Source organism: Castanea sativa, chromosome 10, assembly GCF_040712315.1.
Source record: "Castanea sativa cultivar Marrone di Chiusa Pesio chromosome 10, ASM4071231v1".
NCBI lineage: Eukaryota > Viridiplantae > Streptophyta > Magnoliopsida > Fagales > Fagaceae > Castanea > Castanea sativa.
Genome location: NC_134022.1, coordinates 6,893,659 through 6,965,747, shown reverse-complemented (window position 1 = coordinate 6,965,747; position 72,089 = coordinate 6,893,659). Strand labels below are relative to the sequence as shown.

The 72,089-nt window shown below is 33.8% G+C and overlaps 4 protein-coding genes and 4 non-coding genes across 10 annotated transcripts; 2 read left to right on the top strand and 6 right to left on the bottom strand.

Moving 5' to 3' along the window:
- The first annotated feature begins 8,083 nt into the window (after positions 1-8,083).
- On the top strand, positions 8,084-16,461 carry LOC142613601 (type I inositol polyphosphate 5-phosphatase 2). Of its 3 annotated transcripts, XM_075786018.1 has the most exons (11): positions 8,084-8,834; positions 8,948-9,053; positions 9,136-9,228; positions 9,745-9,832; positions 9,919-10,023; positions 11,293-12,121; positions 12,627-12,811; positions 13,045-13,153; positions 13,260-13,408; positions 14,857-15,071; positions 15,991-16,461. In XM_075786018.1, the coding sequence occupies exons 1-10, from the start codon at positions 8,805-8,807 to the stop codon at positions 15,056-15,058; spliced, it is 1,896 nt and encodes a 631-aa protein (XP_075642133.1). In that variant the 5' UTR covers positions 8,084-8,804; the 3' UTR covers positions 15,059-15,071; positions 15,991-16,461. The 3 variants fall into 3 exon arrangements, with proteins under 3 accessions (XP_075642133.1, XP_075642134.1, XP_075642135.1); XM_075786019.1 differs by lacking the exons at positions 8,084-8,834; positions 8,948-9,053; positions 9,136-9,228 and adding an exon at positions 9,608-9,646; XM_075786020.1 differs by lacking the exons at positions 8,084-8,834; positions 8,948-9,053; positions 9,136-9,228 and having other exon boundaries at positions 9,745-9,827.
- Positions 16,462-21,479: 5,018 nt separating this feature from the next.
- LOC142613910 (peroxidase 20) lies at positions 21,480-26,676 on the top strand. The gene is made up of 4 exons (XM_075786428.1): positions 21,480-21,777; positions 23,163-23,354; positions 25,149-25,314; positions 25,998-26,676. Exons 1-4 carry the CDS (start codon positions 21,562-21,564, stop codon positions 26,417-26,419), a joined length of 996 nt encoding a protein of 331 aa, XP_075642543.1. The 5' UTR covers positions 21,480-21,561; the 3' UTR covers positions 26,420-26,676.
- A 4,463-nt stretch (positions 26,677-31,139) lies between these two features.
- On the bottom strand, positions 31,140-31,232 carry LOC142614338 (small nucleolar RNA Z101). Its single transcript, XR_012840415.1, has one exon. It is a non-coding gene; the product is annotated as a small nucleolar RNA Z101 (small nucleolar RNA).
- A 782-nt stretch (positions 31,233-32,014) lies between these two features.
- Positions 32,015-32,113, bottom strand: LOC142614339 (small nucleolar RNA Z101). Its single transcript, XR_012840416.1, has one exon. It is a non-coding gene; the product is annotated as a small nucleolar RNA Z101 (small nucleolar RNA).
- Positions 32,114-32,208: 95 nt separating this feature from the next.
- LOC142614347 (small nucleolar RNA snoR14) lies at positions 32,209-32,294 on the bottom strand. Its single transcript, XR_012840422.1, has one exon. It is a non-coding gene; the product is annotated as a small nucleolar RNA snoR14 (small nucleolar RNA).
- A 64-nt stretch (positions 32,295-32,358) lies between these two features.
- On the bottom strand, positions 32,359-32,452 carry LOC142614345 (small nucleolar RNA U61). The gene has a single exon (XR_012840420.1). It is a non-coding gene; the product is annotated as a small nucleolar RNA U61 (small nucleolar RNA).
- Positions 32,453-37,054: 4,602 nt separating this feature from the next.
- LOC142613581 (ribose-phosphate pyrophosphokinase 1) lies at positions 37,055-42,652 on the bottom strand. The gene is made up of 8 exons (XM_075785980.1): positions 42,342-42,652; positions 41,707-41,880; positions 40,005-40,253; positions 39,391-39,534; positions 39,143-39,310; positions 38,909-38,978; positions 38,153-38,234; positions 37,055-37,454 (listed from the first exon to the last, which is right to left on the bottom strand). Exons 1-8 carry the CDS (start codon positions 42,498-42,500, stop codon positions 37,274-37,276), a joined length of 1,227 nt encoding a protein of 408 aa, XP_075642095.1. The 5' UTR covers positions 42,501-42,652; the 3' UTR covers positions 37,055-37,273.
- A 5,440-nt stretch (positions 42,653-48,092) lies between these two features.
- Positions 48,093-57,178, bottom strand: LOC142611651 (tobamovirus multiplication protein 2B). Its single transcript, XM_075783745.1, has 6 exons — positions 57,000-57,178; positions 56,122-56,280; positions 49,719-49,784; positions 49,544-49,608; positions 48,709-48,799; positions 48,093-48,418 (listed from the first exon to the last, which is right to left on the bottom strand). The coding sequence occupies exons 2-6, from the start codon at positions 56,251-56,253 to the stop codon at positions 48,383-48,385; spliced, it is 390 nt and encodes a 129-aa protein (XP_075639860.1). The 5' UTR covers positions 56,254-56,280; positions 57,000-57,178; the 3' UTR covers positions 48,093-48,382.
- Between the last annotated feature and the right edge of the window lie 14,911 nt (positions 57,179-72,089).

The following is a 72,089-nucleotide window of genomic DNA, read 5'->3' as shown; positions in this document are numbered from 1 at the left end:
CTATCATAATTTTTGTTTTTATATAGATTATCAACGTTTGAGTTTGAATTTAAGTTGAACTTATTAAAGAGATATAGTTTTATTCATTGCTAAGTTTTGATTAAAAAAGTAATTTTATTTAAAAAAAATGATAATTATGAGTTTGAGTTTAAGTTGGATTTATTAAAGAGATAGAGTTTCACTTCTGGTTAAATTTGAACTAAAAATAATAATTTTATTTAAATATTGTGCTGACGTGAAAAATTGTGAGAGCTTCAGAGGCTTTGGTTATATATATATATATATATATATATATATATATATATATATATATATATATATATATATATATATATATATAATATTTATTTATTTATCAAAAAAAATTATTTTTTGAGTGAAAAGAGTTTTTAATTTATTAAAAAATTGTGCTGATTAAATTTTTTTTTTAAATTGTGTTGACGTGAAAAATTGTGAGAGTTTCAAAGGTTTCGGTTATATATATATATATATATATATATATATATATATATATATATATATATATATATATATATATATATTTATCAAAAAAATTATTTTTTGAGTGAAAAGAGTTTTTAATTTTAATTTTTAAATTTATTAAAAAATTGTGTTGATTAAATTTATTAAAAAATTGTGCTGATATGAAAAATTATGAGAGCTTCAGAGGCTTCAGCTTTATAATAATAATAATAATAATAATATTCTTCTATCTACAAGGTTAATTACTTACATTTTAGTTAAGATTTTGCAAATTATTAGTAACTTTTTCATTTTTTTGCTAGGCAGTTGCTTGCCATCTTCCCTTCCCGGTTCCTAATCCTAAATGTGTATCTCCTATTCTTCAATATCTACCGCAACATTACAAACCCTAGGCACATATACAGAAAGAGAGAGAGGGGGTGAAGCAATCTTTTTGGAGGTTTTCTTTTGGGGGCTGTTTGTGTGAGAATAGGATGCATGAAAAAAGTGGGTAAGGCGATTTGAAGAAACAATCTGAAGAGGAATTAAGGAAGAATCAAACTGAATACATTTTAGGTTCAATTCGAAAACTAACAAGAGAATGCTACGATTTTGTTGGGCATGTTTTATGTGGGAGTTAAAGAGATGTTTTTTTCCGATTTATCTTCCAATTTTGTTTCTACTTAGACGTAAGGTGTGGGGGTATTTTTGAATCACCGAAATGTTCATTCCAAATTAAGAAAGTCTCTTAAATAGTAGTATATATGATGATAATAATAATAATAATAATAATAATAATAATAATAATAATAATAATAATAATAATTCGGTAATACTGTTCTTCTATCTACATTAACTAAAAAATACATCAAATACTGTTCTATATAATTAGTTGATCCCAAATTTATTAGTAATTAGCAAAAATCTTAGCTAATATGTTTTTTTTTTTTTGTTGAGAATCAGCTAAAATGTTATTAACCTTGTATTGCATTGGATCATTACGCTAATTAAGTTGACATGCCTTTAACCCTTATCATAATTAAGGAAAACAATAGTTATATCTATGTTATATCTAAAAGGATTGGTCATAATTGGAACTTCTCTTATATAATTCATAACTATCTATATAGGATATATGAATCAGCACACATTCTCATAATAGCTTTACATATTTAAATCCAATCAACTCATATCTCCATGTTCTATTCAGTAGAAAAAACAATAATAATAAAATAGAAATAATCTTTCGGAGAGGTGGCTTAAGTGGTTGATAGCTCCGCACATATTTTAGAACCTAATTAAGATTACATTTGCTTATAACTTATTCTTATTCATGTTTTTTTAGTGACGGTTTCTTTTTTTAGTAAGTCTTTAGAATATCTTACTATACTCTCCTAATTCAAGGGCTAGGTTTTTTGAGTTTTTTTTTTTTTTTAATTTTTTTTAGGAAACAGTAATACTTATTAGAACACATGAACACGAAGTAGTATATAGAGTTTTTTAAACATGCTTATGATATATTACATAATCAGAGTACCACTACAAAAATGTCTAACCTGAGGTTATAAGGCCTGAAAAAAATTAAGAAAGGTTCCTTGAGTTTAACCAACACATTGGCATGAATACGTTATTCTTTTCCATCCCTCTTTAATATGCTATTCTTTTACTGACATTCTTTGATATTCATTATTAATGCATCAATCACCATTCATGACCTGTATTCCAAATGCCTACATGAATCTTATTCTTCTTGGTCTAACTTCTTCACTAGCACCCGTCCATCAAAATGCGGGAACTATTACCCATTTTTCACTACATCTGAGAATGCCCTAGTTAACCTTTGCCCACTTTTCACTGTGTTGGAGGCTTGATGCAGTATGTCGCTAGTTGGAGACTCCCTAACGAGTATTTGTAGTGGATCTATTTATAATAGACCGACTAAATTTTATTCTAGTTGTACAGTTGTTATAGTGTTCATAGAAATATTAACTTTCAATCAAATTGGAACATTATTTGCTGTAAAAAAATTTATTACTGTGAATTATACTTTAAAACTTAATTAACAAACATATATATATATATATATATATATATATTTAATGAAAATGTTATGTCCATAATATTTTCATAACAAGTCTCAAGTGTCAAGTTGTTATTTGTTTTTACTGATGGACAATATATATAGAGTGATTCAAGTAGTTAAATTAAAAACCTGTAATAATCTTCTACTATGAATTTGTTATATAACACAAATAGAAAAATACTTTGTCCACAACAGTTTCATATATGAAACTGTTGTGGACAAAGTATATGAAACTGTTGTGGACAAAGTATTTTTCTATTTTAACACATTTTCACAACAAATCTCTATTAAATTAAAAACCTGTAATAACTTATCACTTAGAATTTATTGTGAAAATGTTGCGGACGTAGCATTTTTCTATTTTAAGTTTTTATAAACGATAAGCAATAACATTTTTGAAAAATACGCGTATATAAGTTTATTACTTTATTATGTGATATAGTATGCATATTTCACTTTGCATAATGTATATAAAATACAAAAATATGATTGTGTGATGCCTAGCTGAAAACATTTTCTCATGACTCATGGCCACGAGGGTTACTTTTAATCAAGAATTTAAGATAGACGGACTTGACAACGGAAAGAGTTTATGTGCTTTTGAGCTTTAGAAAGAAGGTGCTTTAACTTAAATGTCATTTCAAGGTCATCTTCCTTTATGAATTTTTCTCTTTGGGTTCCTTCAACTTTTTGTTAGTGGCCTGTCATATATTAGCTATTATCAGTTGAGTGGAGGGGCCAAACCTTTCTAAGTTGATTCTATAAATAAATAAATAATAAAATCTAAGTTATAGAGTATTCGAAATGTTTGCAATTTTTTAAAATTTTTATTTTCTTATTTTTTAATGATGAGCAACCTTTTCAAGGTAGGGTCATTTTGTGTAACCACCCTTGTCATGTAAACCCCAAATGCACAATCTTGTTGACAAGAACTGTATATCGATTAATCTCAGAACTTGAACTAGAGTCCTCATGGGGTTCCCAAGAGGCCAACCAATTGTCTTTGCAAAATTGAGTTTACTCAAGGGATGTTTGGTTTGTTTTTTTTATCATAATGTGACCTTAATATGATGCATATTGAGAATCTTTCTGCAATATTCTTAGCACTGGGGACCAAATTTACTTGCTTTGATGGCACATTAGTGCTTCCATTTTCTTGCTCCTTGTCTTTGGGCATTACAGGATACATGGCTTAAATTGTTAAATGCTGCTAGTAATACATAAAACTGTGGAATGCATTTGCTAATCAAACAAATTAAAGAAAATATATTGAAATTTGAACAATAAAATAGCAAAAATAAAAAGAAAACTATTATTTTAAGTTGCATGTCTTGTAAGGTCGAGCTTTTATAATAATAAAAAAAACACTATAAATTATTAAATTAAATAATGAAAATAATTTTAATTTTTTTTATAACTTTTTGCAAATGATTTCAATTGGAGTAGTAATTTAAAAATTTTGAAAAATTTTGGTAATAGTTTGATACCACCAATGCTTTTAATCCTTATCATCATAGTCGCCACCACTACCCAACCCACATAACACCATCACCATCACCATCACCACACCATAGCTTGCCTCCACCACTGTTACTATTACAACCATGACCTCCATTGTCGCTAATACCACTACCACCACCTCTACAACCACTATGACTACATGAAATACTAATAAACACCAACTTCATGTTCACAAGTTTAATGACTCAAGTAAGTGTTAGTCACATGTGTGTTATATCCAAAAATAATTAGTCAAGTTTCGTTGAGATCCCTCCACAAATGCACAAATATACACACACACACACACACACAAAACTTAGATACAATACATTAAATACTATTACTTAGTGTGGGGATAAAAGGCCCAAGGTGCATTTTTGGGCCATGGGCTTTATTTGAGGATGTTTACCTGTCTGAGGATGGATTGATAGTGATAAAGATGTCAAATCTAGAGATCCACGAGCAAATTGTGGCAAAAGAAGCTAAGAGAAGTAATCTGAGGAGGGGTATCTCATCGGCTAAGTGAAGTAAGGATCAGATGGTGCATCATGTTGTCCAGAATGATCTTCTAGGAGGACCTGTGGATGAGGATATGCTTCATGGGGGCAAGGAGAGCAGGAACAATTGGGAAATATCTAAAAACAAAGAAGCTGCTACTACCACATTGAATGCTTTGTACCTAAGTCTCTGGCCGCATTAATGAGGAAGTGATATCTGAACAGTGATTTTCAGCCTTACAGCTATTATCTAAAGACTTTTGAAAGGTGCGGATGTGACAAGTATCAACATTAGCAGATTAGACCTACACGTGTAGAGCAAGAAGGAAGATATATGAGCGGAAAGAAGGTCCTGGAGAGAGGGGGATCGAAAAGAAGGAAGAGAAAACATTGTAGACTGAATATCTGTAATTAATCTTTAAGAAATAAGAAATATAAGAATCTACTCCTTGGCTTGAGTCCGAGGACAGCTTTCATCATACAAACTAATCTATCCTTATCATTTTGTAATTTTGGGTCATTGTTGTTGTCATAGAAGCTCATTAGAAACACGATTTCTAATCCACTCTCTACAATTTATTGTGTTGGGCTCTTTGGACTGAAACCCTTCCTCTTGTTGGGCTTAGGTATAAATTGCGACCTTACACTTAAGTTCTCTTTTTTTTATTTTTACTATTACTTAGGTCCTCCCTCTTCAATTTTTCCATCTATCTAGTTTATTGACTTACACAAACGATGTCAATATACTTTTTCTTTATGCTTTTTTTTTCTTAATCTTTTATTCCCCTGTCCTGTGAGAGAATAGAAAACCCTATGGCATCAGCATCAAATTAAAATCTCTCTTGCTTCTCACCCTTAATCTAAACCAATTGAAGCCAACAAAGGGTAAGAAGGGCAAATGGGTGAAAGATAAGAAGAAGGTAAGGGATGAGAAGGATAAGATGAAAAGGAAGAAGTGGGAGTTGTTATTTGGGAAAGATGGAGAAGAATTTAGATTATATGTAGAAGATTAAAGAGATTTTGCAGATCAATATATGAGTCGGGTTTAGAGTTACACCTGGTGTAATTCTAAACATTTTAACAACATATAATAACTTTTTATTGAATTAATATTTCATAAATCTCATTGTTGGATTACATACTCTCTATGTTATTCACACGCATACAAAGTTTTGTGGCTATTGGATGCAATTTACTATTTGATCTAGAAACTCACCTTTTATGCACAATTTTAAATACAAAAAAATTGAAATTTAAACACTTAATCGATGACATAGTTATTGATTTTAGATTATCTTGAAATTTTGAAAATATGTATAGTATAAGAAGAAAATTTAATCCAACGGTGGATTTGTTAAAATTCATATACAATAAAAAAAAATATTGAATAGTGTAACAATGCTTAGAGTTGTACTAATCGTAACTTGAACTCGCACTAAGAGTAACTTGAACCCACACAAGGGCATTAGTTTAAGAAATATTTTTTGAAACTTTTTATAAGGAAAAAGACAGCTTTTTTTTTTTTTTTTAATTTTCATAAAAGTGGTACAAACTTTTTTAAAATTGTCTATTAACAAATGTCGTAAGAACAATCATGGCAGACCCTTTTTTTTTTCAAGGAAAGTTATGAGTACAAAATTTTTCACTTTTTTGCTGTTGATTGATTGGATAGTTGAGTTACAAAATCATACTACTTTTTTAACGCACCAATCACAAGATTCATAATAGGCTATTTCAGTAATTATTAAAAAAAAAAAAAAAAACTAGTTTTGAGGAAAATCTACAAAACCAATAAAAAACTGACATATTTCACATCTCAAAATTCTATCATATCCTATTTTACCATCTCAAAAAGCTACTTTATCAATTATATTATACTATTTTACAATGCTCTCAACATCCCAATTTTTATTTTACAATATAACATATTAAAATAATATTTCTACACAAAAAAATATATATATCCCAAAACCCAAATAAAAAACAAAAACCCAAAATCCAAGAACTTGGTGTGAGAGAGAAATTGATAAAGTAAGTGAATAAAATATTAGTTTTTTTTTTTTTAAGAATTGAGCTACAGTGCAATTCTACTTCTATGCAAACTTGGTGTAGAATTGTACTGTAGCACTATTACAAATTTTTTTTATAATAATTGGTTTTTACATGTCCGAATGTGTGGGAGATTTTGGATTTTTATGCTAAATTTTTCCTATATATGGCATATGCCATTTTCAATATGGATGTTCTAAGAGGCTAAGAACAAAAACACAATCAATCCGACCCCAATAATTTGTCATCATTTCCAATGTTCAATGGCTTGACAAGTCCACAATTGAGAGTTGAGACATCATAATCAACCTCTCCACACACCAACAGAACAAACTGGACCCTTTGATATTTCCACAGTCCTAAATGCTACAATTCGGTCCCGCAATTTGTACAGCTGCCGTACACACCCTCAAACTTCAATATTTATATACAGTAATGTTATGGACACAATTTTTTTTTTCTCTAACAAATTTCACAATTATACAGAAATCGTTGAGTGGTAAAGAAAAAGTAATAAAGTCATATATATTAGTTGTATCTACCGCTCATAGTCAACAATTTTAGCAATTACGAAATTTGTTACAAAAAAGGTTGCATCTGAACATTAATAATATGAATATAAATGAAATCGTATTTTCAAAACACTGTATCACACTTATAATTAAAATTATATCTTCAAAACACAATTTTAGCTGGACAGCAGTATATAATATAATATCGTATAATTTCCCCGACATAAACAATCGTACCCTCCTTCCTTACTCTTCTTGGCTTTCCATTTGGTTATTATTCTAATTGCATGGCTGTTATCAAAAGTCCTTAACGTTGTTGCTGGTCGTATTTATTGTTTCCTTGGGGCGGTTTGTGTTTGCTATTTTATATCGGTTTTGCTTTGCCAGCCAAAAACGCGGATAGGATTTTATAACAGTGGAAAACAGACTCATAGTTGATCACATTCACATATAGTGCGGACTGGGTCCTCCAATGTGGTCACGTGTATTTTTATTTTTCAATATTTCATGTAATGGCCCATTTTTGTACAATTTAGTCTATAATATTACTTTGTTACAATTATAATATATTATACAGTTAGATAGTGGTCAAAAAAAAAAAAAACAAAAAAGATAATGGTCAATATTTTTTTAACAAATAAAGGTCTACCGACCTACCAATTAGTCTACAGCTGTGAGTGGTTTAGCTTAATTATTATTTTTTTAAATTAATTTTTTTAGTTACCCATTTGACTTGGATTCTATTTTTTAGTGTCAACCCCCTTTGTTTTGTTTTGTTTAATTAATTAATTTTATGTTGCAGGAAATTTAGTAGTGGTGGGTCAATGCAAATCTTGGCTGTGACTCTGAATGACTGATATGAATGGTTTGTTATCATGTTTCATATAATTGGTGTGTTTATTATTAGGACGTTTGTCTATAGTTGCTAGTGTGAAATCACTGTTTGTGATTGGCAGATACATTGTGGCTTTGGTTTCTGAATTGAATATGAGTGTGTGTGTGTGGTGAGATTAGCTTACTGTTGTTGTATCATTGTGATTTGCAGATTAAGGTGTGCGGATGAGTCAGCAATTTGCATTGTTGTGAGCACACAGTTGGATTTTTTTAATGCACGTGTAGTTAGCTTTTGGGTTCATTAAATTGTTGGCAATTTATTGAATATATGATTTCTTCTTAATGGGGTTTCTTTGATTATATTATACTTTTCTCTCTTCTGTCAATGGCTTATTTTTCCTACCACCTTGCTGAAAGAAATAGCTGTAGCATCCACGGATTTTTGGGATTACACATTGGTTGTCATGAAAATGACAGTTTAGCTTTTATTGAACTTTTTGGTCTGTTATTGAATTTTCAACTATATCTTTCTTATTATGTTATTGGAAAATTGTAACGTAAGCAAGGACCATTGAGTATTATTTTTTTGCAAGTTGAGGTTGAAGATGTCTGTTAGATATGTCCACATTTTTTCTGTCCTTTCTATTTGGTCCTCGCATGAGTGTTCATTTTATTTGGCATCAAATAAGCCTACCCATGGACTTTCTCGTATAGTGATGTCTAGAAAAATTCTTAGTTGTTTATTTATATGCTAGAACAGTGACAATTGCATGCTTGTGCTTGTTTCAAGGTTCAGGAACCTGTGGCTTTGAAGTCTAGTACATAAGTGTTTCTGGCTTTTAGTGTAAAGTTTTTGATCTTGAGAGAATGAGAACCAGGCGAGGGAAGCATTCTGAGGTATGTTTTGAAGTCATCAAGGACTTCTTTTACCAGTTGTTGTGTATTAAGATTATATATAAATAAAGATATGATTCTTGATGATTTATTTGGCCAATTACATTTGATTGCAGGCCTTTTGGCCTTCCCTTGTGATGAAGAAATGGTTAAATATAAAGCCTAAGGTGTATGATTTTAGCGAAGATGAGGTTGACACCGAAACTGAGAGTGAAGATGATGGTATGGTTTTAGCATGTTTACCATTACAAGTTATTTGTTTTGCCTTTTCTGCTTGATTATGGTTTCTGCAACTTTTTTCCAGCTTGCTCTCTTAAAGATGCAAACATGCAAGTGGATGAGGAGCATGCCCATAGGACACACAGAAACCAATCCATTTTCTCCTGTCAAACTTCAGGCAATCCTTTGCTTTCTGTTTAATTGATTGGTCCTATTAGGATGAAACTGCTTTCTCAATATCTATTCATGTTTAATTAAAAGTATGCATATTTTCTGTCATCTTTACTATTACTGGAATGTTTTACCATTTGCCGGTGCTTATTTTTCCTAAGAACATCTGTGGTTAAGGCGTTAAGCTCATCTGTGTGATCTTCCTTGTTTTGTTTCTATATAGTTTTGCTATTATTTCTTTGTTCAACATTTCTAATTTTTTATTCTTAGCTGAAGGGCCGAAGGCTACCATGGTCAGAATTTTTATTACTTTTTTATGTGACCTTGGATTTGAAGCATGGTATGGATCATGGAAATTATGTTAGCATTTTTCTTTAGCTCCATCTTAGTCCTTCAAATCTGAATGGAGCCAAAGAAACCTTTAGGTCAATTAGCTTAATAATTTGTGAAATAGTTTCCTGATATTTTAATGATTTTGTCATCTGATAACTATCATCTTTGGTTTTGATTTCCATTCATGCAGATACACCTTCCAAGGGGTATCAGTTAAGACACAGGAGAGGAAAATCAGAAACTCTGCGTGCGCAGTACATAAATACAAAGGATGTGAGGTTTGACGGTGACCTGCCTATGCTATCTATAGGTATTACTATTTTGTATCTCACTGGATTCTTATAATGACATTTATTTACTGTAGGGTGACAATTGGTACTTGGAATGTTGCTGGAAGACTTCCATGTGAAGATCTTGAGATTGATGACTGGCTTTGTACAGAAGAGCCAGCAGATATTTACATTCTTGGGTGAGTACTTCCTCATCCCTGTGACTGGTGCTTCATTAGATGGCGGTCAATTTGTGTCTTGTGTAAACTACAGTTTTTGACTAAGATACAATTGATTGTCAAAGCTAATAGTGCCCATCAATGTTTTTGAACACTTTATAGTCAAAAAATATATATTATATTAAAAACCATCTCACTAATAAGTTCAGGTAGAATATGTTGAAAATAGTAGAATGCTGACCTTAAAAAGTGACAAACTTTGTAGTCAGATGCTGGGATGTCCAATGAAAATTGAATGAATCAGTAGTATATTGCACAGAACTGGATATTTCTTTCTTCTTTTGATAAAATTTATTGAGCTTTATTCTTTTTCTTATGTGAATAGGGTGATCTCTTCATTGGGTTTTGTTTGACTTCATAATTATTTGTACACACTACTAGCTTGTATTCAAGTTCCTAAGTTTTGTGGTCTAATTGAAGGCTTCATTTTAGATTTAACAAGAATTTGTATCTATCCAGCCATGCAGAAGATGATTCTGTGAATATTTTACCGTGGGACATCCATGTCTACACTGCATAATTATCTGTTTATATGTTCTAGTCTAGAGATATTTTGGAGGGCTATTGGTTGAATAAGTTTGTACTGCATAGCCAATATGGTAGATTTCCTTGCCTGACATTTGTTCTTGGCAAAGGTTCTGCTACCAACTGGATTTTGGCAATTGACTCATTACTGTTCACCTTGGGTCCGAGAGCTTTTTTTTTTTTTTTTGAGGGGTCTGAGAGCATGTTGATTCTTAATGTATTACACTTAAAAAGCAAACCTAAATTCATATGCATACACATTAAAATCAAATAATATACATCCATCTACACTACTATGCACCCCCCTGATCATTCCTCCAACATTCAGACCCAGAATGCTTCAAGTTCATTGAACTGGAATAAATTCTGCTCATATTTCAGTTGCTGCAGATTTCTTAAGTACTCTGGAAACAAACATATATCTAATATTTTTCCACATTTTAAGAAGGAACATGTTGAATGGTCATATGTTCTTGTTTGTTTAAGCCGCAATGTTTCTCCCTTTACATATATAATCTTTTATATCTAAATCTAAAACTAAAAGTGCATGCGGCTGTCCTTCATGATTTTGGGACTGTTGACATTGCGTGTTAAAGTGTTCTCTCTCTTCTATACAATGGTCATTTATTAGCTAAAACTTTTGGCAGCTGAGAAGGTTCAATAGTCTATCAACTGATTTTAATATAATCTATTTGCTTTTTCCAGTTTCCAAGAGGTAGTCCCTTTGAATGCCGGGAATGTACTGGGGGCAGAGGATAGTAGCCCCATACCAAAATGGGAGGCGATTATACGAAAAACCCTCAACAAATCTTTGGAACCTGAAAGCAAACACAAATGCTATAGTGCCCCACCCTCCCCAGTGATGAGGACTTCTTCTGTTGCTGATGTACTTGCAGCTGAGGTTGATCCATTAGAGATGATGAGCGATGAATACGTCATGACAACAAATAATTATGACATGGAACAGGAGGCATTGGATAAAGTAATTGGTTTTGGAATGAATTTACCATTGAAGAGAATATATGGTATTGATTGCAATAATGAATTAGACTGGCCTGAACGTTCATTAGATGCAACCCCTCAAGTGATCTCCTCCAATTCAAAATTGCGTAGAGTATTCAGCAGTTCCGGAAGAATTGGATTTAACTTGACAGATAATTCTCTACCAGCAAGTCCTAAAAGTTTTTCATTAGAATGTAGTAGATTGAAACGTTCGCACCATAGCTCAGGTAACTTAGGCTTGATGTGGATGGAGCAGCAAGAGAAGCCTGAAGTTCTTGATTCTCTATCTGATGTATCTGGAACTTTTTCTGATGAGGAAGATGATGAATTTCTTGAACTTCCACAGGCTCAGCAAACTAATGAAGTTACCAAAAACTGTTTGAAGTCACGTCATAGGTATGTGAGGATTGTCAGCAAGCAGATGGTAGGGATATACGTATCAGTTTGGGTGCGTAAGAGCTTCAGAAGACATATCAACAATTTGAAAGTTTCTCCTGTTGGAGTTGGTCTAATGGGCTACATGGGAAATAAGGTAGTGCCTTTAATTCCATTATAGAAATGCAACAACCTTCATAGCATACGTGTTCCCCTTCCTCACATGCACACACACTAAAAAGAATGGTGGTGGGGGTAAAATCTCTTTCCTGGATGCAACCTGGTGAAATTTGAAAACTACATTGATAATGGCTGAGACTAAAATAGAACCTTCATAATTCGTCTCTTAACCTCTACAATTACTTGTTATTACATTATTGCTACAGTCTGGAGAGAATTACATCACACTGCATCATGCTATGAAGTGTTTCTGCTTCCATGCCACTAAATAGTAAGTAATATTTGGTTAGTTCACTTGAATTTTTTTACTTCTACGACAAGAAAACAGTGCCCTCCATATTATGATGCATTGCAATGTGATTGGTGGCAGGCTGGAGATTGCATCAATTGTAGAGGGGAGATGACATTTCACTATATGTGTATGATGATTACTTGTTTCGATTTGACTGGATGTCTTAACCAACTTGTGGTTTCTGATGTAGGGATCGGTTTCTGTTAGCATGTCATTGTTTCAATCCCGGATGTGCTTTGTTTGTTCTCATCTGACCTCTGGCCAGAAGGATGGGGCTGAACAGAGGCGTAATTCTGATGTTAATGAGATTATACGGCGGACCCATTTCTCATCTATCTTTGATACAGATCAACCACAAACAATTCCTTCTCATGAGTAAGCATTATTTTCGCATTTGAAATTCCATTTATGTAGCACAAAATCTTCATGTGAGCTTTATTTTTTAAGGAAACTTGTTGCAGCATGGAATTTCGATTTGGTCATAGGTCTATGTTTAGACTGGTTCAGATACTGTTGTCTATTCAATAGTTGGTCAAAATATGTTGTTATTTAATCTCTAACATTTTTACCTGGAATGTAAATTTATGATTGGATCCCTTTGTAAGCAGTCAGATATTTTGGTTTGGGGATTTGAATTATCGTATCAATATGTTGGATGAGGAAGTGAGGAAACTTGTTGCTTTAAGAAGATGGGCTGAACTTCTCAACAACGATCAGGTGAGACTTGTAATGCTTTAAGTTTGCATTATTGGAAATTTGATGGATGGAAATAAATTGGCATTGATGGAAATTTGATGTTCAATGATATCCTTTTATGTGGCAGCTAAGCAAGGAACTCCATAGTGGGCATGTATTTGATGGATGGAAAGAGGGGAAGATAGAGTTTCCACCCACTTACAAGTATGAAATCAACTCTGATAGATATGTTGGTGAAAACCCTAAAGAAGGGGAGAAGAAGAGGTCTCCAGCTTGGTAAGCACTACTTTCTTGGGACTATCAAGATTGTGAACCTGGTGTTGAGGAACAATAAAATACATAGAAAACACAGTGTTTCGATATGCATCTTCCCTCTCACATGAGGGTGGACCTCACACTTGTGGAGTTCACCCTCATGTGAGAGGAAGGATGCATGCACCAAAAACATCATATACCACCTTGAAGAGGGATTGATGGGAAAAACTCAAAAATTATGGCACGCATTATGCTTTTATAAGAAGTTAGTTGAGCTTTTTGTTAAATTATCGATTCTCTTAAAAGCTTAAGCTATTAAGAAATGATGAATTTAATCACTTAACCATAATTCTAACACTTTGCATGATTTTTTATTGGGAAAATTATGTTGCACACATGTGCATTTACACACTCTATCCCTCGCAAAAAAAAAAGTCATTTTTTTTTTTCTAGTTTGATTGTTTTGGGCAGTGTGTAAATGCACACAATGTATGCAACAAACAGTTTCCATGGTATCATTCAGGGATGTATACAAGACTGGTTTGATTCTTTTCAAACCAGACTTACATCACGGTTTGGATAGTAGCCAAACTGGAACCAATCCAAATGTGATCATTTTGGATCGATTTAGATTGTCAGTTTAGACTAGTACTACCAGGTCAATTTGGGCCTTTTTTCTTTGATGATAATTTGAATAACTCTGCAAAACAATTATTTGAATCATTCCAATAATTCATCTAACCATTTAAGATTCTATTGTAAAAATAATTTGTTCTTGCTGCACATATCGACCAAATCTGAAGGCCCATACTAGATGAAAAAGTATGGTTAAATTTTTAACTAAGATGGATCTTTGCTAGCAATGCCCATCCCCCCATTGCATTGTATACATATTTTATTAAGAAATAAATAATATAATATAGGTTCTAATAAAAAATCAGTATATATTCTCAAAAAATAAAAAAAATAAAAAATCAGTATTGAACTATACAATATATATATATATATATATATATATATATATATATATATATATATTTTTTTTTTTTTTTCTGGTAACATAATTGTTGTATTTGTTTGGGTTCGCTTGTTTGTCAAAACTTTTGAACCTGATACCAAACCTTTCTAGTTGGTTTTTCTAGTTTTGAAACCATTGTAGCCCATTAGACTGGAAAAAGTAGTCCAAACACATTGGTATGGGGCAGGTTGGTAGACTTAGCAGTTTTTCTCTGGACATCCTGAGCGCCATTGCTTTGATACTCAACAAATGGACTCAAAACTTGAGTGGGGTGCATCGGATTACCTATATTTTTCAGATCAAGTGATAGAGCTTGATCCCTTAGAACTCAAGACTGTATGAGTCAACTTGAGTATGTTCGATGAAATATTGATCAAGTATTGACACACTGTAGCTTTCTTTAGACAAATGCTCAGAAATTTAGCTAACTGAGCAGTTGATATTTATGCAGGTGTGATCGTATACTTCGGTTTGGAAAAGGCATAAAACAAGTTTCCTACAAGCGGGCAGATATAAGGCTCTCAGATCATCGACCAGTTAGTTCAAATTTCTTGGTTGAAGTTGAAGTCTTAGACCATCGGAAACTGAAAAGGGCTCTCCATGTCAACAGTGCGGCTGTACATCCTGAAATTTTCCTTAATGAAGAGAATTAGAATCTTAGCAGAGGTAATTGTCCCAATTCATTGTTGAAAATTATGAAAAGATGAAAGACAAGTTTTAACAAATGCTTATAACCAGTATCATAAAAGTCTCAAATAATCTTTCACAATGTGCTGTGTTCTAAGGTATTAAAGTGACAAGGAGGAAATCAATAAGAAGTGCCCGTAAATGTTACATAGATTAAACTTGACATTAACTGAGTCCACTTAAGAGATCTTTTCACGAAAATAGTTTGTTTGAACGGCCATACATATCTTGAGTAAAATCTTTTGCATCATTTTCCATATATGCGAAACTCAGCAAAATAATATCATAGGCCATCAAAGTTGAGATTGTTAGTAGATCTATAAGACTACTCCAGATTGATGTAAAGTTAAACTAAATACATAGCACAATAGCTCTAAATTTTCAAGATTATCTGATATATTGTCCATAAGTTAGGTCAATTTTGTTTCTGGAAATTTATTTTTAATTTCTTCAAATATGCCCGAGTAATCACATCATCTTTCTGAAAAAGAGCAGTATATGTATTAGATTCTTACCAATGCTGATTCTGAAGGATAGTTCAAACTCTGAATACATTGTTCAATCCAATTGCACATGTCAGTATTCCTTGATGTGTTGCAGACCATGATGATTGATAACGTTAGATGTTATGTTCTATACCAAATAGTATGCAGCCCACTTTTTCTTGTTCAACCTTTTCAGTCATTTACTTAAACCTGGTCAGATAATCAGACAACCATCTTAGAGTGAATCTTTCGTGTTTTGGAAATTTATGCCCCATTGGAGTGATTCTTTGCAAGAGGCACCTGAAAAGTATCTTAAAGATGACTAGATGAAGTTGCTTACTTATCTATGCTTTGAAGAATATAACGAGATTGATGTTTCATGCATATACTAACATAATTAAACTCTCAAACAGGGTTGCAAATCATTGTGGCAAGTTGCAAGGTGGTATCTTGTCTGATTATTGGATTTCAAGATGCCATCAACCAACATCATCAATGCCTGACTATAGCTTACAAGAAGTGATGGTCACAGTCAAGTATTTCAGCTGGGATCACAAGTCTGATTTAGGTCATTCAAGCTAATAAGTTAAGAGGAATAAGATATGAATGTATATAGCAAAAGCCAACCTATTTCCTTCTATTTCTAGAGGACCTCCAAACATTTGTGTTATCGGTGGATTTACCAGTTTTGTGGTGTTGCGGGTCTGTATAGTTCTTTTTTCAAATTTTGTGATGGGTTTGTGGAGCTACTATAAATGTTATTTGATAGTCCACTAACACTTGGAGTAATACATGTAATTTTTCCTCTATCTTGGTTTCCCTTTTTTTTTTTTGGGTGGGGGGAATGAAAAGGTTTACATTTAAGATATACTAGCCGGTAACTTGAGTTAGTTGCTTTTTTATCAATTTCCTTTTATTTGCAAGAGTTTGTGTTTTTTTTTTTTTAAGTAATTAAAAGCCTAGTTGATTCCAATGATAAAGTGTGCAATATGTTTTTGTTGAACTGTAATTTTAATGTTCTTTTAGCAGTTTAAATTACACAGAAAAAAAAAAAAAAAATATATATATATATATATATATATATATATATATATATTGTTTTGTTTATGAATGAGATGAATACTATTACCCAAAGAGAGATAGAACAATGAGCACAGACTATAGTGACAAGCAGACAAATGCTGCAGAACCCAAAACTGCAGTTCCATAGATTGCCACTCAAAATCCCCTGCAACTGCAATTAAAACACAGAAGAGAAGCACCTTAAATCTAAAAGCACAACAATGCCAATCCCAGAAAATAAGCAAACTAGAGATCTTACAGTAAATTCCCCTAATGGAGAGTACATATCTAAACTCAACATAGAGGACATCAATTTCCTGTGGCTGTCATAGCAGCTTCAATGCAGCAGTAAAACCTCTTGTGCTCTCACCTCAAGCTGAATCCTTATCCTCCCTTACACAAGCATATAAAGTCTCCTCCCTTTTGCATCTGATAATTTCCTTCCACTTTTCTAACTTCCCTTTTCAACTACACTTCTAGTTTCTCACCTCCCAAATTCGCTTCAGGTAGCTTTGAGAATTGCAACATGAGAGGGCGAGATATTTAGCATCCCTCAATAAAGGAGTTTCATAATGGAGGCTCAACTTCATATATACTACCTCTTAAATTAAGAGATTCATAGTGAAGTCGCAACTTACTTTAATTTGAAATAGAAAAAACTAAAAAAAACCTCGAGATTTTATTAAATTATATAATGGTATATCAATTCCAAAATAAATGTTACAAGGGCTTAGTCATATGTTACTGAGGGAAATGAAAATTAAGTGGATCAGATACTCTAGCCTACATCCCCAAATCTAAAATTTGGAGGCTAAGCTACAAGGTGGGAAAGTATTTCATGCCCTCCTTGCCTAGTCTAAGAATGTTTACCGAGAGTTTGAATGGCAAATACCTGGGCCAATACAAACAAGCCTCGAGGGCTTCTTCATTTCCAACAAAGCTTTGAAAATCCAAACTCAAAGTTCTAAGAAAAAAAGCCCACAATACTCTGGATCTACTTCATGACTCCATGTATCCAGGGCCCACCTTCAAGGCCCAGTATTGCACCCAATGAGGCCCATCAGCAAATCAGGATATGCCACACATAGCCCACAATGAGACTCACAATGGTCAGATTATTAACCGAAATGGACAGTGGGGATAATATGAAAATGGAATCAAATCTGAAGAGGCAAAATGAAAATTTGAAAAAATAAAATGCCAAAATGAAAAAAACCGTAAACTTTAATGGCCAAAATTTTACTTTAGTCTTTTTTTATATTATTATAATGATTTGTATTTTTTAAACAAAAAATTCATGGTTTTTTATAATCAAAATGTAATATTTTTTGGACGAGGATGAGGATGATTCCAATCGGAATGTAATCTTCCAAATTATCAATTTAATTATTTATTTAAAAAATCAGATAATCAATTCTGATGTTTAGAAGTTTCGCAATTATCTTTAGGTTCTTCCAATGCACGATGATTATTTCAATAGAATCATTGAGAATCAAAATTTTAATTGTCTCATATTCTTTAAGAGAGTGTGTTTGTGAGCAGTATAACTTATCACACTATCTTTTCAAAGTTATCATGATTTTTGAGTGAAGTTTGTGGTATGTTTTTGTATTAAAATCACATCTTCTTTCCCATATGTGTATGTGTGCATTTGTTTCTATATATATATATATATATATATATATATATATATATATATATATATATATATTTAAAAAGGTAATTATCCCACGTTGTTTAAGGGAGAGTTGTGTGTAGTATAATTTGTCTCACTTTCCCTTAAAAGTTACTTGAGTGTAGTCACTCCACCCTCCCTTAAATATTACTATAGCTTTTGAGTAAAGTTTGTGGAGTGTCTTTGTGTTTGAACATTATCTCCTCTCCCTTAAGTGTTTGTCTTTCAGATTTTTATTTCATGCATTCATGCTCAATTAAAATCATTTTCAACTGTATCAACAAAAAAAAAAATCATTTTCAACAAATGAAGATTATTCGTTTCTATGAATTGATCAAAAACTAAAATTTTCATTTTGAAAATCTCATTTTTACCATTGAATCCATTATGACCCATTAGGAAATAAAATTTTACCCCTGAATGTGTAAAATTCCTCAATCCATATCTTTGAACCAAAACTTTTGGGCTAATCCTACAAATCTCTCCGGCCCATATCTTCCTTGCATAGTTGGATTTATTTTGACCTCATCTTGACCCAAGCCTAAAATTGAAAATGAACTACTAAGAGTCTATTTGATATTCGCTGATTTTGTTAAATTTAAATTTTTTTTGTTAAAAATATTGAAGATAAAAGTAAAAGTTAGTTGAAGAAATAGTACAGTGAGACCCATAAATAGTACCACAAAGTGCAGTGGGACCCATAAATAGTAGCAAAAATAAACTGAATAGTAAAATAAGTTGGTTTTTTAAGCTAAAACCAAACCCACACTTAGGGCCTGTTTGGGATCCATTTATTTTGCTGAAATTAAAAACTTTTTTGCTGAAAGTATTATAGATAAAAGTAAATATTAATTGAAATAATACAGTGGAACCTATGAATAGTATAAAAAAGTGCAGTGGGGCATATAAATAGTAGTAAAAATAAGCTGAATAACAAAATAAGTTGGCAAAAATAATCTTGCCAAACAAACACTTATTTTTGCCAACTTATTTTACTATTCAGCTTATTTTTGCTACTATTCATGGAACTCACTGTACTTTTTGATACTATTCATAAGTTCTACTGTACTATTTCAGCTAACTTTTATCTTTATCTATAGTACTTTCAGCAAAAAAAATTTAGTTTCAACAAAATAAGCGGATCTCAAACAAAACGTAAAACTATTACAAATTTTACTAGCAAAAAAACATACAAACTAATGTGACAAGAATACAATTAATGCTTAAGGGCAAAAATCATACAAACTAATGTGGTAAGAATATGATTATCGCCCAAGGGCAAAAATATTTTGTTAAGTGAGAGGCCTTGACCACCCCCAAATTGTTTTAAAAAATGTCTAAAGCAGGTAAATTTGAAGACCTAAGTCATTTTCATAAGAATTGGTCCCCACGAAAAAACAATCGCCCCGAACGCGCCCCCCACCCCACCCAACCCAACCCAAACTATTCTTATTTGTCCATGAAGTGTCCCTTTCAAACTTATTTTTCACAGTTTAATAGTTTCACTCATTCACTAGCTATTAGTTTTTTTGTCTTTATCATTCAAACTCCCCACCACACGTCAAACCATTAGGTTATGCTTACATGCTCCGAGAGCAATCATATAAGGGGTGGGCAAAATTATGTTGTTAAGTGAGAGGCCTTGACCACCCCCAAATTGTTTAAAAAATGTCTAAAGCAAGTAAATTTGAAGACCTAAGTCATTTTTGTAAGAATTGGCCCCACAAAAAATAATTGCCCCCAAATGCGACCCCCAACCCCCCAACTGTTCTTAGCTGTACATGTAGTGTTCTTACATGCTTTGAGAGCAATCATATGAGGGGTGGGCAAAATTATGTTGTTAAGTGAGAGGCCTTGACCACCCCCAAATTGTTTAAAAATTGTCTAAAGTAGGTAAATTTGAAGACCTAAGTCATTTTTGTAAGAATTGGCCCCCACAAAACATAATCGCCTCCGAATGCGCCCCCCAACCCCCCCAACTATTCTTAGCTGTCCATGTAGTGTCCCTTTCAAACTTATTTTTCACAATTTAATAGTTTCACTCATTCACTAGCTATTAGTTTTTTTGTCTTCATCATTCAAACTCCCCACCACACGTCAAACCATTAGGCAATTCTTACATGCTTTGGGAGCAATGCTCCCTCCTCTCACATGAGGGGTGGGCCTCATGGTGGGACCCACGGGTGGAGCTCACCCTTCATGTAAGAGGAGGGAGTATTTTATTTACTCCATGGTTTATGATTTTATTTTCCTTTAATTTATTAAACCAATTGGTAGGCTTTGTTCAAAATTTCATTTTGACTTCTATTCTACCTCAACAAGCAGGTGTGAAAGTCATCTTAGCTTTTTATATATAATTTCATATTGGCTTATAATGATTTAGTTATATTTAATTTCTATTAATATTATGTCTTCACGTAGATGTAGTCAAGTGTAATTTAGTTTGTTAATAAGTTCAAGCTCAACTTGTGTTCAAATAAAATTAAATGAATAATGCATAACTTGTAATACTTAGAGCACTTGTAGCAATGGAGCTAAATAGTTATATAGCTATTTTAGCTCCACCAAAACACCAAAAAGAAGCATGCAGCAGTGAAGCTAAATCTATATTTTTTTAGTTCATTGCTACAGTGCACATCTATAGATAGATGTGCACTGTTCATGAGAGCTAAAAAAAATTAATTTTTTATTTTGTGTTCACATTACTTTTTTATTGTGGTGTTTATATTGTAGTGAGATGTATTATTTTATTGTGGTAGATATATTATTTTATTGTAATGTTTATATTATTTTATTGTGTTGAAAGCTAAAATAGATCCACTGCTGCAACATGTGTGTAGGTAAAATAGATAAAGTAACTTTTGGTGGAGCTAAATTGCTAAACTCCACTGCTGTGGATGCTCTTAGATCGGCTCGTGTTCCAGAGTAAACTATAGTGCTGAACCACTAAAGGAACAATTTTTGAAATAAGCATTAAAGGGAGAATTAGGTTGAGTTGGTTGCATCAAACTTTGACAAAAGAGTAAAAGGAATTTTTCAACGCAAACAAGTTGGTAAGAAAACATAAAAAGATTAATCATTGCTCACATACACCTGAAAGGTAGAACATCGTTGTTAGACCTCCGGCAAGTACATATATAGAGATGTGACTGCATCATTCCTCTCATGTTCCTAAGCATCTCATTCAACCTTACAAGGCAATATACTCTTGCATGCAACACTTAATTTGTCACTTTCATTTTCTGCGATGGACCTCATGAGACTATTCATGGTTGCCCTTATTTTGGTTTTGTGTGGCACTGAAACCTTGAGTGGTGATGGGACACTTGTTCTTGACTACTACAAAGAAACGTGCCCATCGTTGGAAGAGATAGTGAGACTCAATGTCGAGATTGCTGTGGTTAAAGAACCTCGAATGGCTGCCTCGCTGCTTCGCTTACATTTCCATGATTGTTTTGTCTTGGTTAGGCCTCTCTCTCTCTCTCTCTCTCTCTCTCTCTCTCTCTTTGTTTCCTTGAATCACAATTACAACATACGCTACAATTGTTTTACCATAGAGAATCCAAATAGCTGACAAGCTCCACCATCATTGTGAGCCAAATATTCAAAACTTTCAAGACCCTGTTGCCTCTCACTGAGATCAAAAACCATGCCTGCAAAACAAGAAGCGTGTGAGAAGTAGGGAACAGTTATACCAAATAAATCGAGAGATCCAAACCGAGAAGAGAGTCAGAGAGGTGTCGGGTGATGATGATGGCGATGCTTGATCGCAATCTTGTCATAACCCCATTAAAATCCTTAAGACCTCATAGCTCTTCCTTACCATCAATCCACCATCTTGTCATGTCAACAATTTTCGTCAGTTAGGTTACAATAAGGATGACAATGGAACATGTTTCAAAAGAGTAACGACTAAAATGATACAGAATATTTTATAAAGACCAAAATAAAATCATCATTATAAATTGAATACCAAAGGCATATTTAAACTTATATTTATTTATTAATTTTAAGGGAAGAGAAACCATACACCATAGATATTGAAACGGTTTTTAAATTATTGCTACAATTTTTATTTAACAAATAGTTTATAGCCAAACCATAAGTCTAATGAACGGTAAGATAAATTTTACAATTTCTTCAATTGATACATCATAAAAGTGATGTGCAGGGTGATTTATATAAAAGTAATGTATATTACTTTTATATGTATCACCGTGCACATCACTTTTATGATTATTTTGTGTACTCTATAATTTATGGACAAAGTTTCATTATAAACTTAGTTAATAAGAAAATGACGTGTTTTTGTCATTAACCCACACTTCAATAATTGTATACAACATTTTAAGTGAATTATGTAGATTGTACATGATTGAAACATTTGTTATCTTTCTATTGTGAGATATATTATTAGCCAAATCTATTTTACTTGGGAGTTGGTATATGATATCTCCTGCCCCCTTTCGCTTTTACCTGAGGTACTTGAACAGTTGAACTGCCAAATATACGTGAAAGACCTTTGAATAGAACTAGACGATCCAGTCATATTCATCATTAATTGGATTTATTCCATTGGGCTTTCACTTTTCATTCCCATGACCTATATTTATATTCAAATGTTGATCTTACTTTGATGCAACTCTAGGTAAACCTAACCCCACCAATTATCTTTTTATATATATTGAATGGTGAAATCTTTTTCTTTCTTGTCCTCAAAAAGTGGAAGAATTTTCATACCAAAAAGGTGATGCACATATATCATGTAGTATAGTGTTCCACTACTCATCTCTATGATTTTTTTTAATTCTTTTTTTTTTTTTTTTTTTTTTTTTTGGGTTTTACTAGGGGTGTGATGCTTCAGTTCTATTGGACAATAATGGGGACATAATCAGTGAAAAGCAAGCTGTGCCTAACCTAAACTCGCTTCGTGGATTCGAGGTTATTGATAAGATAAAGTATAATTTGGAAGAGGCTTGCCCTTATACAGTTTCTTGCGCTGATATTATAGCCATTGCTGCACGTGATGCTGTAGTATCGGTACGTCTTACTTTTTCTCCTAAGTTTCGATTTTGTATAAGGTAGACTAGATTCACTAGAAGATGATAAGCATGAGAAGGGGAAATTTATTTAGTTATATAATCTTTTTAACTAATCATGTAATTTATTTAAATAATATATGAAAATAATCTAATAAATTGCCATGTGGTGGATTAGAGGAAATTCCTAAAAAAGAAGAAGTTATTTTTACACAAGTCAGAAAGCTTGATGGGAATCAATTCTCATTTAGAAAGGTATCTTCCGAAATGGTATATGATATGGCTCCTACATAGTACATACTACAAAAGTTGATAATGTGTGTCCGAGTTCAATCAATGATTAAGATGGCTGATGCTCATCCTTCAATAAATGATGCAACTGCAAACTTTAATAAACTGGATTTTCTTGATAATTGTTACAGGTAAATGAATGGCTTAACAAAATTTCTATTTGGTTTTGTTTTTTCTACATCCACTATTTCACATCTCTTTTTTCAAGTACACATTTATATGTTAAAATATAGATGTAGGGATGATAGACCCACTAGTATATATTAGGTCGGGGCCCAATCCAAGGACGCCTAGTTGTCCAAGGACGAGTAAACATTGTTATGGAAGTCGGCATCGATGAATAAAGAGAAGGGATCTAGTTATGATGATTTGAGAAGGGGGTTCGAGGAGGGATGCTTTCTCGGTTGAGCAAAACAGAGGTCAGAAAGTACTGTCTGCCATCTAGAAGCAACATTCCAGGAGATTCTATTGATAAGGATATATCGTGAGAGCACAGGACAAAGGAAAGATATGAAATATCTAAGCAAAAGTTGCTACTACCGCATTGAATGCTCTATAGTTAACTCTGTGACCGTATTAATGAGGAAGTGATATATGAACAGTAGTTTTTAGCCTTACAGCTACTCCCAAAGACTTCAAGAATGTGCTGATGGGACAAGGTTCAACACCAGCAATCTGATTTACACGTGGAGGGTAGAGATAAAAGATAGAAGATAGTATAAAATAGAAAGAAGATCCTGAGGGAAGGAGATCGGAGAATGAAGAGAAAAACACTGTAGAATCAAGAACAATATTTGTAATCGGTCTCAAAAGAAATAGATACAAGAATCAACCTCCTCAGATTGTGTCCGATGACGATTTTCCTTAGATAAAATCAGTTCATTTTTATTCTATTGTCATCTTTACCCATTATGATTGTTGTCTAAACTCATTAGAGTTTAGTTTTCTAATCCAGTCTCTACAAATTCATCGTATTGGGCTCTTTGAGCCTACTTCCTTTCTTCCTATGGGCTTAGGTGCCAAATTGCGTACTTACAATAGACATTATCAAATCAAATTTATAGATACATTTGCAAAGTGAATGTAGATTGCGTATAAAAGAATATTTACTTTTTAGCCACTTTTATTTTGGTGGTAGAGGAACACACTGGTAGGAAAACTTTTTTTTTTTTTTGGCTCCATTATCTTTTTTATTGCATTTTCATGTATCAGACTCCATTACATTCATCATATACAAGAATGTCCCTTAATTAGCTAATCTGAATTCTTGTTCTTTTATGCTTGAGCGTTTCGAATATATACAAGAGGAATTCTACTTGATTTTAGATTCCTTGAGAAGGCCTAGAATTTGATGGAGGAGGTCAATTTGGAATTTTCTCCAAGGATATAGCCAACACAGCTTCAATTCCAATTTTGCTTCTTCATGTTACTGTCACATATATGTTTCTTACAATTACAAATATTTTTTCTAACTGTAACAAGTTTAATTTGCTTATCTAACTAGAGAGGTGGGCCAGGATGGGATGTATTGCTAGGCAGGAGAGATTCACTGAAAGCAAGCTTCAGTGGCGCCAACCAGTTCATCCCTGCTCCAAATTCCTCTCTAGAGACTCTTATTTCCAGTTTTAAAGAACATGGCCTTGACGTGGGGGACTTGGTTGCTCTATCAGGTAATTTATTCGACCATCCACTTTCATAATGAAGAACAAATTGTGTGGGCAAATCAAGAGACAATGAAAGTTTTACAATCAGCTAGAAATCACATTTTTCTTTCGATGGAAAGTTAAGGATTTGGAGCCATATCAGTTGGTATGATGCTCATATAAAAATTAAATAAATAAAATTATAAGCCTAGCAATAATTGTTGATATGATTTATTGTGCTTTATAGATAATAAAAGTAATATCAGTAATAAAGCCAAATAAAATGATGTTCTAATCATAACAAATCATATCAACCATTGTGAAAAATATTGTAACCCTAGTATTACCAAATATATATATATATATATATATATATATTGGAAGAAGGCAGCTTTCACCAAATCTTTTATGTCATGTTACTTTCTTGGGAATCAAGCAAATCTTTCTCAAGTTTATAAATTACATTCCATTTATGTGAAACGATATATATATATATATATATATATATATATATATATATATATATATATATATATATATATATATATATATATATATATATATATATTGGAAGAGGGCAGCTTTCACCAAATCTTTTATGTCATGTTACTTTCTTGGGAATCAAGCAAATCTTTCTCAAGTTTATAAATTACATTCCATTTGTGTGAAAAGACTGTAACACCTTGCAATCTACAAGGGCATTTCAACAGGTAGCCATACGGTGGGAAAGGCAAGGTGTGTAAGCTTCAGGCAAAGGGTGTATGATATTAGTGCCGAAGAACACTATGATCCTTACAAGAGATATACAACCTTTCGAAGAATCCTACGGTCCATTTGCCCCAAATCAGGAAGGGACAATGAGCTTGCACCACTTGATTTTACAACCCCAGCTAGATTTGATAACCACTACTACATTAACCTCCTCCAAGGAAATGGTTTGTTGGGTTCCGATAATGTGTTGGTCACTGAAGATCATGAGGCGTTGATAAGAGAGCAGGTGTGGACTTATGCCGCTAATCAAGAGCTTTTCTTTGAGGCATTTGCGATTTCTATGGTCAAGATGGGGAACATCAACGTACTCACTGGAAATGAAGGAGAAATTAGGAGGAAGTGTAGGTTTGTCAACTCCTAGCCGATGGATATGAGCTTCTTAATACTTTTTACTATATAGATCTAACTTTTTGTGCTAAAAATGCAATCGGAATACATAGTTAACCTGTAATATATATGCGAAAGAAACTTTATTATCGCATCGATTATTTTTTATATATGATTATTAAAACTAGGCTCTAATATGTTTTAACCTAAGAAGCATAGATGTTTCTAAATCTTTGACGTATCCATGTCAGAAACATTACGACACTACTACATGTGTGTCCTTAGTGTGTTCAGAAGACAAATTTTTATTTTATTTTCAAAATAAATCCTTTGATTTTAGGTATGTATGCCTCTAAATATTTTAATAATTTTTATTTACTTTGAAAACATAAAATTAAAATAAATAGTGAATACCTAAAGAAATCTAATTTTTATGGGCCAGATTTCTTGGCACTTGAATTACATTATTACATTTTTAACACGGGCAACAAGCAATAACTCATTTTTAGAGGAGTTGGTAACCTTGCTGAAAATTTAGTGGAGACACAAATGCATGACACATCCATTAGTTACTACAAACATCTTACAAGCTTGCAACCCTTCATTCAGCAAAAAAATAAAAGCTTGCAACCCTTCCAAATAAGGAGTACTCCATATGAATCTTCAACGCTAAGAGCATCAGCATCAAAAGAGCTAAATTCCAAATTTTAGCATAAAAATCCATTTAGGCACAAATGCTCCCTCCATTGAATGTTGTAAAAAGTAAGGATTGAAAGAAAAAAAAAATATATATATATATATATATATATATATATACACACAATTGAGCTACAGTGCGGTTCTAAATGTAGGACCGCACTATAGCTCAATGGCAAAAAAAGATATTAATATTTTATACTTAAAGTTTTCTCTCTCCACGGTGTCTCATCTCTCTCTCTCTCTCTCTCTCTCTCTCTCTCTCTCTCTCACAACAGCTCCTCCCTCCCCACATCTCTCTCATTCGAAGCTTGCATCGGTGTTGGGTTTTGGATTTTGGAGGTTGGATCGGCATCTATCGGTGGGCTGGGTTTGGATCGGCGTCGATCGGTGGGCTGGGTTTGAATCGGCGTCTCCGCATGGGTCAACAAAATGTGGGAGATCGCGGCGGGCTGAGTTTGGATCGATGTCTCAGCGGGCTGGGCTGGATTTGGTTAGCGATGGAGATCGCGGTAGGTTGTGATCTGTGTGGGAATGGGTTTTGGGTCGGTGGGTGGTGGTGGGTTGATTTCAATAGGTGTGATTTTGGTGGGCTACAGCGTGGTCAGTGGATGCAACGGCGTTGGTCTGGTGGTGCAACGACTTAGGCAGTAGGTGCAGCGGTGTGGGTCTAGTGGTGCAGTGGCGTGGGATTGACCGTGGGTTGTTGTGTTTTTTTTTTTTGGTGTTGATGATTGGAGAGGGTTTGATGGCTTGGGTTTTTTTTTTTTTTTTTTGGTGTTGACTGTGGATTGTGGGTTGCTGTGTTTTTTTTTTTTTTTTTGGTGGTGTTGATGATCGGAGAGGGTTTGATGGTCTGGGTTTTTTTTTTTTTTTTTTTTTTTGGTTGACGGTAGATTATGGGTTGCTACTGCTGCTAGTGGTGGTGGTAGTGTCAGGTGTGTGTGGTGCAACAGTGGTGGTGATTGTGGATCTTGAGCAGAAAGAAAGAAAGAGAGAGAGAATAAATAATGTTGTGGAATATATTATTTTATTGTGTAGAAATATTATTTTAATGAGTAGAATAGGAAAATAGAAGTTTGGATATGGAAGTATTATAAAATTGTATTGTATAATTGATAAAGTAACTTTTTGAATGGTAAAATAGGATATAATTGGAATAAATGAATGCGGATGCTCTAAAGGAGGCAAGGAGGCCATGCAAATCTTCATTCGCGAAACTAGGAACCAACTGCTCTTATATATATATTGTTAATTAATTAATTAGTCAGTTATCCATGTATTTTTAAGAATTTAAAGTACAATAGCCTCGACGTACCACTTTATAGCTTATTTTCAAACATTAAAAATATATTTTCTTTAATACCATCTTATATCAAAGACCATTTGATTTTGCTAAAGCTAAAAGTTTCAACTTATTTTTACTATTATATATAAATCACATTGCACTTTATAACACTATTTATGAGTCCTATAGAACTATTCAGCTAGTTTTTAATTTTTAAAGCTTTTAATTTAAGCTAAATAGTTTTTCAAAAAAATATTTAGTTTCAATTAAATAAGTTGAAATAAATTGATTTCAAACAAACCCTTAGCAGTATGCATCTCTTGGATGAGCTAGTCCATGCCTATAAGAGATCTCACGCCTAGTGCATGAGAGATTTTTCTCTTTTAAGATCCGTTTGGATACAACTTATTTTCGCTAAAAACTAAAAACTAAAAATATTGTAACAAAATAATTTTAAATGTGTAAATAGTGCCGTGAGATCCATTTTTAATGAAAAGTTGCTGAAAAGTGAAGTTTGCATGGGACCTACAAACTTCACTTTTCAGCAACTTTTCATTAAAAATGAGTCTCATAGCACTATTCACACATTTAAAAATTATTTTACTACCATGTTTTCAATTTTCAGCAAAAATAAGTTGTATCAAAACAGATCTTATTAGTGTCTTTTTAGATACTACTTATTACTGAAAACACTGTAACAAAATAATTTTTAAATGTGTGAATACTGTTATAGGACCCAATTTTAAAATTGCCCACGGAACCCACAAGTACTTTTTCCAAAAACAACTTTAAAACTAGGTTCCAAGCAATAAACAGTATCCAAACAATCCATTAAAAATTATGAATTTGCAACCATCGAACCCTTATTATTTACCTACGCAAGCTCAAAGGGAACCAGGTTAAAGTCTACAAGATTTCTCCCACAAATCACAATTTGTCATTTAATCCATATTAGGGCTGTCCAGTCAACCAATGGACCCGACCCACCCACCTCTACCGACCGAACCCAACCCGCCGCAGACCGAACTGACTTCTCCGACGATCAGCGAAGGATTGCTTCCTCCAGAACCCGACTGCGACGGGTTGGACGTTGGTTTTGCTTCAAAATTCGAAAAACCCAATCCGACTAACCCACAAATATTTCGGCATTATTTGATAAATTCGGTGAGCTTTGAGATGTTTTTTGGCTAGATCTTAGCTAGATCCAGCAAGATTTCGCTAGATCTAGTCGAGTTTTTGGCTAGATCCGGCAAGATTTCACTAGATCTAGTCGAGATCTTGGCTCTTTTCCAACAAAAATCTCAGAGGATTTTGGCCGATTTTCATCTTCCGGAGAGTTTTGAGATGTTTTTTGGCTAGATCCGGCGAGATTTCGCTGGATCTAGTCAAGTTCTTGGCTAGATCCGACGAGATGTTGCCAGATCTAGTTGAGATCTTGGCTATTTCTGGCGAAATCTTAGAGGATTTTGGCCAATTTTCATTGTATTCTCACCGAATATCCTCTATTTTCCAAATCTCGACTCCAACCGAACCCGATCGCCGCTTATTGGTGTTCGAACCCGCTCAAACCGATCATCCTCTCGGTCGACAGCGAGTTGAATTTTACCATCCGATCAGGTTGGGTCGGTTTCAGGTTGGGCACAAACCCGATCAGACCCGTGGACAAGCCTAATCCATATAATCTCTCTCCCCTAATTCTAGGGTTGAGGCCTTTTTCATAAAAAGTTGCCAAACTCCAAATGCAGCAATACCATGAAGGTCCAATAGGCCTATCTCTTAAAACTCTTTCCTTTTAACCCAAGTTAAACTTTCTAGAATCTCTCCCAACAAAAATCTCCTACAAACTCTTTCCTCGACATCATATTAGAAATCCATTGTAAACACCCAAAAATTGTTCTTTTGAAAAAAACAATTTCTCTTTCCTTCGGTCAATCTTCTACAAACTCTTTCTTTCAATTTGTTGCTTTTCAAATTACCTTTTTTTAAAATAACAATACCACAATAATGCATTTTGCTAACATGCTGCATCAATTCAAATCCAAAAATTTAAATCATAAAACATACAACAATTGTAGGACCTCCATTCAAAATTCAGCATGGTCTGTGTCTATAAAATTAACAGACCATCCTAAATTTTGAATGGATGTCCTGCCATCAATGCATGTTAATCTATAAGACAATAAGTTTATAAATGTATATTGGACTAATGATATCAAGAGACTCAAGACTATACCTTCATTTTGGTTTCTAAAATACACTACACATAATCATGTATTGGCATACTGCATCTCAAATTACTTAAAACATAATTTGTTTTAGACTTAAGATCAGCATTAAACCCAACATCATGACATGGTGCGTGATTTAGAAACCTAAACCATGAAGGTACTAACTAAAATATATTATTTTAGAAAGGGTCCGGTTAACGTGTGTCCTACAATAGTATACCATTTTTGAAAAAAATTTATCGAGAATTGATAAAGTTGCTTTTTCAATTTCCGATAAAATTTTTCCAAAAATAGTATACTATTGTGTGCCGTTAATAAAATCCTTTTAGAAATATAGAAGTACACATAATAGTGTAGGATACTGCATCTCAAATTACTAAAAACATATTTTGTTTTAGACTTAAGATCAACATCAAACGCAACATCATGACATGGTGCGTGATTTAGAAACCTAAACCATGAAGGTACTAACTAAAATATAGAACTACGATGAAAAATGAAGATCTAATTACAAACGTTTGAATAACAATGTATTAAACAAAATGGGGCATCAGTTCTCCAAAGTGAAATAGCATCAATTGAAACATCAGACGCAAATTACCCATTAAAACATTGAGATTCATCACTTGCCCAAACATTGAGATTCATCACTTAACAAAAGGGCAATGCACACAACTGTCTAGCTACGCCCAAGGAAATAACAGTATAAAAAACAACCCAAACCGAGACCAACATTAAAACACACTAAAATTTTCACTCAAATGGGCATACCACTAACATCGAAAAGAAAAGAAAGCGAAAAATTCAATAAAAAATTTGATGCCATGTGAATTTGACACAAATTTTCACCAAATTTTTCAGTCACTCTTTCTTTTTCATTTATGATTCAAAAAGTTTAGGGACAAACTCTTTGGCACACACTTTGCCACAACTTGCTTGGGTGTTGATTGGTGATTGAATTATCACACAACCAAGTAAGTTATGGCAATGTGTGTGCCAAAAATGAGTATACCTAGTAGAACTTTGTGATGTGGTAAGACCAAGTAAGATGGCATGAATTAAGATGACAGAATTGTGAGCTGATTCCTAAGAAACACTCCTAATAAACAGTAACAGCAATCTCCATTAAATCAAATTCCAACCTTTCTCCCATGAATGCCTTCACCACCATGCTATGATAGTTTAAAAAGAATAACATACACTGATGATGATAACATCTAATGGGTTTAAGTAGGATCTGATTCAATTTCAATCACTGGAATTATACAACAATATCACCCAATCCCATAATATTTCACTAAACAATCTACAATGTGTAGCAAATAGCTATGTAAATTCTGGTAATAGACATCTCAATAAACAGAAAACCACAAACATACTATCAACTAGAAGTGATAAAAACTTCAAGCAAAATATAACAGGGCATCAGTTCTCCAAGGTGATATAGCATCAATAAAAAAAAAATTTCAGCCGCAAATTACCCATTTGTTACAATGAGATTCATCACATGCCCATCCAAACAAAATCATAAATTTTTACTTTAAAAACACACAAACAAAAAAACCCAGTTTCTAGAAATTGATAATAAGAGTGAGAGAGAGAGAGAAGAAAGCGATCAGAACCTGTCGGGATTCACGAGGTCATCACACTATGACAGTCAGTGGATTGACAGACATGAATTTCTATCATCACCTCGCCTTTTTCAACTCAAATAATAATATGTAAAAAAAAAAAAAAATGAAGAGGAGTAAAAGTAAAGGAAAGCTCAGAACTTCTTAGAGGGTTGTGTTTGCCGTCAAAGACAGAGCTCCTGAGAGACCGTCTCTGGTACACAGATAGTTCTTCATCATAGCTTCTCAAAACAACAACAACAACAACACAAATCTGTGTTGAGAAACCAAAACAAAAAGAACTAAAGAATTATAGTGAGAGACAGAGAAAGAGAGAAAGAGAGAAAGAGAGAAAGAGGCTGCCTGCCTATGTCTATGTGAGAATGAAAGGGGTGTCAAAGAGGCAATTTATAGAGACGAAGGCTGTGTTTGCGTCACTCTGAAACCCTAATCTTTTTACATACCAAGCATACGGGCCGATCGGTTGGGTTTTCACACTTTTGGGTTTGGGTTTGGGTTTGGAATGTTCTTTCTGCAACCAGGCCCGTTAATAGATTATTTTGAAATTTTGAAATTTTTTTTTTAGAGAGTTTTACCCATAAAATCCAATCCTGATGATAGTTTTTTGTCATAAGACCAAGAAATTAATTGATTTTTGGTGTTAGAAACTCCTGATTACTTATTCAACCATAAAAAACTATACTAGTTAAGTTAACTAGAATTCACTTCTTTTTTCTTTTTCTTTTTTAATTTTTGGTTAGGGATCAAGACTTCATATATCTCCTCGTTTTACCTGCAAACTCTTCCTTCATCGAAAGCTTGAAACTTAACCAACAACTCATATAAATGGCTTGTTTGGGATCTGCTTATTTTGCTGAAATTGAAAATTATTTGTTGAAAGTACTGCAGATAAAGGTAAATGTTAATTGAAATAGTATAATGAAACCCATGAATAGTATCAAAAAGTGTTGTGGGACCCATGAATAATAACAAAAATAAGCTGAATAGTAAAATAAACTTTAGGTGTCTCTAACTCTCTAGGGAGAAATAAACTTTTTTTTTTTTTTTACATCAAGTTATATGAGAGTGCATTTTAGGGGTGTCCATCAGAACCCGGAGATTGACCCACCCGCCCAAACCGCTCGAGCTGACCAGAAAACCGTACGACCCAACGCCGGTGACGGTTGGAGACGGGTCTCCGCCACCAAAAACCGATTTAGGCGGGTCAGATGGCGGGTTTTCTTCTTCACCACCCGATATACCCGATCCGACCGATGAAACGAAGAAAGATCACCGATCTTATAAAGATCCGTTCAGATCCATCGATATTCCGATGAGAAGTTTGAAGTTTTTGGTTAGATTCGGTGAAGATCTTGGTTTTCTTGCTCAGATTCGGTGAAGATCTTGGTTTTCTTGCTTAGATTCGGCGGTGAGATAAAGATTTTACTCGATTTTTTACTTAGATCCGGCTTGATGTGATGCTTTTGCTTCGATTTTGTTCTGATCTGGGCTTTATTTTTGCTTCGATTCTTGCTTGATGTAGTGCTTTTGCTCAAATTTGGGCTTGATATAGTGCTTTTGCTCAAAGATCGCCGATTCTTGCATTTGATTTTCTTTGAAATCTGGGCTTCCGTGGTGGGTTTGAGCTTAAATCCGGCGAAGGTTCGATGATTTACCTCAGTACCGAGGTCGACCGACCTAACCGTCGTCCACTGGAGACCGATCCGACTCGACCCGAGGTCGTCTATGGTCGGCAGCGGGTCGTTCATTCCTCCACTCTATGTAAGTGAGCTGGTTGCGGGTTGGGCATAAACCCAACCCAGACCGACCTGTGGACACCCCTAGTGCATTTGATGCACTATATTAGCATGGAAAAAGTTTAGCTACAACATTGGTTACAGTCCAAGACTACAACTTTACTCTATAAAATAAAAATTACTACATATTTTACAAATCTACAATTGAACTGCATGTTCTTTATGCTCTTAATACACATGCCAAATTTTGTGTCAATCGGATATTATTTACTATATAATTTAAAGCTTATATTTTATGCATAATTTTAAACAATAAAAACTTATAATTTAAACAATTTATTGATGATATAACTATTGATTTATAATTTTTTTTAGAAATTTTGGAAGCATAGAGAATATATGAAGAAGATGCAATCCAATAGTAGATTTGTCAAAATTCACCTCCAATATAAAAGTATTGAATAAAGTTGTAGTTTAAGGTTACAATCAATTTTGTAACTAAAATTTGTCTTATTAATATGTCCTTGTTTCACATAAACAGTGAGCCCCATATATATATATATGGAGTCCATCCATGATGAGAGAAATGTATGATATACAAGATGTACAAAATAGGTTCTCCCATTATGGTTGCTAAGATATGCTAACTAAAAATGACATAATAAGTGGTAAGGAATTCACTTTCATAATGTCTTGAATTATTTTGATTACTATTAAATAAATGACAATTATTTTTTTATAGTTATGACCTCAGCTATAAACTTAGATTTTACTCAAAAAAAAAAAAACCTATGAACTTAGATCATCTATAATTCCATGCACTTTACGCCATTTACTTCTAAATTGCTCCATTGACTTTCAAATTTACAATTTACACCCTCCACTATGATAATGATGTCAATATACTCCTATTATGGTTTGTCTCATTTTCGCTATTAACCCACTGAGAAGCAAATGTCATTTTTTTATTATATTTTTTATATTTAAAATGATGACAATTTTTGGATGGTTGAATTTTAACATGTGTTGATAAAAGAACCCCTAGAACATACATCTAGATTCTTATACTAAAGAAAATGTACATATGCACTATAGTAGGCCTCTACTTTTAGAACATATTGTAGCAGTTTTTTTTTTTTTTTTAATTTGTTTCTCTCTCCTCATGCACACACTCTCTCAAGTCTCAAGTCTCTGCCTCTCTCCTGTCTCACTCTTTATTCATTGGACCAACAAATTGAAGCACCACCACCAATTTCTATAACCTTGTTAGTCGTTGGTTTCAAACCAAGAGATTGGATCACCTTCACCAGATCACTAGTTTCAGAGAGAGAGATAAATCAATAAATAAATGAATAGTATTGGTTGTAATGTGAAAAATAAAAGATGAGATGCAAGTAAGTCGTGAAATGTTATATTAAAATAGTAAATAAGCTTTCCTCAAAAAAAAAAAAAAAAAAGATAAATAAGCTTTTTAAAGTGTAAAATAAGTACTTTTTTAGAACCCTATAAGTTTTATTATAATTTTTTTTCCCAGTTATCTAATGTTGCTTTCAGTCAATTTAGTCCTATATAAGTTTTAAATGTGTTCAATCAAGTCATGCCGCTTGATTTTGTAAACTATACCGTTAGTATCTTTTTTTTCTTTTCTTTTTTTGGGTTAGTTTCTCTGTTTAAAAATCCATAAGAATTATAAAAATTAAAAATTATTTTTTGAAGAAACAAAAATTTTAAAAATAGAAATCCTAATCTCTGATCTCTCAGATTCTCTTCTTCTCCTCTCTCTCTCTCTCTCTCTCTCTCTCTCTCTAGGCTTGACCCAAGCAGCTCATTTCCAAGCTTTGTTCATGGCCAACCATCAAGGTCAACTGCTCCCCGCTCCTCACCATTCATTGTCATTACTTGTTAGTGGTCCTCTTTCTCTTAGCTTGGTTCAATTGGGTCAATCTCCCTCTCTCTGTGTTTTCTCGTCGAACTCTCAACGGAGTTCCAACCCACAACTGGGCTATCGTGTTTGGATTATTTTTAGTTGTTTTCAGAGACTGGTGATGATGAACAACCCAATTGAGCTCTCTCTTTGATCTAATCTAGGTCTCTTTGGATTTTCTCTCTCCAATCTAATCTAGGTTTCCTTGGATTCTCTCTCCAATTTGATTTGGGCTTTTAAGTTTGGTTTTTAGCCGAATATGTTCTTATTTTGATTTTGTTAGCAAAAATCAAATGAACCCCAAAATGAAAAAACCTAGAAACATTGTTTTTATGTTGAATATATAAACATTGTTTGTGGGTAGCGAATTTGTAAATTGTATGTGGATGTGATAGTGACGATTGATGTTGGAACAAGATCCTCAAGATACTCTTGTTTGTGTTTGTTGTGCTCTGATCTAAATTTGTCTTGAAATTTTGTATTTGGATGTCATTTTGGTTGTGATCAATGTAAAGAAATTTTTTGTTGTTTGTGTACTCGGTTTGTTGAATCATGTACAGTGTTTCTGAAATTTCTTAATTTCTTTATTTTTTTTTAAATACGTATTTAGCATTTTTTTTTAATTTAAAAAACTGAAGAAAAAAAAAAGTAGAGCATTAACTGTAGTTAGTGAAAGGCTTGAATTGAACACTTTCGAAATTTATAGTACTAAATTGACCAAAAATATAGTTTGAAGACCGAAATGAATTTTGGTGGGTTTTGCATTTTAACAGCATTATTATTCTTCATAGATGGAACTTGCCTTTATGTGAGAGGAGGATAAAAATACACCAGTAGAGAATAATTTTTTCAGTCAATCAGTGGGTGAGCTAACCAGCCGAGGAACCAGTTCTGGGTTTTAAGTTCAAGCAGCTGTATGGTCTGTAAGTCTGAAGACACTGGTTGTCTGGTTCAAAATTCCTACAACAGAAGCAAGCTCCACTAAATTCGTACAACATACCCTTTGAAACAGGGGATAGACCCAATAAAATGACAATGGAAGGTAACAAGAACCAAATTGGAGAACATTGGAACTAGAATTATACCAAAAAAAGGTAGAAAACAAGAGCAGCTATGAATCCATGTGTAAATTGAAAGAAGAGGCTCACATTGACCATTCCAATCAATTTTCTTTTCCTTTTTGTTTTTTTTGTTTTTTTTGTTTTTTCTTTTTTCAGCCCACTGTAAGAAAAGGGCTTATGGGCGACAGAAAATAAGTAATCATTTCTTATCCTTCAAATCCTTCTTATCAATGGTGCAAGCAGGACTTGATCTAGCTATCTCGTATAGCTCAAGAGATTTTATCGGCTAAGCTAATTGACTCCTTTGGCAATTCCAATTCAGATCTATTGGAAAATGCTACTCACTGAACAATCATCATGAACACGCCAAATAGTTTCACCCAACAGGTTTGCTACTGAAAGAACAGTCAACTGGGGGAAGTAGTTCTTCTCTGCAATTGGGATTGTGTTTGTAATAATCACCTCTTGAAATAGGCCGCTTGACAACCGCTCAATTGCAGGAGGGCTGAAAAGAAAAAGTAAAAAGTCATATGATTTGAAACATGGTTAAAAAGTGTACAATTAAAACTCCAGATTCTCCCACTTTTAAAAGAAAAGGTCTAACAGTGAGATGTTTCAATCACAATAATCTCCACTTAATAGTCAAGGAAAGAAACTAATGTTCAAAAACAAAACTTCTTGGCATCTCTAATGGAACAAAATTAGCAACTACAAAAGTGTCCAATTCACAGAAATGTTCTTGACATCTATGATTTTCAAATAAAAAATATCGTCAGATGCTATGGGGAGAGTCTTCTCTCCTTTTGTCATTATGTACTGACCAAATTTTTTGGGTTTGGCAGCCTTTTGAATTTTCAGTGCAACTTCTGTTCTCTATTTTTCCCAATCTTAAAATAACAATTAAAAAAAGAAGATGGAAGTCCGAAACATCACGAGGCCCAATTAGAACTGCCAGCCTCAATTATTTAGTTTCTGGAATTCTTTGCCAAAAGGAGTTAATTGGCTTTTAAAAAAAATGGAGAGCTGACTTAATAATTGTGTTCTCCAAGTTGATCAAAATATTGAAAATCATCTCATAGAGCAGTTAACAAATGCTAAGCATCTAGAGAAATTTATATGTAAACAAAATTTATGCTAAGGCCTAAGTGTCTAGAGAAACGAGAAAATATCAAATGCTACAAATGAAGTCAAAAGACTCAATACCTAAAAACCGCATGAGTGCAGCATGCATAGACCTCCCTGGCCCCCTCTTCATGTAACAGAGCTGCGCCTTTAGCAATAGTCCCTACAGCACACAGAAAATTCACTAGTTATGAATTGATTAAATTTTATAGGAAACTGATACCACCAATTATATCTCTTCATAAGCTTCAAAATAAAAATCGCTCTATGCTTTCTTTAAAGGAATAATTTTCCAGGGTACAGCCATATCTATAATAGGAAACATCAGAACCCTTGAGAAACCTAATATTGTAGATAAACACAATCTGCAAGAATTAACTAATTATTTGAAAATTAAATGAATTTGATCCATGACTGCAATCATAAGGACATAATTGGAGGCCAGCTTCATCATTTAAACTGCAGAGGATGGAGGGAATGCAGAACTTAATCAGTCATGCCTTTGTTAAAAGCATTTTTTTTCCTTTTTTTTTTTTAAGTACCTTCATAAAAGATTAAGAAAACTTTATGACAAAACCTAGTGACAAACTTTTCGAGAGATAAAATGGGGCTAAAATTCACAGCCAACTGACCCACAGGAAAAAAGTCAAACCAAACAAGAAAATGAAGGAGAAAATCATTAGCCATTGAGATTTTTTTCAACCATCAACTGACCATTAAAGATGTATTAAGAATATAATTCATTTGTGTTTTTTTCCTTATATTTTCCACTTTTTCAATCTTCCATTATAAAAAAGGCTTAGGATTGGAGTTTGGCATCAATAATACTTGACTCACCAGCAGTGTCAATCATGTCATCCATCATAACTGCAACTTTTCCTTTTACATCTCCAATCAGGTTCATCACCTGGAAGGTAAATGTTAAACATGGTTATTAGGATGTGAAAAGACAGCACATTAAAGAAAGAGTCTTCCCAGACATCTAGCTTAGAGAATCAAGAGTTTGATCAAGGCCACCGCACATGTAATCTAAAAAGAGATAATGGCACAGAGTACTGGTGAAGAAATTACCTCAGCAACATTGTGTCCTTGACGCCTTTTGTCTACAATGGCTAAAGGTGCATCAGACAATTTTTTTGCAAAAGCACGTGCCCTTGCTACCCCACCAACATCAGGGGAAACCACTACTAAATCTTGAGAACTAATTGTCTTACTGGCAAGATAATCAAGAATCACAGGCTAGAGTGCACATGAAAACAATCGTATCAGAGACCATTAAATCAATGGATGTCAACAATCACAACTACGAACTAATTTACCTGAGCATATACATGATCCACTGGAATATCAAAGTAACCCATGGACTGCCCAGAATGAAGGTCACAAGCTAGAACACGGTTTGCACCTGCTTCTGTGATAAGGTTTGCAACTAATTTGGCCGCAATGGATTCACGACCTTGTGTCTAGAAAAAGGAAAAATGAAGGGGAGAAAAAGAGGCAAAATTACAGATGGAGAAGACAATGTAACAGCATAAATAGAACACAATATGATGCAAATGCTTATGTGAAATGTTTGCCCTTCTTAAGATGTATTGGTGGAACCAACCATGTCAGTTCATCATGTTCAATCAATTCAAATTCTAAAGCAATATAGGGGAAGAAACCAGATTTGAAGTTGTATCCCCCTTTATTTAAAATTTGGTGAGTTATACATGCACCCAATAGGCCTTGACCTTACACTCCACATTACACCTTTTATTGAAAACTTGGTGAGTAAAACATGCACCCAGTAGCATTTGAGCTAGAGGTCATTCGCAAACATCCTCTGCCAGATCTCCATTGTCTGTCTGTAATATGCAATTCTCTATATATGCTCCAAGCACAAATTTATCTAAGATGAGTTAATTTAAGTGCACCACAATTTAAAATTTACCTTCCTATCAGCTCTGGCATATCCAAAATATGGAATCACGGCAGTAATGGTTTTGGCTGACGCTCTACGACAAGCATCTATCATTATTAAAAGCTCCATGAGATTCTCATTTGCAGGAGGGCAGGTAGGCTGTACTAGGTATACATCAGAACCTCTGACACTCTCTTGCAACTGAACATAAATTTCACCATCAGCAAATCGCTTTATTTTGATCTTTCCAAGTTCCAGGCCCATGTACCAAGCAATTTCCTAGGGGTAAACATTAAAAAGTCAGCAACATAAGCACAAAATTCCATTAATCACAATACACACACACACACACACACACACATAAATATATAGATAAGTAATAATTACAAGAAATATATATTGCTTGAAATAAATCAAAAGAGAAGAATAACAAAAAAATGAAAAAGCATATTCCAAGACAGTATATAAAAAATTTACATTCAACATCTTTTTGGGTGTATAGCATCCATTCAAAAACAAAGTTAAAAATGATTGGAAGTTTGGACTTGATGCAGAAGAATGCAAATCCAACAAAGCCCTGAAAATTTAAGGAGCCAATATACTGATTCTGATGCACTGGCATTTCTTTGAATATCTATCACAGCTTTTCCTTTACCTGATAAAAGTTTAGATCAATTCCATCATTGTTTCTAAGGAATATATTGGTTTAAAACTCCATATTTAATGGGATTTCCAGCGTTAAATCCAAAGTTGAGACAGTTTCAAGTGCCTCTTTTGGTGATTGGGATATTAAAAATCAGGGAGTGAATTGTCAGAAAAATACTTCTGATTATTTTGTGGTCTTAAAAAATCACCAATAATCTTCCATCTTTGTGCCAAGAGCCTTATAGTTCAATGAAATTATCTAGTTTTTCCATGGAGGAGAACCGAGGTTCAAATCCCCCCTCCCCAACTTTTTGTAAGCCAAAAAAAAAAAGGTCATCTTTGCCAAGGCAAGTGACCTTGCTGGGGAACAACAGTAAATTCTAATGCTTTCAGTACCATTTACTAGATTTTTTTTTTTAATTACTTATACTTGCCAATTATTTTCTTAAATTTCAAATAGAACTTCAGAAATCCACATAACTGAGTGATTATAGAACTAAGGTTTCAGGTTTGCAATTCAGAGTATAACATAACTCGAGTAGATACTGTAAACTAAAAAAAAAAAAAATCTATGCAAAGAAAAACTCAGCTCATAACAAAGTACGGCATGTGAAGAACAAAGATATTAATCTCTAAATAAAACAAAAAATATATATATTAAAAATAATAATTAAAAAAAAAAAAAAAGGAAAGGAAATCTCCATGGTATGTCATGAGATACAAATAAGTTATCCAATGATTACCAAAAATAAAATAAAAACCTTGAAGACCATGGGCACACCCCAACACTAATCTTTAGATAATTTTCTGTCAAAGAGAATTCTGGAAACAACATGCACCACTCAAATGGCAAAATTACAAAAGAGCAAAACCAAAATACTACTAATAAAAAAATAAAAATAAAAGAGGCATTTAAACGACTTGTAAATAGACTTATTTGTTAAATGACAGTATAGAATATGATGACAAAGCCGTTAACCCCCCATTACCCCTCCATTAATTAAAATTACTTTATTTCTTTTATATAAGTACTTATTAAAAATTACTTAATTAACCAAAAAAAAAAAAAAAAAAGAGGCATCTTTACCTGAGAAAGTGAAGGGTTTGCAGTGCCAGAAAACAATTTGAGCCTGGTACTATTCCGGTTAACTGTTTTCTCCATGCGTGCTGTTTCCAAGAACTTGGGTAGTGTCCGCTCGTTGAGGATTGGAACAATTGGCTTCCCATTTACATTTTTTAATGGTCCTGATAGATCACATTTCTACCACAATACATAACACAAAACACCCATATCAATAATCAATTATAATTCCATCTATATCTTTCCAAAATATCCATTTAAGGAAAAAAAAAAAATGCAGCTATAGCCTATAGCCATATCAATTAACACTCATATAACAAAGTTTCACCGTGCCCAATATTTATATAATTGATCACAAGTGATAATTAAAAACAATTTGCAGCTATGTAACATAGCTTCAGTTCCCATTCTCAAAATTCAAAACTTGACAATGTAACCCCAAACTCCAATACTATGAGCAAGAAAACCCTTTGATATTGCAGATATATACATATAAAAACCCATAATTTATTATCATTTCCAATTAGATATGAAATGAAATTTAATAAAGCCAAAAATTAAAAAAACCAACAATTCACATTTTGAATACATTTAAAATCAAAACAAAATCTCAGAGTGTGAGAGAGAAAGAGGAGGCTTACGGCGGTGTTAGGAGCGTGAACTCTGGAGCGAGAGTCGAAGCGTCTGTGGGCGAAAGAGCAGCGAGAGAACAGGGACGAAGCCGAAGAAGATGAAGAAGAAGAAGAAGAAGCAGCAGCCGAAGAAGAAGGATAAGGCAGAGTGAGTGAAGCAGCAGCCATGGCGATTGTTGTATCAAACTTTAGGGTTAGGGTTTCGCTTACCCTTAACACAATTCGCCTCTGTAATGAAAAAATGAGAGAAACCAAAAGAGAGAGAGAGCTTTGAGAAATTTCGAAGCTTTTGCTCTGTGTGTATGTGTATGTGTGTGTGTGTGTGTGTGTGTGTGTGTGTGTTTTTTATATATATATTTTATTTAATCAATGGCGGTTCTTTGTTTTTCACACAAACTTTCGGATTTTAAAGCAATATATAAATAAGAAAGTGGGGGCCAATCAATTATACCATAACAAACGGCGCCGCTTTGGATCTCTTGGGGATTAGGTGACCTTTTCGACTCTTTTTGGCAACTTTGTTTTCCCCCTTTTGGCTGTGTCCATATTATTTCCATATTTTCTTTAAAATTAATTTTAGTACCATGTTATATGTTACCATTTTTTTCATATTTATTTTACATAATATTAACTCATTTTCACAAATACAAATTGTGTTTCACTTTATATTTCATCAATCACAACTTATTATATATTTGTTTTAATTTTCTTTATAAAATAGTTAAAGTTTAAAATGGAAAAAAAAAAATGAACACATGATAAGTTGTGATTGATAGAATATAAAATAGAATATAAAATGCGTTATAGATAATTTGTATTCTTCTTTCACATGATCTGTTTTTTATTTTATTTAAAAAAAAAAATTATTTTTATGCTATATAAACAATTATGATAAAAATTGTGATTTTTATTCTTTTTGATTTATGTACCTTTTATTCCTCTTTTTGTCATGTGGCACATCATAATCCAAGTTGAGCCGCAAATGGCTACCTCTTCCCGACCATCAATTATTATATTATTATTTTTATTATAATATGTACTTTTTAATTACATCCACCTATTTTTTTGCCCCCGCTCCCCACCCCTCCCCAAATAAATAGTAGTATAATTAGTACTATAAAAACCAATCTAATTCGAATATCATTTTTTAATGATATCCAAAATTCAAACACGGAGAAAAATCACCGTAGAATTAAGATTTGTTTTTTATGAATTTTTCTTTTATTTTCTTACTTTTTGGTACGCCTAAGTCTGATCTTTGTCTCGATTCTCTTCTTTTTCTTTGTCTTTTATTTCTCTCGGTCCAATTATGTTTGATAAATAACCTAAGTCTAAGTCTTACTTTTATTTCTCTCGGTCCAATTATGTTTACTTTTCAACAATTTTGACTAGGATCCCTTTTATTTCTACAGTTGTCTTTTTTAGAAAATATAAATTGACTAGCATCCCTTGCCTACTTTGGGGTCAATTCTCTTTGGACTGTATACGAAAAGAATCATCATCCAAATTCCAAAGTGTTTTTTTCCCCGTAAATCATGATTCAAAGTATTTGTGCTTTTTTTTTATTAAAAAAAAAACACTCTCTTTCAATGTCTAGATAAAGTTGACACATATATGTTCCTTTTTCTTTTGAGAAACAGGTAAGTCATTATTATTAAGGTAAATTAGACCAAAAAACATCATCTAAATTGGGTGGTAGTTCTTCTAACCACGCGTCTGTATCACTGCTCTTCTAGAAGAGTATATATGTTCTACATTCGCATTCGACTAGCAATAGCGTTTTACTTTTTATTTTATTTTATTTTTATGTCTAGACTCTAGATAATGGAGTGACAATTCTGGCTCTGCCAAAAATAAAATAAAACACACAATCTAAGCTAAATAATGCAATTATTTATGAGCAGGTCGAAATGTCTTGGCAAAAACAATTACCAAGATATATTGAATCAAAGTATTGGATATTGCTTGCTGAATATGATTTGTTGTATTTGAACTGCAAAGAGGTTTGTATATAAGAGCACCATAATATGTTAACAAATAACAATAGTATATGTAAGAGTGTAACTGTACTTAAAAACAAACAAACAAACAAACAAATAAATATATATATATATATATATATATATATATATATATATATATATATATATATATATATATAACATTTAAGGAGTTATGATCTACAAATAAACATTCCCAAAAAGAAGTTGTCTTGTATTATATTGCTTTGTCATTATTGAGAAATGTAGCATGTAACAACCAGTTAAGAATATTGGAGCTTAACTGGTATTTCCTATTCCTAATGTATCTAATGAAAACCTTTAAGATTCAAATCATCTTTCTCCAACTATCAAATTACTAAAAAAGTAGCATGCACCAACCACAAACATGCCCCCTTTGTCTTGTGAATTGTGAAGTTCGTTGTGGCAAATATTAAGAGAAACATTTAATGCAATCAAATTTTAAAGATACATCATACATTGTTATCCATAATGATTATTATTATAAAAGATTTATTGGTATTAAGTTATTATACAAATTTTCGGGAGTACAATAATCTCACAATTCAAATGCAATTTTTTCTTGGGTTTTAAGTCCAATGGCACTAACCAAAAAAAAAAAAAACCCTGCTATATTCCTATATATGCATTGCATTGTCAAGGTTTAGATAATTAGTTTGGGAGATAATATTGAAATGTGTGTGTTTGATAAATAACCAAGAATTATGGTCCAATTTGGTTTTGAATTAATTTTGAAATATACTCAATTTGACTTTGAACTTAGTATTATATATACTGATCTCTATTTCAAAATAATTTTGTTAACGGGATGTCTTAAGGGCATTTATTTAGAAATTTTTTATGAAAAAAGAAAAAAAAAACAATTGATTTTTTTTTACAATTTTTTTATTTATATTTTTCATAAAAGTAGTATTAAAACTTTTCTAAAATAATTCATTAACTAATGCTCTAAAATCACCCATTAATTGGACCCAAAATATAAAAATAGAGATTAGTTGAATTGGTAATTAACAAGAATAAATATGCTAAATATGCGTATGTGCATTCCCGAGAGTGCATTTATAAATTACATTTAGTTTGGGACAATGAGACTGTATCTTTCTTTTATGGTCAGGCTTAGGTCTAGTATTCAGTATTATTGAACCTGTTAAGATAATGACATGAATTAATTTTTAGACACGTGTCATTATCAAACCGAGTCCAATGCACTAGATGCACTGGACCTTAACCAAGTCCTTCTTTTATTACTTTCTTACCTTTTGGCATACGTTTAACCAAGTCCTTCTTTTACTACTTTCTCACCTTCTGGCATACGTTTGTTTGATCTTTGTATCGATTCCCATCATCTTCTTTTTTGTCTTTATATTCTCTTTGTCCAAATTACTTTTCAATAATTTGACTGTGTGTTGCCTTAACTAGTTTCGGGTCAATGATCTTTGGACTATTATTAAAAAAAATCATAATCCTAAGTGTTTTTCTCCCCGTAAATCATGATCCAAAGTATTATGTTTTTTTTTTTTTTTTTTAAAGATTCTTTTTGAAGTCTATTCTTCTTCTCAAAAGAAAATTTTAAAAAGTCTATTCCACTTTCACATTCAACAAGCAATAGCGTTTTACTTTTCTGGCAAGTAATGGAATGACAGTTTTTGGCTCTGCCAAAAAAAGAAAAAAACAGCAGAAGCAACAACAACAACAAACACAAACACAATCTAAGTTAGACAAGATACATTCAATCAAAGTATTGGATATTGCTTCCTGAATAGGATTAGTTGTATGATTGTATCTGTACTGCATAAAGGGTAACAATATTATCTGTAACATTTAAGGAGTCGTGACTCACAAAGAAATATTCTCAAAATGAAGTTGTCTTATGTTATATTAGTTTGTTTGCAATTGAGAAATGTAGTATGCACCACTAATCGAAAATGTCCGGTTCAAACCCCCTTTCCCAACTACTAAATCCAAAAGCAGTAGCATGCACCAACTACAAATATGCCAAACTTGTCTTGTCAATTAATTGTGAAACTGATTGTGGCAAATTTTAGGAGAAGCATTTAATGCAATCAAATTTATTGATACGTTGTTATCCATACTAATTATTCTTATAAAATATTTCACTCCAAAGTTTAAACGTAATTTTTCTTTGAGTTTTAAGTTCAATGGCATTATTTTTTTTAAAAAAAATTAACTATATATATACAGAACAGGGGAAAAAAACACCTACAAAATTCGGGTTTAGATTTTAGTTTGGGAGGTAAGATTGAAATGTGAGTGTTTGATAAATAAACAAGAGTTATGGTCCAATTTGGTTTTGAAGCAATTTTGAACAGTACTCAACTTTATTTTGAACTAGATTTGGGTTATATATAGTTTGCTTAGAAGAATTACATTGTAATTGGCTTCTTAAATATCTAAATATATAAACTAGAGACAACTTGAACTAATTAGTAATTAATAAGAACAAAGATGCTAAATACGTGGGCATGCATGTGTGCCGGAGGGTGCATTTATAAATTTCTTTTACTTTGGTATAAGGAAGGTGTGAGTAGAGTAAAATTGACTAAAAATAGGCTAATTTTGAGTCAATACTACTCTACTCCCCCTTCCTCTCCTTCAATCCAAACAGGAGTACGTTAGACACCAATTTATTTGATTTTTTGTTGATAATTTTTTGTTGAAAGTTAGTTAAAGTATAAAGATACTTAGAAAAAAAATATATGAAATTTTAAAAATCAATATATGAACAAATACGTTAAATGTTTTTATAAAAAAAAGACTAGTGCAACCAAAAAAAGAAAGACTTGAGACAAATCTAGTTTGGAAAGAAACCATTCAAACTCCCCTTACATTTTTTTATTAGTTATGAATTTTGAAAATCTAACCGTTGGATTGCATACTCTTATTATATTATCCATGCTTGCAAAATTTCAAGAAAATCAAAGATCAATAATTATGTCATCAATGACATGTTTAAATTTAAAGCTTTTGTAATAAAAAATTATACATAAAAATAAACTTATTGATTGATTAGTAAATAATATCTGATTTGAACGAAATTTGACATACATGTTAAGAATATAAATAACTTGTAATCCAATGGCGAAAATAGTCAAATAGCATCTTTTTGCAAATTATATTGCAGTCTACTACTATTTTAAAAATATATAGAGATTTACTACTTTTTAAGTACTCGAATTTGGCTAAATCGAATTTTCCATAGTACTCAAGTATCATGGAAAAATTTTCTATCAAATTTAAAGTATATTTTTTCAAAGAACTTTATTTTTTGAAACTCGAATTTCACAACAAATTTGAGTTTCAAAAAAATAGTAAATCCCTATATGTTTCCAAAATAACGATATAGTACTATTTTTTTTTGGTAAATAGTGATAGTGGTCAATTTTTACCTAATTCAATAGTTAAATTTTTAAAATTTACACTTTGATAATAAAAAATAGGACAAGTTTAGATAGTTTTCTCCGAATTGTTCCTTCAACGTCCCATCCCAACGTTTGTTGTGGGCAACATTTTGTCGTTTGTTTTATATAATTACTAATTAGTAGTCAAAGAGTCGAACTGTCAATTATACAAAGGCGTGCCTGTGTAGTATACCGTATACGAGTGAGATAATTTGTGTAAAGCATTGGCACCTATAAATGCAAGGGTAGAACAAACGCGTATAAAGCATGATGATCGTGGCTACAAATTTACGCATGCTTCCATTTCAGACCTATAAACGTGTTTCAAATGCTTGGAGAAATTAATATGGGACAAGTTTGAGTTCACAACTTCACATTCATCGTAATGGGGACATTTTTAACAGAAAAGACATTACAAGGTGGAACATACTCTTATGTTCAAACAAATGATTTCTGGTTAGGTACAATGTCACATTGAGACCACATAGTAATCGATGTGACCCTTTAAGTTCTCGATCATCTGAGGTAGATTTAGACAGTCTGCCATGACATCAGTTAATGCATTGAACTGATACTTCAGTCGGCAAACTGTGCATCAAAGTTCAGTCAACTACGGCACCTCAGAAGGTCTTGCCAACTCAGGTTCCTGAAGATTAGCCGTTAAAGAGAGGAAGTTGAAACAAGGAAATGTTACAAATTCTGAGTAAATTTTTTTTAAAGCTGAAAAAATAAACTGTACCAAACAGACAACTTCTTTCATTTTTGGGCATCTATTGAAACAGCTTTCAATGTGGAAAAAAAATTGTGCATTGTGTGACAATTTTTTTATTGGTAAGTGACATATACGCTCAATGGGTTTCGGACCCATGACCTCAACCTCCACATAACATGTGCAAGGGGGAACATACTCATGAGAGAGAGAGAGAGAGAGAGTACCTCTTGAGAAAGATGAGCTTGAGAGAGAGAATTAAGCTGGAAGCTTTTGATATTTTCAAGTAACTGGATTACGGTCTGTAGATGAGGAACACTGCAGGAAATTATTACTCAAATAAGCCATGAGAATCAGAAATAAAATGTTGTAAACTTAAATATCAGGAGGAAATTAAACGATATTCCTTCTTTTCTTGCAGTGAAATCTGTGATTTATGTCCCCACGCAGAATCCAGACATACAACTAATTCAGTGCATTGTAGATAGTACTTCTTTCCCCCTTAATAAGAAGTGGGGGGTAAGGGTATTCGAACCCAGATTTTAGTTATGTTTCCATTTGATCCATACAACAAATAACAACAGCCAAGTGGCTGGAGGGTAAAGCTGAAAGACCAAGAAGGAAATACGCAGCCAGGATCATCGTGGATCCTCAGAATAATATTTCTTTCTGAAAGACCAAGTGGCTGGGGGGTAAAGCTGATAGACCAAATTATTCTTCTTTCTGCAAGGATCATCGTGGATCCTCAAAATACTGTGTTTCCACATTCTAAGTTGGTAAAAATTAACAGATGTCTTAAGGGCATTGGTTTAAGAAATATTTTTAAAAACCTTTTATTGGAAAAGAAAAAAGTAATTGATTTTTTGACCCTTTTTTATATTCCTCATAAAAGTGGTATCAAAACTTTCTTAAAATGACTTATTAACATATGCCCTAAGGGAGACCACAACACATACTTATGTTTCTAGTGAAGTGAGAGTGACTTTAGAGTTATAATGTATTAAAGGCCAGTTAAGACTGATAACAATCTGAAATAACAAGGTCATACTACATGAACACAACCTTTGTAATCCGTTCTCCATATGTGCATCAAAAGATGAAATTACTCGAGGCATCTGCTCTAAAACCTGCAGCAAAAGAGGAGAGATATGAAAAGATCAGAACTACAGGTATTTTTTAAAGAAATCCTACACTTTTAAAAAATGATATCCTACATTTGTGCAGCAGATCTACATACTTGCCCGGTATTCTTGATTGTAGAGGTTTTTGCCAAAAGGTTCTTTGGAAGCTTTATCAGTTGGGCCTGCAGATGTGATCATAGATAATTTGAGTAACCATGAAGATAGACCATGAAGGAATATCATTTGGTTTTTGACAATCTAAGAAGCTGCAAGAAGCATCGATCTCATTTACATGGCTCATGAAAGAAAGATGGTAATTTGCATGTCATGTATCATTATATTGAAAGGAATATTACATCACAGCCTGAAATGAATTTATCAACAGAAATGCAGATCCTTCTTATTTTCTTTCCCTAGTACTAGTAGATCATAGTTTTTCTATTAGTTAAGCAATGTTGCATAAGTTTTGTAAGTCTATACCATACTTTACAATAAATAACCACCTTTCCCATCATTCCAAGAACTCTAAATCTGAATTGCAAAATCTTGAACTGGTTGTTCAACTTAACATGAAAAGCAGTTTGTTTTCACACGTGATAAAAGTCAGACCCACCGGAACAGCTTGTGTGGCATTATTCCTTCTATTTATAAATATCAACTAAGAAAGGATTCTACAATAGGCTGTTATGTGCAAGATAACAGAGTACAAGAGGATCCAACCATTTTAAGACTGAATTGAGCTACAAAAGTAGCAACAAGCACTAACAGGTGATAATTCAGCTTGTACCATCAATGTATAGGGATAATAACGCATACAATGAAGGTTCTTCAAAGAAAAGTTATTAACTTAAAGAGTATTTATGTGTGGAAGCAAAACATAAAAAATTCTCTCTCTCTCTCTCTCTCTCTCTCTCTCTCTCTCTCTTCTTAAAATTTTTATTTAATGAATGAGAAAAATGTTATTGAAAAACTCAGTTCAAACACCAGCACGCAGCTTCAGTGCTGCATATGAAGCAGAGGACAAGAAAGTATCAAAAAAACAAACAACTTTGCTAAGATCCTCCACCCCAAACCCTTTGCAAACCAGACTCAAAATTAATTGTAAACAAACAAGGGAATACTGAAGACCCCATTTACAACCAACACTAATTGCCTGGATTATACTTTCCTCTGTTTGATCTGGCCAGCATGTATTCTTTCATTGTACATGACAACTTCCCAAGTTTACATAGAACTACTCGGAAGCTTTTACCTTTAGGGTCCATTTGGTTAGGGAGAAAAATGGAGTGATTTGTGGGGAGAAGAGAAAATGTTGGGGATGTGTGTTTGGTTGAAGGGGGTGATTTGGGGGGGACAAACTGTTTTCTCCCTGAGCCCACTTTTTGTGAAGAGAATTTTCTCCCCAAATTGGAGAGAAAATGGGCTTAAGATGGGAAATTACCCATCTGCCCCTCTCCCCTCTTCACATTCAGTTTTTATTTTTTATTTTTGTAATTTTTTTTTCCCGTATAAACTATTAAATTTCTTTTTTAATGCAATAGGGACATAAGAATAAATTCACACAAACTCTATTTTCTATCCCCTCATTTTTCTTCTCAACAAAACAAAAAAAAAAAAAGTACTCCTCCACTTTTCCACCCCCGATTAAACACATATGAGGGAAAACTAAAATCTTTTCTATTCCCCCAATTTTCCATCCCATCATTTTTTATCCTCCCACTTTTCCATTCCCCAATCAACCCTTAAGATTCTGCAGCCCCCAATTAACAACACCATCTTAGCAATATATATATTTTTTTTTGCTGAATATCTTAGCAATATTTAGGACTAGTGACCAGACAACATCACATAATCTCTTTCCAAATTCTCCTTTTAAATGAACGCTGAAAAAAATGGGATTCCTGCTCTCCAAGAAGGCACTACAAAATACACAATTTATGTCTCCATTGTATTCCCATTGAAGGAGCCTATCTCTAGGGCTAACCTGTTTCTAAGTGCTAAACACCCGATAAAGGGCATGCTAAGGGATGGCTAAAGGGAACCAAACCAACCTCCACCAATTAACCATAGGAGGTTTGGATAATTCCTTCCAGGTTTCAGTATGACTAAAATCTAGCATAATTAAAAACCACCCAAATAGATTCTCCCAAAAAAAAAAAAAAAGAGAGAGAGAAACCACCCAAATAAGCTGATCCACATCTTCTAGCTTAATTAGATATAATTTGCTTTGGATAGAGACTAAGTTATCTGGCCTTGCATGATTTCAACACCAGTCCCAACCCTTCAACACACAGCAACCTTAGCATCCATGATGCTAGCAGAACCATATATTGCTCTGTATTCATATTTTTCATATGCCCCCCGTCAGCATGCCACCAATCATGCCTAAGGAAAATAAGGATCCCATCCCCAACTGAAACTTCAAATAACGTCTAGCAAGGCTCCACAAGCTTGGGATCTTCCTCCAGCCCCAGGTACACTATTGAGGGACCCTAACAACTTAAAAGCTCATCTCCTTTAGGATGTTATAGTGCACCCAGGTCACACATAAAGAACCTGCTTGTACAAACAAATTCCAATTATGCTTTAGAACGGCTGCCTTATTCCATTCCTCTATCCTTTTCAACCCCAAACCTCCTTCTTTTATTGGCACACAATCCAAACCCAAAACAACTGTAGCACCCCAACATACTTCTCTCAACTTTTCTACAAAAAGCTACTGAATTCTTGCTCAATAGCTTTTACAAACTTCTAGGCAGTTCTAACAACTAGCCAAATAAACTTGGATTCTATAGAATACTGATTGAAGGAGCTGAGCTCTTCCTGCTGAGAGATTTTTAGCTGTCCACCATAATCTTATCAATCAGAGTTGATCATGAAAGCTCAATCCCCCTGATATTAATGGGTACCGAAAAAGCAACCTGCTTTCCTCGTACTCCTTGACACTTAGCTGCATAATCATAGTAAAGGCCTCTATTGCAATTGCAAATAGGTAAGGGCACAAAGAGTCACCTTGCCTAAGCTGTTTCCTCCCTTTAAAGTACCCTACTAGACTCCAATTGAGAGCAAGATAAAATTTTGGTGTGGTAATGGATTTCTCAACTGTAAAGAAGGAGAACCTTTGGTATATCACATCTTTTGATTGCTGACAATATTCTCATCTTTTGTAATGCCAATGTAGATCAAATATGGAGCTTGAGTTGTATTCTAATTTGCTTTGAAGTAGTTTCAGCTCTTAAGAGAGAATTTGTGAGAGATGGTACCCGGAGGAGTAGAAGACCAAGAGATATTGGCATAATCTTCTGGGCTGCAAACTTGGACGACTTTTTTATTTATTTATAAGACTTCATTGAAAAAACCGAAATAGTGCAATGAATCCAAGTACACAGGCAGTGTACAAAGGATAAAGAGAAATCAAACAAAATGATGCTTGAAAAATACAACTATCAAGTAACTCAGACAAAGAGGCAAAAGTAAAAGCACCTAAATCATTTATCCACTCAAACAAAGTATCACGACTTCCAGTGAAATACTTAGGATTACATTTGTGAGCTCATTTTAAGGCAAAGGAGATATGAGATGGTATTTAAGAAAGAATGGGAAAATCCTTAGCACGTTGAAGAAAATGTAACTATCAAAAGGAGGGCGGCTCACTCTGATTAAATATACATTTTCTAGTATACCAACTTTTTTTTTCTATCACCTTTTCATTTGCCAGTGGGAGTGGCTAATAGGACGGAAAAAATTCTAAGGGGTTTTTATGGGGTGGTATTGATGAAGTTCACAAGTTCTACTTGGTGAATTGGTAGATTGTGTGCAATCTTTAACAATTAGGGGATCTAAGGATTAAAAAAGCTAATGGTTGCAGATGTATGTGGAGGCATTCTTTAAACCCGGTCTTGCTTCCCTTGGAGAAGTTTGCAGAAGCCTAAAGTCCCTACTAAGGTGGCCTTTTTTCTTTGGACTGCAGCTTTGGGGAAAATCTTGACTATTGATAGCTTTAGGAGGAGATGGGTAATTGTCATAGACTAGGGATGTATGTGTAAGTCAACTGAGGAAACTATTAACTATCTACTTCTTCATTGCCCTGCTGCACAAGAACTTTGGAGCATGGAGTTCATTTTGTTTGGGGTATTGTGGGTTACGCTGGATCTATTAGCAAGCTGGCAAGCCAGGTTTGGTAGAGGCAATAGGGTGACTTGGAATATGACCCCTCATTATCTTAAGCAGTGTCTACGGTGTGAGAGAAATGCTAGGATCTTTGAAGGATGCAAAAAATCCATTGCAGATCATAACCTTACCTTCCTCAAAGCTTTATTTGAGTGGATGAATGCTTCCTCTTTATTTTCTTTTTCCACTGTGCTTGAGATGCTTGATAGTTGTATGTTTTGTGCTTAATTTTGGTGTATTTTTGTACACATCCTGTGTACAGGGGTTGCCCCTATGCGTTTTTTTTATGAAATATATTCCCAAGGATGCAAATGATCTATGAAGGAAGGTAATAGATATCAAATATGGCATTGCCTAAGGTGGTCGGTGTTTGAATGCTGCAAGGGAGACTTACGTAGAGTGCTTATGGAAACATATTAGGCATGGTTTGGATAGCTTTGTTAAATTTGCAAGATTTGAAGTGAGAGATGGAACCAGGATCCGTTTTTGGCATGAATGGAGATTTAACTTTTAAAGAAAGTTATCCTGAGCTCTTCATGATTGCAAGAAATATAGATGATTGGATTGTAGACTACATGAATCCCTCAAATGGAGGAATACATTGGACTCCCTTCTTCCTTTTCATTTCTTCTTTTATAAACTCCTAAACACAGTAGAGAAAATACATTGTATTCAAATCCATTCTTTTATGAAATGTCCATTCCATTCCATTTCATTTCATCCTTTTAAAAACTCCACAACATGGTGCACATACAAGCATGTCCTCATCCTAAATTCCAATTATCTTCTCTTCATTTCAATGCCTATGGGATAGCCATAGAGCCTTTTGGTCCACTTCCATTTGGAAGATCAATGGTCATTACAGCAATAAGGGGCCATCCATTGCATTTACTTACAAGATAACTTCTTATCCAGTTTCCAAAGTGGAGGAAGTAAGTTGTCAAAAAGCTGCTCATATATTATCTAAAAATATTTGGCACCACACACTTCAACATTTCTTTTATATTACGTGTATTGTTCCAGTATTTTTTTTTTTCTTTTGTTGAATACATTTGTATTTTCTTTTTAGATTACATAAACATTTTATCTAAAAGTGAGATGAAATTGTTTCAATAGTATCAGATTTTACATTACATATAAATAAAGATCAAAGATTGCCTTAGAGTTAGTTTCAAGTCCTGTTTTTTTTTTTTTGATAAGCAAAAATCATTTACTAAAAACAAGCTGGAAAACCAGCAAACACAGTACAGAGACCAGACACAACAAACAACAAGGCCACTCCAGGGAAAGCCAGTAGCAACAACAATAAGCTCCCAAACCCCAACTAATTGGAACTATAACAAACATCAGACCATAAATGACCCAATTATACAGGTAAATGTTAAGCATTACAACTACATTCCACAAGGAGACCCAACCAGCCTTAGAACTACTATTACCTAAGGGCAGAATCTGCAAATCCCCATTTGCAGTAAAGCTCTAAGTTAGTGCTGGATCTAACAAATGGTTGGCACCCCTCTTAACAAATCTTGACTTATTTTCAAACAAGGCTCACAATGTGGTCATCAGAATTAATCAGCCCTTGGAAAATGATTGCATTCCTATGAGTATGACCCCAGATGTGATAAACATTAAACGGCTGCACTAAATCCCAATTTGCTGCATACACATTTCAAGGATTTACCTTTGCAATGCTTCTCTGCCCACTCAACAATACCGTCCCAATCATCCCATGTGAATTCTTGACAGCACCAGTATTTCACTCTCTTCCAAATTCTCCTTCTTTTTTCTTTTTTTTTGGTGTGTGTGTGGACACACTTTCATGTCCTTTCTTTTTTTTTTTGATAAGTCACTTTCATCTCCTTTTTCAAGCTAACTAGCAGCTCTTTCTGCCTCATCTGCCTGTCAACCAGGTAATGCCCGTTCACGACTTCACATACATCTATTGGGTACCAATTCTAAGCTTTTTCAAACTATATCAAAGTAGCATTTATTCCTCTTAATTAAAATAAATGCAAAAATACATTGCAGTCTACTTGGTTCGTATTGATTCAACAAGAAAATTTCCAGGAGTTCTCCATCCTAAAAAGCACAATTTGTTTTCCACAATTCTATTCTCTCCAATTACAAGAACTTAAAAACTCAGAATGCAAAACATACAATCACAAAATTATAACTTTTTTGCATATTCAATCAATCTTTAAAACTAAAGCAAAAAAACAGGTTTACTTATAAAATAAAACACAACAAACCCATTTCGCCACTATGTACTAAAAGCATCAAGAATGAAACAATTCAATTGCACAAAGCACATATCTATATTTAGAGGGAGAGAGAGAGTGTGTGTGCCTGAGAAACAGACGATTGTTGCATGAGGTAGAGGAGATTGGAGGTGGACTGAACGGCCTGAGAGATCTGATCGGCCACCATGGCTTTGGCCGTACCTTCTCTGCTGCTCCCACTGCTTGTTGAGCTTGCCATTATTCCTTGTTCACGTTACAAAATTTTCTGCAAGAGAGTTGTGCTTTATTTAGAAAAACTAGTCGCTTGTTTGAAGAGTGCTCATTCCTCTTTTTTTTTTTTTTTTCTTTTTATTATTTTGGGCATTGAGGTGTTTGGGGAAAAAACAGAAATTTAGAATTTATTTCACAACACAGAAATAAATTTAGTATTTTTTTTTTTTGCTTTCAATTAGTACAGTGCTAACTTCAAAGATTATCTTTATTATTTATAATTTTATCACATGATTTTGTTTTCTTTCAATGCTAAATATTATACGAGAAAGTTTAGCGTTAATTGTTAAAGAAATAGATCATTAAACAGAACCGAACCCAACTCTTGAAACATGCGTTGATACATATGCATATACACACACACACACACCAAATTCGATGTAGTAATCCTGGAAATGTTTCCGTTGAATTCAAAAGCATGGAGATATGATCCACAATGTACGCCATAGATAAAAGTAAATCACTATTCTACTAACAAATGTGCCACCAAACAATTAGGAAAGAAATAAATGACAACAACAACAACAACGAAAATGATAATATTAAAAAGAAACAGGAATCTAATTCTGAGGTCCATAAACTCCAAAAAAATATGATACACTCCGACATTGATGATCAGACCTTAGCAAACCAAACATAGAGTATCTCAAAACATGAATGAATCAAATAGGGGAGAGAGAGAGAGAGAGAGAGAGAGAGAGAGAGTTATTTAACCTAATCGGCTTTGTCCGTGGCTGGAGAAAGAGACTGAGGAAACTCCAGCATAGGCGTTAGGTATAGGAGGAGTATTTGAAATACAGTCCAATAAGAGACTGGATTTTTTTTTTTCTAAAACGAAAGAGAGATAGAGAGACGATTTTTAAAGAGAGAGAGAGTCGAAAATATCTATTACTAATGACTAACAATCCATTTGTTTTGATATAAAATATTTGGAGGAAAATATTTTTTTTATTTTTATTGTATTTGTTTTATCGTAAAATATTTAGTCAAAAATATAATATCTTTAGTCAATCAAATTAATCTAAAGCAAATTTATATAAAATATTTTACACTTAAAATTTTGGTAAAACATTTTATATTTGCTCACTAATTCTCATCTCGATAACTCTCACGCTATCTCTCCCTATCATGGTATCTCTCATTCTCAGGTTTCTCTCACAAGTCATAGCCCAACCCATTCCTTCTCTCACCCACCAATCCATCTCTCCCAAAACCCATCGATCGACACCACCCACTAGCGACGCCACCCACCTACGGTGCCACCCATAAACTCCACACCTCCTCCTTTCTCTCGCCTTTCTCACAAAACCCATCGGGATTTACATGCTAAGCGGCGGCTTGGGTTTTTGGTGGCTGCTCTGATCTTGCTGGTGACTTTTCTGATCTTACCGCCGCTAGATTTGTTGGATTGCTGGATTTTTAGATTAGATTCTTTGTTTGAGGGTTTTCTTTTCAGGTTTTTGATCTGGTTTTGTGGGTGTTTTTGCCTTTCTAATATGGATTTTTGGATTGTTGGTGGTTGTTTTTTGGGTAGTTGGTGATGATTTGGTGGTTGGTGGTTGTCTTTTTGGTAGTTGGTGGTGGTTTTTTGAATCTTTGGTGGTGGCTGGTGGTTGTTATGATGGTTGTCTTTTGAATGGTTGGTGATGATTTTGGTGTCTCTTGGGTGTTTGGGTAGGTGGATGCTGGTAGCTGATTGGATGGGATTACAGTAGGTGTGTTTTTGCAATGGTTAGTGGTGGCTGAGTATGCGGTGGCTAATGGTGATCGATTTATATTTGCAATGTTTAGTTCAGAACACTAACCAAACACTTGCAAATGTTTTACAGTAAAATATTTACATGTAAAATATTTTACATTTGAAAATATTTTACGTCGAAACAAACAGAGTGTAAGGTTACAACCTTATCATATAAATTAAACATTATTACTTATTTTGAAAATCTAACCGATGAATTGCATGTTTTATACTCTCTTAATACATATGTCAAATTTTGTATCAATTAGATATTATTTACTATATGATCTTTAAGGTTATATTTTATGCATCATTTTAAACTATAAAAACTTGCCATTTAAACAATTTATTGATGACATAATTATTCATCTTTAATTTTTTTTATTTGAAATTTGTAAGCATGGAGGATATAAGAAGAATATGTAATCCAACAATGGATTTATCAAAATTCATATCTAATAAAAAAATATTGAGTAAAATTGTAGTCTAAGGGTACAACTAATTTTGTAGCCAAACTTTGTTTTTTAAAAAGTTTACTTATTAATTATGTTGGTTCTTGATTGATTAAAGTTGATTCTCCCAACCCTTTCCTAACTATAGTTTTAAGGTTTCCTCTCTCTTTTGGGAAAAGATGATTGGTTCTCTTTGTTACCAAAAAGTTTCTTAGTAGTCACTAACCTATCTATTGATTGAGTTTTGGCAATAAGACTATATGATTAGGTTTTTTATGGTTTATTTATATTAGACTCCTCATTTTCTACACTAAATTAACTCGTTTGACACTAAAATTAAAAAAAAAAAACTTAGATTAAATAGGACACTTGACGTAAAATTAAACTCTAATTGAAATCCAATTTTTATATTGAATTAACTCACTTGGAAACAAAATTTTGAAATTTAGATTAGATTGGACACGTAGCTCAAAATTATACTCTACTTGAATTCCAATTTGAAATCTAATTGGATTTTCTCTTAGCTATACTTATTAATATTTACTAGTGTGTAAACTCGTACATATGCATGGATACATTTAAAAATAATCACAATTACATATATATAATTTAGAATCTAATTAGATCTAAACTCTTCTGTTTTTGCATTCAATAATTTACTTATCACAAAAATTTAAAAATTAGATGGAACACATGCACAAAATTGAACTCCAATTAAAATTCAATTTAGAATCTAATTGAATTTATTTATTTTTTTAATTTTTGCACCTAATAGTTCACTTGAAACACAAATTTAAAAATTAGATGAGATACGTTGTGCAAAATTAGACTCCAGTTTAGAATTTAATTGGATTTTCTCTTAAGTTTGGCTATTAATATATATATATATATATATATATATATATATATATATATATATATATATATATATGACTTATAAACTTCAATTGTTTTTAGTTATAAAAAAAAGGCTAATATATATAAAATCATTCAACAATTATATTTTTGGGGAAATTATATTTTACCCACCTGTGGTTTACCCGAAAACACTTTGTCTACTTGCAGTTTAAAAATTGACACTTTACCCATCTGTGGTTAGCTTTGTTTGTCTCTGGTTATCCACCATTTTTAAAAACAGGGGTAATTTTGTATTTTTGTTACCCTTTTATGTCTCTCTCCTCTTAATACATAAAAAACTAAAAAAATCAAGGGAAAAGAAGATCTAAAAGCTAGGTTTTATAAAACTTAAAACCTAATTTTTACATCTTCTTTTCATATATCAGATTTTTATCAAAACTTTATTATGTTCACATATTTCAGTAAATTTAAACTATAGTTAGGTTCAATATTGATCTAAAGAGCTACTTAGTTTATTGCAACTCCTATGCAAGTTAGTCGAGTCCCCTAGATAAGGCTTGATTCTGTTCTCGGGTACTTGAGTACTGGGATTTTATGTTCTTTCTGATTGTACTCATAAAAATTTTAGCATAGTTGGCTCCCTTTCCTACAAAATAATGGGAGCAATCACATTATTTATCTGTTTTTTTTGGGTGCTTTAATGACGTCCAGCCTAACGACTGCAATTTTTTTAATTTGGATAAAATCAAAAATTGGACTAAGCCATCCATTTTTGTTTATTTTCCTAGAGTTTTTCAGCTAGTTTACCATCTTGCTTATGTTGGAATATTATACATTTAACTACATCTTCAATAAGGCCATCCATATGCGCTATATGTTGCTGTCTAGGCCCATATTTTGGTGCATATATATGGGATCAGCATCCACATATTCGCGTTTCTTTATTGTTTCTTTTTATTGAATACATGCTTTGGTAGCCAGAGGCATGGAGAATACATGTTGTTGCATTTTAGTGATATTTAGACAGTTGTGAATGCAGAAAGAATATGGCTGCCTTAGCAACTGCAGAGGCTATGCAGCGCTACTGCCTTAGATCTTCTATTTTAACACTTTACTTCCATCTTAACCTTAACCTATTCTGTGAATGACAGAAGATTTGCTTTTAGATCTAAAAGTTGTTACATAAAAAGAAGATATAAAAGTTAGGATTTAATTTTTTACAAAATCTAGCTTTTTGATCTTTTTCTCCCTTGGTTTTTTAGTTTTTTATGTTTTGAGAGGAGAGAGACATAAAAGGGTAATAAAATAAAATTTTACATCTGTTTTTAACAAAGGTGGGTAACGGGAGACAAATGGAGTTAACCGGAGACAAACGGAGCTAACCTCAGGTGAGTAAAGTGCCAATTTTTAAACCACAGGTAGGCAAAATGTTTTTCAGACAAACCATAGGTGGGTAAAGTGTAATTTTTCCTATATTTTTTTTATGGTTTACTTATACTGGACTCCTCATTTTTTACACTAAATTAACTCATTTGACACAAATTAAAAAAATTAAATTAGATGAGACACATGTCACAAAATTAAACTCTAATTAAAATCTCATTTTATATTAAATTAACTCACTTGGTACAAAAATTTAAATACTTAGATTAGATGAGACACATGACCTAAAATTAAACTCTAATTTAATTTCAATTTGAAATCTAATTAGATTTTCTCTCAGTTTTACCTATTATTATTATATATAGACTAGCATATAAGTAATGCAAACGCATAGATGCATTCAAAATTAAACACAATTTTTATTATAAGAATATATATAATTAGTCAAATTATTTATAAAAAAAAGCATGTAACACGTGCATATACATAGATACATTTAAAATTAAACACAATCTCTATCATTAAAATATAAATAATTAGTCAAATTATTATTTTTAAGTAAATGTAATTAGTTAATATATTAAAATTCTTATCCAAATTTAATACTACTGTTGAGGTACTTTTTTTTTTTTTTTTTTTTTTTCACTCATGCCATGTGCCCTAATCATATTTAGTTATATTTTTAAAAATAGCTATAGTTCTGATATTTTCATCTCTCTCCTCTTTTGGGGCAGGAGTTAGAGTAGATGCCTTAAGTAATTTCATCCTCGGATGCACTTATGAAGAAAGGATTACAAAACTTGTGTTTATGTTATGTAATATGACCTTGATATTTTCAATTATTATCAGTCCTAACTGGTCTTTAATACATCAGTAACTCTCGAAAGTTACTCACTTTACTAGAAACATGTAAATAGGTGTTGGGATTTATATCACAGGTTATGAACACATTTTGAATTGCTTTTGGTCTTGTTCCATGGTGGAGAATGGGTAATTATTTACCGAGAAAAATATTGTGGTTGCCAGTTCTTCTTGATGGTGATGATAGTTATATTCTTTTTTGGTTTTGCAGTCATAACAATTTTACTCTCTTTAATGACTCGACTCACAATTATAGCAAATATTCAAGTTATCACTTTATTAAATTTTATATAATTTAAATTTCTTAGTAACCATTCTAAAAAAAATTTGTAGAGCCTTATGTAGTATGACCTTGTTATTTTCAATTATTATCAGTCTTAACTGGTCTTTAATACATCAGTAACTCGAAAGTTACTCTCACTTTACTAGAAACATGTAAATAGCTGTTGGGATTTATATTACAGGTTATGAACAAATTTTGAATTGCTTTTGGTCTTGTTCCATGGTGGAGAATAGGTAATTATTTAAGTTTCATTGATATTATAGATCCTTTATGTTTTTATTAGAGTTATGTGTCATCTTGGTCACTCGTTTGAATATTAAACAGAACTTTGGTCATGTCTGACTCTTCAGATTACATACCTTAGGTAAATTAATATTCCGGGCTACATGTTTGAATATTAAAAAAAACATTGGTCATGTCTAGCTCCTCGAACCACATACATTAGGTAAATTAATATTCCGGGCTACATGTTTGAATTTTAAACAGAACATTGGTCATGTCCAGCTCCTAGGACCACATACCTTAGGTAAATTAATATTATGGGCTACTTGTTTGAATATTAAATAGAACCTTGGTCATGCCTAATTCCTCGGGTCACATACCTTGGGTAAATTAATATTTTGGGCTACTTGTTTGAATATTAAACTAAACCTTAGTCATGCTTGGCTCTTCGGACCACATACCTTAGGTAAATTAATATTCCGTGCTACTTGTTTGAATATTAAACAGAACATTGGTCATGCCTGGCTCCTCGGACCACATACCTTGGGTAAATTAATATACTTCATTATTTGTTTAAGTGTTAAACAGAACCTTAGTTATGTATGGTTCCTTAGACCACATGCCTTGGGTAAATTAATACTCTTCATTATTTGTTCAAGTGTTAAACATAATATTAGTTATGTCTGGTTCCTCGGACCACATGCCTTGGGTAAATTAATACTCTTCATTATTTGTTCAAGTGTTAAACAGAATCTTGGTTATGTCCAATTCTTTGGATTACATGTCTTGGGTAAATTAACATTTCTTTGATCATGAAAATACCAGGCAAGACCTCGGCTATGCTTGGTCCCTTGGACCACATGCCTTGAGTAAAATAACAATTCGCAATTTCACCAAGGATAGGACCTCGACATATGCATCATCACGAGAAAATGGACTCACCCTGGGTTTTGGTCAAATGATTCTGAAGGTACATTCATAGGGTACTCTTAAAATGAGAGACCTCAAACACCCCCTTTTTCTACTAAGTGTTTTGCTTGTCTTTAAGGACCCAGACATTTCTTTTGATTATACAGTTTTTAGTACCAACACATGGTTATTTTTCTCACTGTCTACATGGGCTTAATTTATTTGGATTAACAACAATTCATTACTATTAGCTTATGTTAAAGTATGGGTGTTCACCCTTAGAAGCATCACCAATCTAACCTTTTAGCAAAGGACAAAACAATAACTACAACCAATTAGAGACAAATATCACATGAAAAACAAAGGTTTATAAAGTAAAAGTTAATGTCTTTTCATTGAACAAAAGAAAAGATACATCATAAACAGTGGCATACTTCCACAACAAAAGAATAGTACAAAAAAGAAGAAGAGAAAAATCCTAAGCTAAGCCTTGGCTGGAGGAGGATCTTCTTTGCTGACTAGTTGGGAGACGGGAGGATCAGCAACCTTACCCAAGGTGGCCTTCTTCTCCTGGGCCACGAGGCTTGACTGGCTCAGACTCCTTTGTCTTGCAGCTTCCTTGCCTTTGTCCTTGTCTTTTGGCTGAGCTCTACCCTGGCCAGCCCCTTGCCCTTAGCCACTTCCACCCCGTGACTTGGGTCACCAGCCTTGCCAGGTCCTTTAGTGGCCTTGGGGGGAGGAAGAAAGGCTTGGGTGGTAAGAAGCTGCTCAGGTGCAATAATAGCAGGGGCGACATCCGTTCCAAGGCCTGGAGTTGCCTCAAGAGCTTCTTAGAGGCCTTCTGGGTAGTAGACATTCTTAGCTTTCCTCCACTCTGAGTCAGTAGGAGCTCCGACCACGTTCAAGGCCTCAATCCACACCTCGAGGCAGTAATCCCTACATCATTCAGCCGAGCGTAGGTCTCTTGCACTCCGAGGTTGTAAAACTTCGGCCTTGCAGCATTCGCGACCACCTTAGCCGCCTGAGAAGCCTCCTTAGCCTTTACCAGCTCTGCCTTCAGGTCTACCACCTGCTATTTGGCCGTGCTAGCTCTATCTCTGTGTAGTGGAGCTTCAAACACTGCTCCTTCGCTTACGCCTCAGCGATCTTAAGACCTACCTTAACACTCTCAGCGGCAGCGAGGGACTTGTTGGTCTCTGCACGGAGGTTGTTCGCAAGCCTAGCCTTGTTTCGGGCATCTTTCACCCATTCCTCGATCGTAAACACCTCCTGGATAGCCAGTACAAAAATGACAAGGGGATGCTTTATCAAATAAGAAAAAGACAACCTAGCATGAAATTAGTAAGGCATGTCGAGAAACTTACCAAGGCCAAGTCCCTCTTCAGGGACAGGAAGAGATCCTACTGCCTCACGTTCTTTAAAGCAACCATGTCCTTCGGCAGCAAGAAGGGCTGCTTTAGAGTGTCGGTGACGTAGTGGGCGTTCCCTCTCTGGAACTCCCTGATGGAAGAGTTCCAGGGTATCGTCGAGCTATCCAACTCCAGCTGAGGGTTCCACGCCGGATTTTGAGGGCGCACCTCAGCCACGAGCTCAGCCTCCTTGCTCTCAACCGAAGAGGCCCTTCCTTTACCCTTGGTTGTCTTGGGCGGCTTGGGAGGAACCCCCTCAATGTAAGGGACCAACCCCCCTTTCTTAGCCACCTCATTGTCCTTTTTCCTCTTCTTAAGGTTGGAAGGCAAAAGGGAGAGGAGGAGGTAGAGTAGGAGGGAGCTGAGACCCTGAGGCGTCTTTTAGCACCAATCCCTTGGCCCTGCCCGCAAGGAGCTCACAGAGGCCCTTCTTCCTCTCTAGTGGCATTCTTCTTCTTCTTCTTCCTCCAAACTACTAACTACATAGGCAACGACGCATCCAGAGGGACGGACGCCTAAATATCTATCAAGCTCGTCTTCCGAATTTGAGACTTGAATCACAAGCTTTCCCTGCTCCTTTCCCTTTTCTTGAGTTGGAACTGGTCTATCTCCGCTTCGAATAACAAGCACGAAAAAGCTGTCTTTTCTCTTGGAACATCTGCTTCACTAGGAGAACGAGAGATGGGCAGTTCGGCCTGCACGGTGCCTTCTCGGGCTAGGAATCCGAGCATCGAGAGTTCAATCTGAGCTAGTTGAGGATCACATACTCTGATCGCGTTGCCTACATCTTGAAACTTTTCAGACAGGGCTTGAAGTCGAGGATGACATGGACAGCTCTCAGTTACCTGTCTTCACTCACAAACACCTCGGATCTCAGCACTCTGTTGAGGTCGAGAACGTTAACAAAATTGAGATTAGGAGCCACATATCTTTTATCTGTAAAAAAAGGTTGAGAGGCAAAACCACAGTTAGAAAAATGAGTCATCAGTTCGAAGGAAACAAGACACTAAAGGAATGAAGAAAAAAGCAAGCTACAAAATAAATTCCCTTGTTAGAAGACCTTAACTTAGGGTACCCCACCTGGTGCTCCTTCTTGGGTTGGGCAGTGAAAACCATCATGCCATTCACCCGAGACAATTAGAAAGTTATCTTTCATGCCTTTGTTGGACTTGGGGAGGCATGAGATAAGTCTAACGTTAGAAGACCCAGACTTAAGGTAGTAGCCCGAGTCTGTGAGCAGATGACACTTGTACATCTAGACAACGTCGTGCTAAGTGAGGCCTAGTCCCATATACTCGTTAAGAGCGTCTACGTTACCTAAGACTCTAAACAAGTTGGGCGCATATTGGTGAGGGTAGAGTTTATGGGCGATCAGGAAGTCCCTAGTCACTCTACTCATGGGAAGCTTCATTCCCCCTTCTATGAAGGTGATTATAGGAATGACGACCTCCCCTTCCTTTTTATGGGTATGCCAATCACCCAGGGGGAAATACCACAAGAAGACCCCCTAGGGAATACAATACAGGGCCCTAAACCCCTCCATACTTGCAAGGGTATCTAATAAACGAGCCAACCTACCTATCTAAGCAGACTAAGGAAAAGCGAAAGAGATGTTTGTGAAGAAAGAAACAAAAAACAAAAGGCCGAGGAGACTGGTCGAGGAGAAGAGAACCTAAGAATAAGGGAACATACAAAAACAAGGGCAAGGGTCACTTTAGGAGTTTCTTGAAAGTTTGAAGATTTGGAAAGCCTTAAAAGTTTAAAAATTTAGAAAGTGGGAGAAATGAATCCCCCAGGTGCCTTATATAAGAGGCAGAGTTGGACGGGAGTTACCCTGCCCCAAATTTCAAGAAGAAATCCTAGTTGTAGGATCTCCATCTCACTGTAAGACATTGGTGACAAGGCATCGCCTGGAGTATTTAATGAGATGTTTCGAACTTCGACGCGTCAGAAACGGTTACGAGACATGGGAGGCGACGTTCTCAAGTGGGAAATCAAAGAAGCGTGTGGAGCCAATCACTCAAGATCAAAAGCCCACTTTTCTCCTCGGATAGGAGAGAAAAAATGGAGTCTTGAGGCGCTATTGTGGGATACAGAAATTTAATATAGTAATAGTGTCACGTGTCATACTTGATGCCGAAGAGGCTGATGTAGTTCCGAGAATGCCATATCCTTAGACGGCAAGGCCAGGGAGGCGAGCCATGGCCACGTCAATGGCACATCACTAGAGGAGGCCTCATTGTAGAGGAAGAACTTCAGAGATGGGGGTTAGCCTTGACATGACTGGAGGGGTGGTAGCTGCCACCACATTTAATGCACCCCACCAAACCCCCTGGCGCATTTATGTGGAGAAGACCCCTAGACAGTACTGTTTTGGTTGTTGTAACTCACAAAAGATCTAGGAAGGGCATCTGATGGGACAAGCACTAGAATAGCATCATGCACGATCAACAAGTGGAAGGCCAAGATCAGCTGAAAAATGATAAATAATGTAAGAGATCCTCCAGGGAAGGGGATCATCTGAAAATGATGGAAAAAGACACTATAGCAACCAAGAACTGAAATTGTAACCAAGTCTAAAGAAATATATTCAAGAACTACTCTAATTAGACTTTGCCGAGAAGGGATTTTTTTCGCACACATCTTAATTTTCTTTACTTTCTTACTATCTTTAATCCACTGTGCGAGTTGCTCAATCCATTGAAATCTAGTTTTTAAGCCCACTCTCTACAAATTCATTGTGTTGGGCTCTTTGGGCCCTAATCCAGTCACTTCTTGGGCTTAGGACCCAAAACTTGCCCTTACAACTGTCATACTACATAGGATTAGAATGACCCCAATTAATTAACAACTAAATGTGTCTTTTATCTTTTAAATATATAGCTTGTTCAATTTTTTTTTTCAAGAAAAAATATAAAGGGGCCTAAAACGTTTTTTCATTTGGGTGATTTCCACTACTATTGGAACGACAAAGATCACAAGAAATTGGCTAATATCCTATTAGTCTAGACAGAGAACTCTGTCAATGACTTAAGCTTAAAGTATTGCCACATGTATTGAATTGTGAATACAAATGTAAACTTGTAAAGGCTACGTACAAAATTAACTAATTTGTTGAACAATCATCTTTTTCTTAAAAATAACAAAAAATAAAATTAAAAAAACTAACTTGTTGGACAAATCTGGCTTGTCTCTAATTTTAAATCTTCTATGTAAAAGGATTGCCAATTCCATAAATATTAAATGAGTTGAGATATCATAATTCCACCAAAATAAAATGTGACACTTAATTTTCAAATTAAATTAAGTCGTAGGTAAAGAGTTAATATTTATCTTTTAAATTTTTGTCACAGTGTTTTTTTTAGAATGAATTTTGGTTACCGTTGGAAAGGCCTCACTCACCACATCGTCATTATTTGAAATCCAATGCTTATTATATTGAAATTTATCTTCTTTCACTACAGGTAGGTTGGCTGATGACTTATAATGAAGGTTGCCATCATAGTTTGCCAAGTTTATGTAATGTAATATTGGTGCAAATAATTTGTAGCTCCCTAGTTTGAGTTTACGTTGGACTTGTTAGAGAGATAGACTTTCACTCCTTATTAAATTTGGACTAAACAAAAATAAATTTGTTTTAAAAAAATGATAATGATGTGGATATATAAAAAAGATTACCACATTTCCTAACACTCCAAGAACTCTATATCTGAATTGGCAAAATTTTGATTTGGTCGTTCAACCTAACATGAAAAGTGGTTTGTTTTCACACATGATAAATATTCAACCCAACAAAACAGCTAGTGTAACATTATTCCTTTTATTTATAAATTGAGAAATGATATATCCACAATATTTTCACAAAATTTTTATAACAAATCTTAAGTGGCAAATTGTTATTGATTGTTATTGTTGGAGCAAAAAAATAATCTTAGTGTTAGGTTCAAATTTGAATCAATAGCAACTAACCACTTGTGATTTATTGTGAAAATGTTGTGGACGTTGCATCTCTCTTATAGATTTCAACTGCGAAAGAATTCTAACATAGGCTATAAAAAATATTTTATAGCTATATATTTTGTGGTTCCCTTTAGAATAGGTAATCTATATCTATATATTACTAAAAGCTGAAACGTAACATTTAATGTTGCTACATTTCCGTTGAGTCATATCAAAAGCCATGTCATTTTCATTTTTTTTCCTAAATTTTTTCCATAATTTTAAAATACTTTTTCTAAAATTTTCCCATAATTTTAAAATACTATTAAAAATGATTTCCAACCCTACCTGCACCATAAAGCCCAATCTTACATTAATGTTGTTAATGTTGTCCATCATAAAGCCCAGACCTAAGCCAAATAGTCTTTAATACTAACCTCTCTGTGTCTCCCCTCCTCCTTTTGCTCTTCCTATCTTTCATGCTCTCAAAACTTTAGAATTTCACCTTTCTAACGCCAAACTCTTTCTCTTCCCTTCTTAGTCTCTTCCTCTCCTCATTTAACTGAATCACTTCTTCTTACCTGTTCAATTGCCACCATGCTAAAAAAAATAAGAATCCTTATCAGGCACGCATTATCTCTTCTTTTTGTAATTAACATTTTGCTATTCTTTCAACCAATTGAGCATTAATTCAGCCATTCTTCAAATCTGTGTCTCTTGATTAGTGGTGATTCTTCCTATTCCCAATCAAGAGGTTTATCATAACGTTCAATGGTTGCCTATTGGAAATAGAACATCCACTGCTTTATTTTTTCTATATATATATATATATATCTCTCTCTCTCTCTCTCTCTCTCTCTCTCTCTCTCTCTGTAATTTCTCTTTCTCCATAGATAAAGAGCCTATCAACCTAACCTATGCCAATGCAGAATCTAATCCTTCCCACCAAGAAGCCCCCACGAAATTATCATATTTGAAGCCATGGATATTTGTCGTGGGTTTCTTAGCTAACAAACCGACCAAAACAAAGACAAAATAGGGAAAAAAAAAAACAAAAGATTTTAGAATCAAAGACCTTCAACCTCAAAACCAAATCAAAAACTTCCCGGGTTTGAAAACCATGGATAGTTCTCACAAGTTCATATGAGAGATTTTTGGTTTTTTTTTTTTACTTACAGCCATTGTTGAAGCTTCAACCACCATGAGATGTTGTCAAACCATGAGATTGCATTGCTATTTCTTCTTATTCTTCCTCTCTGTCTTTGTCTCTCTCACACTCGCTGCATTTTCACCAATTTTGCAAGTCTTCTTTGCTTGACTGTCACAGTTAAGGTATGGCTATTGCAAACGGACTACCCATTAAATGCTTAGGCAAGCTTAGCTGTCAACCACTTTATAGTGTACCAAATGTTTGCAAGCCTTCAACCACTTATTTCTTTCTTAAATTGCCTTGGGCTTGTGTTTGTACTTAATCAATTTTTTAATAGGTGGACGAACCAATGTCCGCTCCTCTTCCGGTTTATGTATATTTTTTTTTATTACATAAATGATAAATGGGGTTGGGCACAATCAAAAAAATATTGGGTACTCAAATGGGCTAGACATGATTTAAGATAATTTAGATAAATACTTGAATACAAATAGCTGAATATTAAACTCCAAAAAAAACTTTAAGTATATTATATATATATATATATATATATATATATATATATATATATATATATATTCATTGTTTGAAATGTAGACATTTATATTTATTTGAATTATTTTAGTCAATTTTTATGTTTTTACTAATTTAATATATTTATTTATTTATAAAATAGTTATTAAATTAATTATGACATCATCATTGTTCAACTTTAGTTCAACCTCGGTTCACTCTTAAAAACTTTGAACCTCTCTCTTTTATAGTTCTTTGAATAATCCGGGTTTCAAAACCACCATTGATATAACAAATCGGAGAGCAAATTATGGAGAGATCACAACTTTTCTCTTCTTTGTTTCTCATGAAAAAAGTATGTGGGAAAATGGTTTTTTCTTTCCTCCAAATTTGGTAGGTTGTGGTTGGTCATGATTATTGAGAGTTGGAGTTGTTTGGTTGTTGACGATAAACGAGTCATAAATGTTTTTAGGGTTTGAGAAGTTAGTTGTCAGTTGAAGCTTGTGTGTGTGTTTTTTTAATTATTTTACTCTTTGTTATTGGAACAATTGTTACATTGTAGGTATTTCATATATTCACCAATTGTAGGAGATAAGGCCCCAAATTTTGCAGATTTAATTTTTAACTTGCCCTAACAAAAAATTATTTATTTCTTTTAATAATTAAAGTACTATATACAAAGAACAAACAGAGGGTTTATGATATTGTATATATTATAGGTGGGCAATTTTATCCAAACAAAAAAACATGTCTCATTTAAAGAGGGGTGCACAAAAAGTGTAGCAAATATGCTCTTGCAATCGTGCTTTATTTTTGAGTAGCTGTTTGTTTTTTTGTTTTTTTTTTTGGTCATACGAGAGAAATGCACATTGCATTCAACTGTGCATTGCCATTTGTTGTTGGACTAATACATTTTTCATATAAGGTTTTGTAGTTCTATTTTAAATATCAATGAGTACTAGCCCTTTTAGACTTTGAATATAGACTTCCAAAGATATTCTTGCTATTTTTCTACTTGAAATTTCCAATGTTGTATGAAATTGATACTTCTCTTTAAGGAGGTGAATGAACAACCAGCCAAGGAAAGACAAAATGTGGCCGTGAGTAAGAGAAGATTGTTGAACCATTTAAAAGAAATTAATATTGTAAAGTTGTAATTTACAACTATTTTGTGTTGACTTTAATTCCGTACCAAATTTGATTGTAATTTTGTTCAATTTTTTGTACCCTGTATTTCATATGGGGTTTATTTGTAAAGGTTGTGTGAGAGAGGAAGAGTGTGAAGACTCAAGGCAACTATTAAAGATAAAAGAAGTTTTCACAGGTAGCTCGTAAGTAGCCTTCTCGCTAAGTGAGGCATGTGTTTAGCACATAACTGGAATGCGAAGAGTCAAGACAGATGGTAACAACTAGTTTTCGTGAGTGTCTCGCAAGTAAGGCCTTCCCGCAAGATATCCGCGAAACAGTATGTTTTGCTATTTTTTCATATCTGCTCCGCTACATTCTCATACACACTATATATACCATCATTGCCCACATATTGAGTGGAGAGAGTTTTTCAGAGAGAAAACCCTAGCCATAAACCCTTGAGAGTGAGAGATTGTCATACTCACAATTCTCTACACTATCCATTGTGGTTTTCCTCTACTCTTACCTCTCAATTTTTAAATCCTTGAGAGGTTGATAGTCCAAACACTTACCACACTCATACTGAGTGTCAAGTGAGATTTTAGTGCTATTGGGAAGCATGGGAAGAATTCAAGTTTTGGCGGATGCAATTGGGCGCATTGCGGGATCCGGAAAGCTAGACAAGACACGGTTCCGAGAAGCCCATTTGGAGTAGGAGCTTAGAGGATTTTGGTGCACTGGGTAGATTGGGCTTGGAGGGTCTTTTACTATTCGTGTATCCCAACTTATTGTCTAGTAGATTGATTTACCGCTTGGAGGGTAGCGGAGAGGTTTTTCGCCAAATTCTTCAGTTTTTTCTTCGATAACACATCGGCGTGTTATCTTGTGTTTGCATTTCTCTTCCCTACTCTTTTAGCTTTCATTTTACTGTTGTGATTTTTTGAATATGGCTTAGAGTA

Bases quoted from the DNA above. Each gene is read 5' to 3' on its own strand.
- LOC142613601 (XM_075786018.1), top strand. From the start codon at position 8,805: ATGAGAACCAGGCGAGGGAAGCATTCTGAG. The intron at 8,835-8,947 runs GTATGTTTTGAA...ATTTGATTGCAG, and splicing joins GGCGAGGGAAGCATTCTGAG to GCCTTTTGGCCTTCCCTTGT. The intron at 9,833-9,918 runs GTTTGACGGTGA...TATTTACTGTAG, and splicing joins ATAAATACAAAGGATGTGAG to GGTGACAATTGGTACTTGGA.
- LOC142613910 (XM_075786428.1), top strand. From the start codon at position 21,562: ATGGACCTCATGAGACTATTCATGGTTGCCCTTATTTTGGTTTTGTGT. The intron at 23,355-25,148 runs GTACGTCTTACT...TTATCTAACTAG, and splicing joins CACGTGATGCTGTAGTATCG to AGAGGTGGGCCAGGATGGGA. The intron at 25,315-25,997 runs GTAATTTATTCG...GCATTTCAACAG, and splicing joins GGACTTGGTTGCTCTATCAG to GTAGCCATACGGTGGGAAAG.
- LOC142613581 (XM_075785980.1), bottom strand. From the start codon at position 42,500: ATGGCTGCTGCTTCACTCACTCTGCCTTATCCTTCTTCTTCGGCTGCT. The intron at 40,254-41,706 runs GTAAAGATGCCT...GTTTACCCCTAG, and splicing joins CAAACCCTTCACTTTCTCAG to GAAATTGCTTGGTACATGGG. The intron at 38,979-39,142 runs GTAATTTCTTCA...TTTACCTTCCAG, and splicing joins AAGGACACAATGTTGCTGAG to GTGATGAACCTGATTGGAGA.
- LOC142611651 (XM_075783745.1), bottom strand. From the start codon at position 56,253: ATGGCAAGCTCAACAAGCAGTGGGAGCAGCAGAGAAGGTACGGCCAAA. The intron at 49,785-56,121 runs GCACACACACTC...TCACATCTGCAG, and splicing joins AACAATCGTCTGTTTCTCAG to GCCCAACTGATAAAGCTTCC. The intron at 48,419-48,708 runs GTACTCTCTCTC...GCTAATCTTCAG, and splicing joins AAGCTCATCTTTCTCAAGAG to GAACCTGAGTTGGCAAGACC.